Raw genomic sequence first — 72,089 nt, 5'->3', positions numbered from 1 at the left:
AAAATAATTATTTATATTTAAAATATTACGTTTTAGTTGTGTTGTAATATTTTAGTCACTGAAACGTTTTTCTAATAGTGTAATGGGAAGCAACGTGATACATTAAATCATCATTTTAAACAAAAATTTTAGATTAATTTATACAATCGGTCTCCATATTTTTATATTTTCAATAATTTAATTTATTTCTTTTATGTTTTTTTACTTTCTTTTTTTGTTCATTCTCTTTTACTTCTCCCTTTATTTTTTTTCTTTCTCCATCTCTTTTAACATAATTTTTCTATATTTTTCATTTGTTATAATTAGCCTCTACACTTTTTTATTTTTTGAATAATTTAATTTTTTCGAGTGAAAGGAACTAATTTTGAAAATTTTGAGTATCAACCTTATATAAATATATACGAGTTTTCCTCTTACTTTAAAAAAACAAAAAATAAATAAAAAAAGGGTCGAAATTTCAACATATACAAATAAACAATCCAATATGAATAGTATTAAAAGAAAAATACAAAATTGTCTAATAAAAATAGGGTTATGGATTAAGGTTATAATTTTACGCGGGAAAGGTGGGTCCAATGTCCTAATGCTAGAGTATCGTTAAAAGAATAAATGTAGGGTACATGATTGTGATCCATTTTTTTTATTGATGCACTTGGATTTTTCCGTTCTCTTTGGCATTATCACAAAGTCTTTGCATGCCTCTTGGGATCCCCCCTCCCTTTTTAATTTTATCCTATTTTTCGATTTAATACACCTTTTCCTTGTGGGGCATTTCCCTTTATTATTTTTAAATTCATCTTCAACACTAAATTATTGCTCTAAATTTATTATGTAATAGATATTTTCGGCTAATTTATGTATATATGTAGTTTTTTCTTTTAATTGATTAAATATGTCGTTTATTCAAAATTTAGAGACAGAAGCGAATCCATGGGCTTGATAGGGGTCTCACCCTCTTAAAATAAAAAATCTTTCATTTAGGTCCTTTAAGATTTTTAAAATTTTAATTAGTAAAAAAATTACACATTAGCCTTCCAAAATATAAAGATGCAAGCTATTAAAATTGTAAAATTGCATTTTTACTATCTTAAAAAATTATAATTTAATTTCGGTCCCCTAAAAAATTTTTTCTAAGTTCTTCCCTGTTTAGGGGGATAGGTCAATTTTGGAGAGAATGTGTGAAAACGCGTCTAGCTGAATGAGCTTTTACTGACATGTCAAGAAAGTGCGCCTAACTGGAAACGTTTTCTGAAAAGCTTTACAAAAAATGCGCTCAACTAGACATGCTTTCACACATTCTCTCCAAAATCGATCTATTTTTCTAAATCTTAAAAAAACAGCCTATTTAACCAATCAAAATCAAAGAAAAAATTAACATATATGACTCATTTAGCGTGTATTTCCCTTTGTTTTTTAATCTACGCGATATTTATAATACTAAAAAAAGGGTTTTAGCTGGGGGTGAAGGTATAAGAAAGAAGCACGAAGTTAACTTAAAATTCCAAGAGTCCAAGTTTGGGCTTATTCGAGATAAAATTTATGTTGTAGGGCGCTTTTCCTTTTTAATTTCAAACTCCCAATTTTATTAAAAATATTAAATCAAACTCTATTATAAATGATGTCAAAATTTATTAATTATTAATAAATAAATATAGTGGTTTTTTTACTTTCTAACTTTATAAAAAGAATTATTTTAGTTTTCTATTTACTTTTTCGTCTCTTTTAACTTTTAAACTTGTATTATTTGTCAAATCACCAAAAAATGAATATATCAAGTATGTGGATTGCCACTTGCATGCCACATTAGTTATTAATTAATTTTTAAAAAATTAAAAATATTTTAAAAAATAAAGATATATTTTTATATTTTTTAGTAATTTTAATAATTTTTAATATTTTAAAATAATTTTTTAAATTTTAAAAAATTAATTAATTGCTGATATGGCAACTATATTATCTTTTGTATTTATTTTAAGGTGTTTTGACAAATAACATAAGTTTATAAAAGTTAAAAAAAATTTAAAAAAATAAAGAACTAAAAATATTTTTTTTTTGCAAAATTAAAGGACTAAATAGATTATTCTTCCTAATAAAAAAGGTGGGGTAGTACCCCACCAAATTTGATTTCAAGGAATGTATAACCCATAAAAGCCATAACAAAATCCACCTCCAACGAAGCTTAAGAGTATGAATGTCAGTAAAGACATAACTTTCCCCAACTAATCAACATTAATTAAACTAAGCCAACTATTCTATTATTGTAATTAGGGTAAACTACATAGATAGTCACTTAATTTTTAAAAATTTTCATTCTAGGCATTCAAAATAAAAAAATTGCAATTTAAATACCTACATTATATAGTTTAGTTATTTTAGTCACTCCTGTTAAAATCACAAACGGCAAACTAATGTGACAGTTAAAAAATTGATTTAATAATAAATTTAGCCATCAACTTTAAATTATTTTATCAATTTAATCATAATTTTAAAAAATCAACCTTAAAATTTACAAATATTCTCAATTTAATTCAATTTTTAAAATCCCACCCAATAACAAGCGAAGGTCTAAAGAGCAATAATCAAGGGTGAAGAGAATTTGTGTTTTTGCAACAATGAATGGCCTTTCAACTTTTAACCTTACATCTTGAAGCTGGAAGCTGGTCAGCGGGTGTGCACCCATACGATAAAGTTCTTTTTGATTTGGCCGGTAACAGAAAGAGGTGAAGGGCTCAAATGTAGAGTTAATTTTTTTAAAATTATGACTAAATCGATATAATAGGTAAAATTTTAGAGTTAAATTTATTATTATATCAATCTTTTTAATTGCGATGTGAGCTGGTAATTTATAATTTTAACGAGAGCGATTAAAATGATCAGACTATATAATTTACCCACCTTGGTATGTGAAATTTCGCTTTACTTGTCTTCTATTTTCATGTCTTTATTTTCAAGGGAATCTGGGGTGTTGGTTCCTTCCTTTGGTGGGTTGGTTTGTCGTTTCATATGGACGAACTTGTAAAACGGTTAGGTTTGTAATTATTTTTTAAAACTAATTGTATTAAAAAGAAGAAGAGGCAATGGGGGAATTTTATAAGAAAAGTTTCTCTTTATTCTAATTATTCTTAAAATACTATCCTATTAATTGTGTAAAATATTTTTGTGGGTGGTTTGGTGCTGAACCATCCAAAATGGTATCAATTTGATTGGATTTTCATTGTAATATAGGTAGTCCATGGATTAATTTTGTTACTGAAAATGGAGGGGTAAATTTTATTTTTATATTGAAATATAGAATCAATTTATGACCTCTACTTGATTGTTTTTAAGTACATTTGATGTTGATATCTAACCTACTAAACTTTCATTTTATCTCACTTTTATCATCATGATGTAGATGAAACTAAGTATATAAGATATTTATTAACAATCGAATGAAAATTAAGTATTACTTTTGTTGGAGATTTTGAGTGGAGATAATAGATTTGAAGATGATATGGAATTAAAATAATATCTTTTGAGGTGCGGGTGACACTTTCTAAAGAGAATAATTTGCTCCTACACAAAGTTGCTGGAGGGTTAAGACTAAGGCCCTCCGGGGATATAACGAAGCTTTTTGATTTCCTTTAATTAGCAAAATTGAAAAATTCTCTAACTCTTACTCTAATTTTTGAAATTGGATTGATTATATTAATAATATTTTGAGCACCATAATCATCTATTTATATGCACTTAATGAACACTATTAAAGAGCTACAACCCTTCGTATTGGACATACTTCTTAGAAGAAACATGTCTAATGGAAAAAAAATGTATCCATTGGATGAATTAATTAATGAATCATCACTTTCTAATCCGAATAAGTGCTCATGAATCACACTAAGTGATCTATTAATAATATCTAATGAATTTGCAATCTATAATTTCCAATAACTTTTATTGAAATAGTAAAATTAAGGAGTGTTCATTCAGTGTTTTAAATTCAATTCAAATCGCAAGTAGAATATATAAAAATAAAAATATACATCAACAAAAGTTATAGTTATACCATACATCAAAAATGTTAAGCTCCATCAATCGTTGAAACATAATTGATAGCAAGATAAATTAGTATTTTTAATATATTTATTTTTGGCTAATTATCGAATAAAATACTATTAAATTTGGATTTTTCTTATTAGAAATGAAATTAGTGTGCTGAATTCAAACTATTAAAAAAAAGGGCTAAATTGGAATAAAAATCAAAGACGAGGGCTTGATTGAAGAGTTGAAAATTTAAAAAGTGGCTAGATAAAGATTAAAGGATTTTTTATATTGTTAAAATTCTATAATTAGTTTGAATTTAATCTCTAGTTTAAATTTAATTTTTAAAAATTTTGATTTATTTAATGATAATATTTAGAAAAAATCTAACTAAAATTTAAACTAAAATTATGTATAAATACCTAGTGACTACAGCCAATTAAACACACACTTTGGCCTCCCACATTTAATAAATTCTTTATATTTTTTCCCTTTCCTGCGTATCTGCGTTTTCTATTCTGCTACTTCATTTTTTTCTTTTACTTTCAATCTTTATTGGTTTAATTTATTTTAAAGCCCCCTTCCCTTTCCACTTTTCACAATTCCATTTAAACCATTTATTTTCAAGCATGATTCTTTTCATGATCAATTAAACCCCATTTAGCTTTAAACTGAAAATTGCTTCAACAAAACAATAATGAGATACGAACTCCCTAAAAAAAAGACCTTTCAACGCAATATTTTCTACCTCTCTAATATATGGGATAGTACAAATTCGTCCCTTAAAGTTGATTCAGCTTCGATTCAAAAAGTGCTCGTTGGGTTAGAGTTGTCTGGCATACAGTTGGGAAGTTCAATTGGTCGTGCTGTGTTCGAATTCCCACGACCAAATTGGTGTGTCTAGGTGGAAAAAGCCAGTTGGATTCCATAAAGATAGAGATCGGATTTAAACGACCCACGCGGTTGAGGCTGTTGATTCAAGTTGGGCTTTTCAAATCGCAAGACTGTTGAAATCTTGAATTGCGAACACGTGTGTCGTAGTTAAAAATTTGGCAAGAGTCAGTTTGCAAGTCATAGCGGGATTGACTACATAAGGAAATGTTGGTGGTCGGGACCTTCTTGGTCGCTATAACCAGCTTATCGCTTGGAAGGGAAAATATACTTCAAGGATCGATTTAAGATTGGAGTACACTGGGACTAAGGCTAAGGCTAAGCTTTAAAAAAATATTTTATTTATCCATTTAATTTTATTTTGCTTAATTTATTTTGCAATCACGTTTTTACTTTATTTTATATACATATTTTTTTCCTTCTTTTAATATTATTATCTTATTCACTAAACCCCCCTTTTTTTTTAACATTGTAACGCACTGGTTGTAGGCATGACTGTTACCACAACAGTAATTCTGGTCACGAGAAAAGGCAAAATTAGGCAACTAGTCCCTGTGGATTTGACTCTACTGCTCTATACTGCTATTTACTGTTATTTTGTCGTAGGAATTTATATTTGGCGGTTTCAATGCCCATAAAATTTTGGCTTAGTTGCCGGGGACTGGTAAAAATTTCTAATTTTTTTTTGTTTTCTTTATGACTAGGTTAGAATCGGAGACTTTAACATTTGAACCAGAAATAGAAAAGTTGGCTCGAACACTTCGAAGATAAGCAATTCGGTGCGATAAATAACCACAACCCGGCTTTAAAGAAAGATCTTACAGCAAAGATATTTACTCATCCAATTCAGACGAAATGATAGATAGAACTATACGCCAACTTACAACTGCACTAGAACAATAACCACTATGCATAACTTATCTGGCGGGTGAAACACCATTTAAGTTAAAGTCAGGATTAATACAGTTATTGCCTACTTTCTACAGTTTGAAAAAATGAGAACCCCTACACTTATCTGAAAGAGTTCCACATGGTTTGTTTAAGCATGAAACCAAAAGGAGTAACCCTAACTGAAGATTAAATAAGTGTGAGGGTTCATGCTTAAACAAACAATGTAGAATTCTTTCAGATGAGTGTAGGTGTATTAATCTCGATTTTAACTCGAATGGTGTTTCATCCACCGGATAAGTTATGTATACTGGTTGTTGTTCATCTAGTGCAGCTGCAAGTTGGCATATAGTTTGATTTTACATTTCGTCTGAATCTTTGGATGAGTAAATATCTTCGGTGTAAGATCCTTCTTTAAAGTCAGGTTGTGATTGTTTATCGCGCCGATTAATAACTTCTCTTCGAAGTGTTTGAGCCAACTTTTCTATTTCTAGTTCAAATGCTAAAGCCGTCGATTTTGACCTGGTTATACAGAAAATAAACAAAAATTAGAAATTCTTACATGTCCCCTAGGGGCTAAGCTAGAACAATTTTTTGGGGGGGGGCCGAATGAAATTTTAATTTTTTATAGTTTATATATTTATAATTTTAAAGGATTAAATTAAATTTTTATAATTTTAGGGGGGGCCAAAGTGTAATTTTACCTTTACTAATTTAAAATTTTAAAAAAATATAAAGGGCCTCAATGGAAATTTTCCATTTTAAGGGGGGCCGGGGCCCATGCCTTCCCCCCTGGTTTCGCCCCTGATGTCCCCTACAATGGCGCCAAAATTTGATGGGCGTCGAAACCACTAAATATAAATTCCTACGACAAAATAATAGTAAATAGCAATATAGAGCAGGGTCAAATCCACAGGGACTGGTTGTCTAATTTTGCCTTTTCTTGTGACCAGAATTATTGTCGCGATAACAATCGTGCCCACGACCAGTGCGTTGCAATGTTGGAAAATAAAAGGAGGTTTTTGTAATATCCTGAATTAGGGCTTAATCGGAATAGTGGTTTCGTGATTACAAATCCGAGATAGAAATAATTATTTTATAATTATTTTGATGAATATGATATGATTTCATGATTGTGTGAAAATTTCGTGATGAAATTCTATGCCTAAAGTGCTTAAATTGAAAGTAGGGACTAAATCAAATAAGTTGCAAAATTTGCATTCTAGAAGTTTTTAGTATGAAATTGCATTGAAATATTAATTAGGAGGTCTTAAATAGCAATTTGACCAATTTCTAAGTCTATGGACAGAAATTGGACATGGATGGAATTTTTGGAAAGTTTAGTAGTAAGGGCATTTTGGTCATTTAGTTATTAAAATGAATTAAAAACAAAATTAAAAGCCAAATTTTGTCCATCTTCTTCATTAGGCCTAAATTTCAAGGGTTCTCCATAGTTAGGGTTTGTTTCAAGCTTCCAAGCTCCATAGTAAGTGATTCCAAGCCTCGTTTTTAATGTTCTTTACGTTTTTGGAATCCCGGTAGCTCGATTAAGCTTATGTTAGCAATAATTCAACCTAGGGTTTATATTTGGAAAAATACCCATAGGTGAAATTTGTGTATTTTGATGTTTTATGATAGAATATGGGGTTTTAAATTATGTTAGACAACTTGTGCTACTCGGTTTTGAGTGAAAACGAGTAAAAGGGCTTAATCGGCAAAAATACCTAATAGTCACAAGTATATGTTAGAGTAAGAATTTGATGTTGCCATAGAAGGGAAAAATGATCAGCATGTTATAAAACATAAGAATAAGGAATAAAGTTTAATTCCCGAGCCTAGGGGAAAAGTGTAATTATGCAAAAGTTTAGGGGCAAAAGTGTAATTTTTCCAAAGTTCGTATTAAATGCTGTTTTGATGAATGTATGTATTAAATAAGATTAATTTGGCATTATAGATCAAGAGAAACGAGATTCAAGTCGCGATCGAGGAAAAGAAAAGATTGTGGACTAAATTGCAAAATCTTTATATTTTGGTACCAAGGTAAGTTTATGTGTAAATAATGTAGCATAATTGTTATTTTTAAGTTATTGATGTTAATTATATGATATGCTGATTTTTATTATGAAATATATGCTTTGTGGTTATTTTCGAATAAAATGCAAATTATGTGTATTAATTGTTAAATATAAAGTACTACCGAGTATTGGTTTTGGTATTTTACGGAAGATGGCAAGGATATGTGATCGAGGAAAATCCCGTTTGAACCTTAGGAATAGATTAGGATACAAGTGACATGTCACTAGGATGGTTGAGCATCCGAACTCGTTGAGTTGAGTCCGAGTTCACTTATGGATGCGAATGTCCGAACTCGTTGAGTTGAGTCCGAGTTCGTGAGATGTAACTAGGCATCCGAACTCGTTGAGTTGAGTCCGAGTTCACTTATGGATGCGAACGCCCGAGCTCGTTGAGTTGAGTCCGAGTTCACTTAGGGGCGGGTTACATGATTTCTTGATTACATATGAGGCACTTATGTGCAAATTATCCGTGTATCCGAGTTGTATTCCGATGTGTTCAACGGGTGAAATTTCTAGTGAAATGGAAGAACACTTAAGATGCAAGCGACATTTTGGCAAGTGTTGTGAAATGGACACTTTGGACAGGTATGTTCTTAACCCTCGGGTTGAAAATAGATACAACAACGATAAGGTGGTAAGATGATGAATGATGTTTAGAAATGTGATATATGTTTGGTGATACCATGCTAAAGTTGTTTGGTATATTTATATTGTTATGTTACTTGTTATTTACATATGAACTTACAAGCATTTATGCTTACTCCCTCCTCTTTATTTACTGTAGTTTTGAACAAGCCAGCTCGGGAATCGGGACGGGTCGAAGGTTCGATCACACTATCCAAAGGACTTTCATCTGGGTAAATGGCTTGTAAAACTTATGTAACACCCCGTACCCGAGACCGTTACCGGAGTCGGTCACGAGGTGCAAACAGACTTAACTCACTTATTTTCACAGTCCATTTAAAAATTTCCAGACAAGCTAGTTACTGCGTCACTGTCGCCTTAAAAATCATATCTTGAGTTTCCAAAACTCAAAAACCAGTTTTGTAAATTTTTCCTGAAACTAGACTCATATATCCATCTAAAAATTTTTTTATAGAATTTTTGGTCGAGCCAATTAGTACAGTTTATTAGTTAAAGTCTCCCCTGTTTTAGGGTTTGACTACTCTGACCTTCACGCATTACGACTTGGATATCTCCCTGTACAGGGCTTAAATACTTATGCCGTTTGTTTCTAATGAAACTAGACTCAAAAAGGAATCTATAAATATATGGAATGACTTCTAATTATCTCTGGTTAATTTATAATGAATTTCCAAAGTCAGATCAAGGGATCCAGAAATCGCTCTGGCCCTGTTCCACGAAAACTTAAATATCTCTAAAAATACGACTCATATGACCGTTTCGTTTCTTCCATATGAAAGTATATTCATCAAGGTTCGACTAAATAATTTATTCACTATTTAAGTCCATTCCTACTATTTTTAGTGAGTTTTCAAATTCACACTACTGCTGCTGTCAGCATCTGCCTTTAGGGTAGACTTTACCTATCACATAGTTTCCATGATTTAACTAATCCCTTTAGCATATATAGCACAAAATATGATTGTGATTAACCATTCCAATGGCCAATCATTGCCAAGCATATCCACACCTCTCAATAACCATATACATACAAGATGATTATGACATTATGCTCAAAATATATATATGCCATTTTCGCATGGCTATCCAAATTTGTACAATACCGAAAGGTACATAACCAACATCAAAAGGGTAGTCCTATACATGCCATTTCAAAGTTCAACCAAAAGTGTACCAAAGGGGGGCTTTGATAGTGTGGACGACTTTGACTTCAAAATTCCCGAGTCCGATAGCTGACGAGCAAAATCTATTAAACAGAGAGCCAAAGCAACGGGGTAAGCATTTTAATGCTTAGTAAGTTTCAAGTAATGAAATCGGCTTTGACTAAAGTATTACGTTCACATAGCTAAATGAATCACTTTATTAATACACATTCTCATAATCATACTTACTTCATCAACATGTACACACACAAAGTATCAACCTATCTAAAAGCCGAAAGTTCGTTAGTCGATTGAACGAATGCTATTTAAAACAAATAGACCTTTTCGATGCATATACGAACATACCATATCGTTTGGGTTTTATGAGCGTATTTATTGAAATTATTACAGCAAGAATCGCTCACCTTCAAACCCAAGTATCTTCGGGATTTAGCCGGATATAACCATTAGTACAAATGCCTTCGGGTCTTAACCCGGATATAACAACTCGCACAAATGCCTTCGGGTCTTAGCCCGGATATAACAACTCGCACCCGGATATAACAACTCGCACAAATGCCTTCGGGTCTTAGCCCGGATATAACAACTCGCACAAATACCTTCGGGTCTTAGCCCGGATATAACAACTCGCACAAATGCCTTCGGGTCTTAGCCCGGTTATAACAACTCGCACAAATGCCTTCGGGTCTTAGCCCGGATATAATCACTAGCATAAATGCCTTCGGGATATAGCCCGGATATCATTCAAATGCTCATGCACACATATATCAATAAATCATGACACATCCATATTTCATTTTCATTACTAAAGCTCAAACACAAGACACTTATCAAACCTTTCCAATTTCGGCTCAATAGTCACACACAAAGAGCATGATTTCGATTGGCTTTATAACGTGGTCTCTATGCACATTCGGCTATCCGTCATAAATATAACTAATCATCTCAATATAATTCAAGTAGGATCATTATAATCCCCGTTTATTCATCATGCTTATATGTCATGACTTAATCAAATCGTAAACTAAGTTTCATTACTCGAAGACTTACCTCGGATGTTGTCGAACGATTTCGTCGGCTATTCGATCACTTTTTCCTTCCCCTTATCCAACTTTGGTCCTCTAAGCTCTTGAGCTAATTCAAACAAATTTAACTTATTAAAGTCTCATTATGCTAGCTTATGGCCGAATATGACAAAGAGTTTGATAGGTCATATGGCCACCTTTAGCTCAAATACAAAATGGTCATACGCATTTTTAATCACATTGAGCAAATTGATACAATTAATCTAACATTTCCTCATGTGCACCTTTATGACCGAATACACACATCATTAACCTAATGTCAATTAACTAAGCACTTTAACAAATTCTTTTTGAGCCGATTATCTAAGTCAAGATAGATTCATCATTATGCTCGCATATAACCGAATACATGCAACACCATCTATCTCATGTGGCCGAATATGCATGTCTATGTTGGGGCTAATTATATGCTTAATACTTCATACAAGTATGGTTACTTGTATTGATCACATACAATTTTGTTTCAAGTTCATAATTCGACTAATACACATAAATACCCTAGTCATTAAATACTAACATTTGCACTTCACCTTACTACCATTTCTCATCCAAATAACATGAACAACAACAACCATATTTTCTTCTACTTCCTACCATGGCCGAATGCATCAAGACACCATACCATTTCAATTTTGGTCATGGGTTAAACAAAGAACTTAATGTCTAACTCAAAAATGTTAAAGAGAAGATCCAAGAGTCATCAATCCACCATCACATGTATCATTACAAAGCTCACATTTAGCAAGCAAATGACATCAACACAAATCCATCTTAGCCAAAACTTAACTCATCTTTATGCCTCATCTCCACAACATCAAACACCAATCAAGAGGACAACACCCATGGCTAGGTAGAACTCAAGCTAACAACTAAAAATATGCATGCATCTCATTGAACAACATCAAACATACCTTAGCCTAGTTACAAGCATGGCCGAACCTCCTCAACATTCTTCCTTTCTTTTTTTTCGGTCAAGAATGAGAAAGATGAGCACATTTTTTTTCTTTGTTTTCTTCCTTCAATTCCTTATTGTTTTATTGCCCATGCTTCTTATTTTATTTTTCCTTACATAAATCACTAACATAACATGTTTATGACATGTTTTGCCTATGACATTTTGTCCACCTTCCTTGTCATGGCCGGCCACTACTAAATTAAGGGGGAAATTGACATGCAAGTCCACCCTTTTATTACATGCACTAATAGATCCTTATAGATTAACCTATCATATTTCAAAAGTGTCGCACATAAGTCCTATTAGCTGGATTCACATGCAATCGACTAAATCGAAGCTTAAAACTTTCACACATTCATATTCACATATTTTAGACAATAAATATCATATTCAAATAATTTAGTGACTCGGTTTAGTGGTCCCGAAACCGCTTTCCGACTAGGGTCACTTTAGGGCTATCACAACTTAAGTATGGCATGTATAGCAATATACTTATTTTGTGTAAATAATTTTATGATATGGCCATGATCGGTTGAGAAAATGTTTGATATTGATAAGTCATGGTGATGGTTAAATTTAGATCATGTTTGATATTATGGAAGTTTAATAGGTTATCTAGTTCATAACAACTCATGAAAAGATGAATTTGCCTTAAAACAGAATATTGCTGCAGCAATGACATGAATTTGAAAAATCACTAAAAATAGTATAAATGGAATTAAATGATCAGCAAGTTATAAAATTGAAACTTAATGAGTCTATTTTCATATGGATTAAAAAAAACAGGCATATAAATTATACTTTATGAGATATTTGAAACCTTGTGAAACAGGGCCAGAGTGATTTCTGGATCTTTTGTTCTGACTTTAACAATTCATAATAAATTGTAAAAAAATAATTAGAAGTCATTATTTATATGTACAGATTCCTTATTGAGTATAGTTTTAAGAGAAACAAACCTCATAGTTATTTAAATTCTGTATAGATATATATCTGATTCGTAATACACAGAGGTCAGAGCAGTCGAACCCTGAAACAGAGGAGACTTTAACTAATAAACTGTACTAATTGGCCCAACAAAAAATTCTAGAAAAAAATTAGTAAATAGATATGTGAGTATAGATTTAGGGAAAATTTACGGATCTTGATTTCGAGTTTCATAAGTCGAGATATGATTTTTCTTGTAATTGTGATGCGGGTAGCTAGAAAGCTGTGAATGTAGAAACAAATGATTTGAAGTTCTTAATTTGATAAATTATGTTCGGTAACCCCTCAAGCTCGACTCCGGCGACGGTTTCGGGTGTGAGGGCATTACATTTGGTGGTATCAGAGCAGGTTTAGTCGGTTCTCGGACTACGTGTTGTATGTACGGATTTTGCTATACATGCCATATGTATGAATTGTGATAGTGTGACGACTTCTGACCTTTTTAAATGATTTTTATATAGTAAATGGATCCCGATCCTACTGTGGCAGATGAAGTAGAGAGCAATGCGCCAGCTCCAGCTGAAGGGGCAGCACCGACTGAAAACCCACCCCCTACTGTTGGTCAGGGAGGAGGAGAAAGGGATCGGGAAGCCTTTCTCCAAATGATGAGTGCATGGTACACTGAGTTCGTTCGTATGAACCCAAATGTACGACCTCCCCCACCTCCCCCAATTCTTCAAACTATGCCTCCGATGCCTCAGGGAGTGGATATGATAAAATTTCACAGAACCCCCGTTGACAGAATTCGTAAACAAGGGGCTGAAGAATTTAGAGCAAATATTGATAATGATGCAGAGAAAGCAGAGTTCTGGCTTGAAAATTCTATCCGGTATTTGATGAATTATCTTGTACACCTGAAGAATGTTTGAAATGTGCTACATATTTGTTGAGATATTCAGCCTATAATTGGTGGAAGACTTTGATTTCGGTGGTACCGAAAGAGAAGGTAACCTGGGAATTCTTTCAAGAAGAGTTTCAGAAGAAATATATTAGTGAAAGATTTATTGATCAGAAATGTAAAGAGTTTCTTGAGCTGAAGCAAGGTAATATGACAGTCTCAGAATATGAAAGAGAGTTTGTTCGATTGAGTAAGTATGCCAGGGAATATGTTCCTACAGAAGCCAATATGTGCCGACGATTTGAAGACGGGCTTAACGAAGACATTAAGGTATTTGTTGGGATCCTTGAACTAAAAAAAATGGTGGTACTTGGAGGTCGAGCTTGCAAGGCTGAAGAACTACTGAAGGAAAAGAAAAAGGTAGAATCTGAAACACGAAATTGGAAGAAAAGACCAATGAGTAATACACCATCATAGCAAACCGGAAAGTCAAGAAATATGAATCCTCGTTCCCAAGTTTCAGCTAGGCAATCACATGGAAATTTTAAGAAGCGAAATGTGGGTCCTAAATCTCAGACTACTTCTGCGGCTAGTGTGGGAAATACGAGATTTGTTAAACCCGAGTGCCAGCGGTGTGGTAGAAATCATTTTGGTCCGTGCAGAGCAAATGAATGTTTTCGATGTGGTTCTCCGGATCATTTTATTAAAGACTGCCCAGAGAGAGCTGAGAAAGAAAATTTTCAGAATGTAAAAGCTAGTGGTGCAGACTCGAGGGGAAGGTATCCGAGAAAAGCTGGAAGTGAAACAAGCAGTAAGAATGTAGCCAGAGATGCAGCAGTTAGATCTGAAGGAAGAGCTCCGGCTAGAACTTATGCTATTAAAGCACGTGAAGATGCTTCCTCACTCGATGTGATTACCGGTATATTTTCTCTTTATGATACTAATGTTATTGCTTTGATTGATCCCGGTTCTACTCATTCATATGTATGCATGAAACTGGTGTCTAGTATGAATATACCTGTTGAGAACACAGAATTTATGATTAGAGTGTTGAATCCACTAGGTAAATGTGTGATAGTTGATAAAGTATGCAAGAAATGCCCTTTAATGATTCGGGGTCATTACTTTCCGGCCGACTTGATGTTGTTGCCGTTTGATGAATTTGATGTTATTTTGGGTATGGATTGGTTGACATTGCATGATGCTATAGTAAATTGCAAAGAAAAGGTTATAGAATTAAAATGTGAAAGTGGTGAAATCTTGCGAGTTGAACCAGACAAATCAGAGGCAATATTTAGTATGATTTCTTCGATGTTGGCTCAGAGATATTTGAGAAAGGGTTATAAAGCTTATTTGGCGTATGTAATTAATACAAAAGAAGTTGAAAATAAAGTTGAATCAGTGCCGGTTGTGTGTGAATTTGCGGATGTATTTCTAGAAGAATTGCCGGGTTTGCCTCCAGTCAGGGAAGTAAAATTTGGTATAGATTTGATTCCGGGAACAGCTCCGATCTCGATTGCTCCATATAGAATGGAACCAACAGAGTTGAAAGAATTAAAGTCACAGTTGCAAGAGTTGACTGATAAAGGCTTTGTGAGACCAAGTTTTTCACCTTGGGGTGTTCCCGTGTTATTTGTGAAAAAGAAGGATGGTTCTATGAGATTATGTGTTGATTATCGGCAGTTAAACAAGGTGACAATCAAAAATAAGTATCCATTGCCGAGAATTGATGATTTGTTTGATCAGCTAAAAGGAGCGACATGGTTTTCAAAGATTGACTTGAGATCTGGGTATTATCAGCTGCGAGTGAAAGAGTCAGATGTGCCTAAAACTGCTTTTAGAACAAGGTACGGTTATTATGAATTTTTAGTTATGCCATTCGGGTTTACAAATGCTCCTGTTGTGTTTATGGACTTAATGAATCGCATATTTCGGCCATACCTGGACAGATTTGTTATGGTGTTTATAGATGATATTTTAATTTATTCAAAAGATGAGACAGAGCATGCTGAGCATTTGAGGATAGTTTTGCAAACTTTGAGAGATAAGCAGCTGTATGCTAAGTTTAGTAAAAGTGAATTTTGGCTCCGGGAAGTTGGATTTTTGGGTGATATTGTTTCAGGTGATGGTATACGGGTTGGTCCTAGTAAAATTTCAGCCATTGTTGATTGGAAACCACATAAAAATGTAACTGAAGTTAGGAGTTTCTTGGGGCTAGCTGGGTATTATCAGCGGTTTGTAAATGAATTTTCTATAATTGCTGCTCCTATGACTAGACTGCTCCGAAAGGATGTTAAATTTGAATGGACGGAAGAATGTCAACAGAGTTTCAAAGAATTGAAAAAGTTATTAACTGAAGCACCAGTGTTGATACAACCCGAATCAGGTAAAGAATTTGTGGTGTATAGTGATATTTTTCTAAATGGTTTGGGGTGTGTACTCATGCAAGAAGGAAAAGTGGTGGCTTATGCTTCGAGACAGTTAAAACCTCATGAGAGGAATTATCCTACTCACGATTTGGAATTGGCTGCAGTGGTGTTTGCTTTGAAGATTTGGCGACATTATTTGTATGGTGAAAAGTGCCGAGTATATACCGATCACAAAAGTCTTAAATACTTGATGTCACAAAAAGACTTGAATTTGAGACAACAAAGATGGTTAGAGTTATTGAAAGATTACGAGCTTGTTATTGATTATCATCCGGGAAAAGTGAATGTGGTTGCCGATGCTTTAAGCAGAAAGTTGTTGTTTGCTTTGAGAGTTATGAACACTCAGTTGAAAATGTCAGATGACGATTCGATTCTAGCAGAGTTAAGAGCAAGACCGATGTTTTTACAAGAGATTTTTGAAGCTCATAAAAATGATCAAGATTTGCTAGCCAAGAGAAAACAGTGTGAAGCTGATACGAGATCAGATTTCAGAATCGGTTCTGATGGTTGTTTGATGTTTAAAAATCAAATTTGTGTACCGAAAAATGATGAGTTGATTCAAAAGATTTTGCATGAAGCACATAATGGTTGTTTGGCGGTTCTTCCGGGCAGTATGAAGATGTATAATGACTTAAAGAAAATGTACTGGTGGAGTGGAATGAAAAGAGATATTTCCGAGTTTGTATCAAAGTGCTTAGTTTGTCAACAAGTGAAAGCTGAACACCAAGTACCTTCGGGATTACTTCAACCTATTATGGTTCCTGAATGGAAATGAGATCGGATTACTATGGATTTTATATCAGGGTTGCCGTTAACTCCAGGGAAGAAAAATGCCATCTGGGCAATAGTTGACAGACTGACTAAATCGGCTCATTTTATTCCGGTACGTACAAATTATTCTCTTAATAAGTTAGCCGAATTGTATATCCGAGAGATTGTTAGACTTCATGGGATACCTTTGTCAATCATTTCGGATAGAGATCCGAGGTTTACTTCACGGTTTTGGCAAAAGTTACAAGAGGCATTAGGTACAAAGTTAAATTTCAGCACTGCCTTTCATCCATAAACTGATGGACAATCAGAGAGAGTAATTCAGATTCTTGAAGACATGCTTAGATGTTACGTATTGGAATTTCAAGATAGTTGGGAAAGGTACTTACCATTGGTAGAATTTGCTTATAATAATAGTTATCAGATGAGTTTGAAGATGGCACCTTATGAAGCATTATATGGTCGTAAATGTCGGACGCCATTGTATTGGACTGAACTTAAGGAAAATCAGATTTATGGAGTTTATTTAATAAAAGAAACCGAAGAAAAGGTGAAAGTGATTCGAGATTGTTTGAAAGCTGCTTCAGATAGACAAAAATCTTATGCGGATTTGAAACGAAAAGAAATGGAGTTTCAAGTTGGTGATAAGGTATTTTTGAAAGTGTCTCCATGGAAGAAAGTCCTTAGATTTGGACGAAAGGGCAAGTTAAGTCCGCGTTTTATTGGACCGTATGAAATAATTGAAAAAGTTGGACCGGTAACATATCGGCTAGCGCTACCACTTGAATTAGAAAAGATTCATGATGTGTTTCACGTATCTATGTTACGTCGGTATCTTTCGGATCCTTCACATATAATTTCACCGACAGAAGTTGAACTACGACTGGATATGACTTATGAAGAAGAACCGATTAAGATTTTAGCTCGAGAAGTCAAACAACTAAGAAATAAAAGTGTTGCACTTGTGAAAGTGTTGTGGCAAAAGCATGGGGTAGAAAAGACTACATAGGAACCTAAAGAAACTATGAAAAACCAATACCCACACCTGTGTACCGGTAAGATTTTCGAGGACGAAAATCCTTAAAAGGGGGGGAGAGTTGTAATATCTTAAATTAAGGCTTAATCGGAATAGTGGTTTCGTGATCACAAATCCGAGATAGAAATAATTATTTTTATGAATATGATATGATTGCATGATTGTGTGAAAATTTCGTGATGAAATTCTATGCCTAAAGTGCTTAAATTGAAAGTAGGGACTAAATCGAATAAGTTGCAAAATTTGCATTCTAGAAGTTTTTAGTATGAAATTGCATTGAAATATTAATTAGGAGGTCTTAAATAGTAATTTGACCAATTTCTAAGTCTATGGACAAAAATTGGACATGGATGAAATTTTTGGAAAGTTTAGTAGTAAGGGCATTTTGGTCATTTAGTTATTAAAATGAATTAAAAACAAAATTAAAAGCCAAATTTTGTCCATCTTCTTCATTAGGCCGAAATTTCAAGGGTTCCCCATAGTTAGGGTTTGTTTCAAGCTTCCAAGCTCCATAGGAAGTGATTCCAAGCCCCGTTTTTAATGTTCTTTACGTTTTTGGAATCCCGGTAGCTCGATTAAGCTTATGTTAGCAATAATTCAACCTAAGGTTTATATTTGGAAAAATACCCATAGGTGAAATTTGTGTATTTTGATGTTTTATGATAGAATATGGGGTTTTAAATTATGTTAGACAACTTGTGCTACTCGGTTTTGAGTGAAAATGAGTAAAAGGGCTTAATCGGAAAAAATACCTAATAGTCACAAGTATATGTTAGAGTAAGAATTTGATGTTGCCATAGAAGGGAAAAATGATCAGCATGTTATAAAACATAAGAATAAGGAATAAAGTTTAATTCCCGAGCCTAGGGGAAAAAGTGTAATTATGCAAAAGTTTAGGGGCAAAAGTGTAATTTTTCCAAAGTTCGTATTAAATGCTGTTTTGATGAATGTATGTATTAAATAAGATTAATTTGGCATTATAGATCAAGAGAAACGAGATTCAAGTCGCGATCGAGGAAAAGAAAAGATTATGGACTAAATTGCAAAATCTTTATATTTTGGTACCAAGGTAAGTTCATGTGTAAATAATGTAGCATAATTGTTATTTTTAAGTTATTGATGTTAATTATATGATATGCTGATTTTTATTATGAAATATATGCTTTGTGGTTATTTTCGAAAAAAATGCAAATTATGTGTATTAATTGTTAAATATAAAGTACTACCGAGTATTGGTTTTGGTATTTTACGGAAGATGGCAAGGATATGTGTTCGAGGAAAATCCCGTTTGAACCTTAGGAATAGATTAGGATACAAGTGACATGTCACTAGGATAGTTGAGCATCCGAACTCGTTGAGTTGAGTCCGAGTTCACTTATGGATGCGAATGTCCGAACTCGTTGAGTTGAGTCCGAGTTCGTGAGATGTAACTAGGCATCCGAACTCGTTGAGTTGAGTCCGAGTTCATTTATGGATGCGAACGCCCGAGCTTGTTGAGTTGAGTCCGAGTTCACTTAGGGGCGGGTTACATGATTTCTTGATTACATATGAGGCACTATTGTGCAAATTATCCGTGTATCCGAGTTGTATTCCGATGTGTTCAACGGGTGAAATTTCTAGTGAAATGGAAGAACACTTAAGATGCAAGCGACGTTTTGGTAAGTGTTGTGAAATGGACACTTTGGACAGGTATGTTCTTAACCCTCGGGTTGAAAATAGATACAACAACGATAAGGTGGTAAGATGATGAATGATGTTTAGAAATGTGATATATGTTTTGGTGATACCATGCTAAAGTTGTTTGGTATATTTGCATTGTTATGTTACTTGTTATTTACATATGAACTTACTAAGCATTTATGCTTACTCCCTCCTCTTTATTTACTGTAGTTTTGAACAAGCCAGCTCGGGAATCGGGACGGGTTGAAGGTTCGATCACACTATCCAAAGGACTTTCATCTGGGTAAATGGCTTGTAAAACTTAAGTATGGCATGTATAGCAATATACTTATTTTGTGTAAATAATTTTATGATATGGCCATGATTGGTTGAAAAAATGTTTGATATTGATAAGTCATGGTGATGGTTAAACTTAGATCATGTTTGATATCATGGAAGTTTAATAGGTTATCTAGTTCATAACAACTCATGAAAAGATGAATTTGCCTTAAAACAGAATATTGCTGCTGCAATGACATGAATTTGAAAAATCACTAAAAATAGTATAAATGGAATTAAATGATCAGCAAGTTATAAAATTTAAGCTTAATGAGTCTATTTTCATATGGATTAAAAAAAACAGGCATATAAATTATACTTTATGAGATATTTGAAACCTTGTGAAACAGGGCCAGAGTGATTTCTGGATCTTCTGTTCTGACTTTAAAAATTCATAATAAATTGTAAAAAAATAATTAGAAGTCATTATTTATATGTACAGATTCCTTATTGAGTCCAGTTTTAAGAGAAACAAACCTCATAGTCATTTAAATTCTGTATAGAGAGATATCTGATTCGTAATACACAGAGGTCAGAGCAGTCGAACCCTGAAATAGGGGAGACTTTAACTAATAAACTGTACTAATTGGCCCAACAAAAAATTCTAGAAAAACATTAGTAAATAGATATATGAGTCTAGATTTAGGAAAAATTTACGGATCTTGATTTCGAGTTTCGTAACTCGAGATATGATTTTTCTTGTAACTGTGATGCGGGTAGCTAGAAAGCTGTGAATGTAGAAACAAATGATTTGAAGTTCTTAATTTGATAAATTATGTTCGGTAACCCCTCAAGCTCGACTCCAGCGACGGTTTCGGGCGTGGGGGCATTACAGTTTTAGTGAATAAGATAATAATATTAAAAGAAGGAAAAAATATGTATATAAAATAAAGTAAAAACGTGATTACAAAATAAATTAAGCGAAATAAAATTAAATGGATAAATAAAATATTTTTTTTAAAGCTTAGCCTTAGCCTCAGTGTACTCCAATCTTAAATCGATCCTTGAAGTAGATTTTTCCTTCTAACGATAAGCTAGTTATAGCAATCAAGAATGTCTCGACCGCCAACTTTTCCTTATGTAGTCGATCCTGTACGACCTGCAATCCAAGTTTTGCCAAATTTCTAATTGCGATACACGTGTTTGCAATTCAAGATTTCGACAGCCTTGTGATCTGACAAGCCTAACTCGAATCACTGGCCTCAACCGTGTAAGTCGTTTAAATCAAATCTCTATCTCATTTGATGCAATCCAATTGGCTTTTTTGAACTAGACACGCCAATTTGTTCGCGGGAATTCGAACATAGCACTACAAATTTGACTTCCCAACTGTATACCAAACAACTCTAACCTAATGAGCACTTTTTGAATCGAAGCTGAATCAACTTTAAGGGACGAATTTGTACTATGCCATATACTAGCGAGATAGAAAATACTGTGTTGAGAGGTTTTATTTTTTTGAGCGGATTCGTATCTCATGATTGTTTTGTTAGAGCAATTTTCGGGCTAAAACTAAATAGGAGTTTAGTTAATCATGAAAAGAATTATGCTTAAAAATAAATAGTTTAAATGGAACCGTGGAAAGTAGAAAGGGAAGGGGGCTTTGAAGGAAATTAAACCAATAAAGATTGAAAGTAAAAGAAAAACAATGAAGTAGCAGAGTAGAAAACGCAAAAGCGAAGGAAAGGGAAAAAATATAAAGAATTTATTAAACGTGAAAGGCGAAAGTGTGTTTAATTGGCTGTAGCCACTAGGTATTTATACATAGTTTTAGTGTTAAAATTTAGTTAGATTTTTTTTTAAATATTATTACTAAATAAACTAAAATTTTAAAAATCAAATTTAAACTAGCGAGTAAATTCAAACTAATTACAAAATTTTAAAAATATAGAAAATCACTCAATCTTTATCAGCTACTTTTTTAAATCTTCAACCCTTCAATAAGTCCTCATATTTACTTTTTGATTCACTTTAGCCCTTTTTTGGTAAAAGTTTGAATTCAACACACTAATTTTATTTCTGAAAAAAATACCTAAATTTAATAGCATTTCATTCGATAATTAACTAAAAATAAATAAATTAAAAATATGAATTTATCTTAGTATGAAAAATAAAATTCACAAAAGTAACATAAAAAAATGAAATAGATATATACACCAAGCAACAAGTTGTCCATTTCCCTACATTAAACAAATACGTCAAAGCATTACTCGTACTAGAGAACAATTGCTTCAGTTTAAAAAAAAAAAAACCATGTATACTATAATTACAACATTTTATACAATTAATATTATATGTAGTACTATAAAGCCTTGTCCTCTATCTATCATAAATACAATTGATTTTTCACTCCCATACATGGAATTAAATAAGAACATACCATCATGTTCATTCACCTTATTTATCATCTTTAGCAGCTTTCTTATAAGTCTTGCAGTATCTGAGCTTGATGACTCACCCACTGAATCAGGAGAAGTAGCAACTTGGGATGAAACTCTCTTCGGAGAATTTGGCAGCCCTGATATTTCCTAAACAAGGGCGAAAAATAAACTATTTGTCAATTATCTTGGCAGAAATTTTGCCCTTGATATCGAGCCCTTTACTCTTCATATCATAACATGCATGGTATCACATGCAGCCATCATATAATACCACTGCAAAGGAACATAGTAGAATCGAAAAGTGGTATCACTTTAACCCTTTTTTCCAACCTATCTTCATCAAATGCAACCTCATGTCACAAGGACGAACTTGGTTTCCCATTCATGCCATTGCAAATTTCGAATATTGAAATAGTACATCAGCAGCAACAGCTTGCTTTTTTTCTTCAGGCTGACATACATAAGAAGTAGAATGAAGTAGGTCAAAACAGTTTTCTCTTAAAGGAGGAGATTTTTAAAATTTAATAATAAAAAAACTCGAATCTGACCATTTAACATAAGTTATTACCTAAAAGAGATCAAAAGCAACTGAAATTAGGCCAACTTCAATTAGGAGTCGTAACAAGAAAATGTGAAGGAAACCAACAAACTTGTACAGTGATTAGTGTTTTCAAATGAATCAACATAAAAGCAATTCAAGATCACTCCTTTCTCATCAATGACATTTAGCAATTATCAACCATTAAACTTGTCCTCACTGCAAATCTGGACAGATAGAAAACAGAGAACCATTCAAGATCATTCCCTTCTCATCATGAAGTGTCAAGTGATTAACATCAACCATTAAACTTGTCGTCACTGCAAAACTAGACACAGAAAGAACAGAGAGAAATCATACAGGTTCATTAGGATAAAGCTCTTAAGGAAAGCAGCAAGTCTCAACGTCACTGTATGGTTACTTGATAAAAAAGAAAAGCCTTTGCAAGAGGCAAAGATTGATGAATTAAAGTCATTATTACTTAGACACAATGAGCTTAAGCCAGCTTTTCACGTCCCATTGTGGATGAGCTTCTGAGTCCTGAAACTACAAATGTGCAACTTCACATTTACAAATGGATATCTAAAACTCAATAAGTTGGCCTTAACTATCTGTTTGATCAAGTGACCATATGCTGAATACAGTCACAGACATTGACAACATATTCACCAGACCTAAGTCCCCAAAATGAATTCATGAAAAAAAAATGATTTCTGGATTCAATTGTTCTAGAGCAAAGCAAACAACCAACATCAACATTAAGTTGACTAGAGATAATTGATCTCTAAAAGGGAGATTATTCAACACAACCATCTAAACAACAATAGAGTGCTTAGGAAACCACAATAATCTATGCCAGCACACTTTTTGCCTTTTACTCTAATTTTCTTCCGCAATCTTGCTACATAAAGGAGTCCTTTGAACATTATAAATGGATTATTACTTGGTTTTTCAAACTCTAGAAGGGTTAAAACTTAAAAAGCTGCAATATGTTTCATTTTTTTAATATCAACATGGGACAACTTTTTTATATATTTATAAATATATTCATTTAATAATGAAATAAAAGAAAAGAAAGGGAGAAGAGAAAACGAAGAAATAAAAAGAAAATTATATTAGATTATTGTTAAAAAATGGAAAAATATAAAAATTAATTATATAATTTAATCTAAAATTTTCATATAAATTAATAACATCAATAAACATATAATAATTTTTAAAAATTTAATAACTAAAATATAAATTTTAAAACTTTTCATCTGAGATGGATTATAATATAGAAAAAATTAAAACGGGCAGTGGGGAAGGTCGTCGGAGTCGGAATTGCTAATGCCAACGCTCGTAGTGTTCAGTCGACTTCTCCGTCTGCCGAGCATTCCATCATACGTGTCGCCGCTCCTCATTCTGCTTCTTCCCCTATTGCTGTTTCTAGTGAAGGAGTTCCGTCTGTTTGTCTCACGACAGCATCGGCCAATCAAAAGGCATATTGGGAGCACGTTGACGACTGGGAACTTTCCGGTGGTATCGTTGAGCACGAGGTGGCTCTGGAAAGATCCAGCGACGCCACCGGCCAAGGCGAACCGATTGCTGGTGTGTTGTTTGGTGGCGTTACCAGCCTGGAAGAAGCAAAAGAAGCCAATGCTGATTTCAAAGATGCATTGGATATGTAAAGTTTATTCTTCTCGTATTTTTCTTCCAAATAGCATGATCCTTTATGAAACTCTTCGAAGCCATTTTGATGAAGTTTTTTTATGGTGTACTACATAAAGTGATGATTGCGTTGTTATCTGTTTTATCAGGGTTTATCTATCACCTCCACCATACGGTGACACAGCTCGGGATTCTGCCGTTTCATTGGTTTCAAACCCTGAGGGGACAAGTAAAGATTGTGCTTCAGCACCTAAACCTGCTATACAGGCATTCAAGTTATTAAGTGAAAGTGCAGATGTTCAGGTACTGCTTAACTTTGTGCTTCCTTTCAGTCTGTTGTGTCATCCATTGTTGCCGATCCGAATGTACGGAATGCTGTTTTGAACAATTCAGCCTATATGGATTTCATCCAATACCAAGCTCATTGCTTTTGTCTTATTTTCCATCATTAGATGCATCTTGAAGGTGAAGGTGATGAGTTTGAAGTTGAGGAATCTACAGAAGGTTCCGAATCTCCAGTAAAGCTAGAAGAGTACTATGAAGAAGACAGTAAAGATCCATCTTCGGGTTATCTGCACAAAATCAAGACTAGTGTGGTTGAGATGGCGAGTGAGATGGTGAAGAAGGCGATTAAACCTGCTATACAGGCAGTCAAATTATTAAGTGAGAGTCCTGATGTTCACGTAGCTGCATAACTTTGTTCTTTCTTCATGATTTTATTTAAGTGCTAAATACAATTAGGATCTACTTTCATTAACTTTACTGCTGAACTACTGAACTTACCCTGAAATAATTGTAAACCTTGAACAAACCCTAAACGGTAAATTTTGCTTTACTTCATATTATTATGATTGGATATCTAAATGGTTTTCGTCATGCTGTCAGTGTGTTGCTGCTTCCATTGCTGCCGATGGGAATGTATGGAATGCTGTCATGAACAATCCAGCTTTTATGGCTTACATGCAATCACAACAGACCAGTGAGAAGTTTTGATCATTGCTTATATGTTACTTCCATCACTTGATGTATCTTTTGACTCCTTGGGTTAATTTTAAAACTAATATATATTTATGTAGCAGTTGCAGGTGATGAGCTTAAAGTTGAGGGATTTCCAAAGAAACTAGAAGAGTACGAAGACAGTGAAGACCCGTCGTCGGGTTTTATGCAGAAAATGAAGAGTAGTGTGGTTGAGATGGCGAGAAAAACGATTGATTTCTCGGATAGATGTCTTACTAACTCAACTGAAATGGAGGGAATTCCTGGATGGAGCATATTTTATGAGACAACTGTAAGACTCTTAATGGGATTTGCAGTGATATAGTGATTATAGTTATTTTACTGACACGACATGGTAAGTAAATTTGTTGGTTTTAGAAACTCAAAGAGTTTTCTCATTCGGATGCCTTTATGGATGATAATGGCGATAGTATAGTATAGTACAGTATAGTATAGTACAATGAATGGGTTGTAAAACTTAAAATACAGGTTTTACACAGAAATGAAGTGATGAACATGAACTACATCTTGGAAACGATTAACTTCCTGTGCTCCCCCACCATGCCTGTTCATAAGCTAGCAATTTTCATATATTAGTTACAAAAATTTACTTAATAAATTTAATGATTGTTGTTTTCATTAAGATTAAAATTTTAAAATTTAAAAAATATAGCGACAAACAATGATCTAATTGGAAAGCATGAGCTAAATTTTTAATTTTATTCTATACGATTCAACGGGTAATTAAGGGATGAAGGAAAGGCATGTATGTAAAAACCTATTATTGCTAATGTTGATTTGAAAAGGTAAGATGTATATGAATTTATAAAATGTAATGAATGGGTAGTTATCATGTGATGAAAAAGAAAGGTATGAAATTTATTTCTTAGTATATGAAATTATACATAGATGTTATATTTTCATGATATCTATTAACCATGTGAATTATGGTGCAAGAAAAGTTTAATGTTAAATGATGCAATGAGTATGGTTGTGTGAATTATAAATTGATGTTCGGTAAGTTAAAGTTTATCTTTTACGAACTTACTAAGCATTAAATGCTTATGTAGTTGTTTTTTGTTTTGTATAACATCGAAAGTTTGATCGGTTGGAACTTTTTCGGATTCCTATTACACAATCCATAAATCATTTTGGTAGATTTTGAGTTGTTTTGGTTTAGGTTATTATGTATGAAAGTTAGTGTATGTTATTTGGTGATGATGGCTTGGATATGTGTTTTGTGTTCATAGTGTTGTTATCTTTGTGATCCTTTTGAAGCCCAAAATGTGTAGTGTGGTTACAAGGCTTTTCAATAGCTTCTGGGCCGAGCCTAAAAGGAAAATCAAAAGAAACAAAAAGACTAATTTAAAACCGTTGGATCTAAATACTTTTGAACCTTTCCCTAAAATAAAATTTGACCGACAAGATCAATTTTCTTTTCTTTTCTTTTTTATTTTTTGGGATAAAGATGCTATACCTTACGTTTTAAAAAAAAAAAAAACTCTAATGAATTAACACTTAACACCTGTCCAGTGTTTGTTGGACAGGTGGCGTTCTCTCTATATGTTATAAAACTAGCTCTAAAAGAGTTATAAGAATATAATAAAATCGTTTTTTTATTATAAAAATATCATGAAATTAATTATAAAAATAATTTATTTTTTTATTGTGGACTTAAATAACTTAAAATAAATAGTGAAATTTGATAGTGTCGAGTAATTATTAGCTGGTGGATTAAAAAATTAACTTTTTAAGTAGAATAAATCTATTTGACGTAAGCTATATAAATAACAATATTATTGAATAATTTGGGGTGTAAAAATATCATTTTTAACTCTAAACGGGATTTTTGTTTTTAAGTCCATTTTCAGACTTAAATTTTTGGAGTGGATATTGGGACAGAACCCACCTGAAAGTAAAAAATGGGAGTTATTTTATATAGATATTTGGAAAACAAAATGTATAAGTGTAAGGAATGGAAACGACATGAGTAATGAATGGAAACGACATGGCGTTTGGTTCCTTCCAAATGACTAGAAGTAATCAAAAACCGTCATAAAATATCCTTTCCTTTTCAACTGAAATAGAATCAATAGAAATAATAAAATAAAATAAATTCCTTTTATTTTCCTGCTATTTAATACCATTATCCTCATCTTCTTCTCAGTTGATCTAATCCAAAAATACCATCTCTTCATTTTATTGGAATCACCGAAATGGGCGGAGGAGGAGTCATGAGGGCGGTGGGGAAGGTCGCCGGGGTCGGAATTGTTAACTCCGGCCTTCGTGGTGGTGTTCAGGGAACTCCGCTGTCTGCTGAGCAATCCGTCATGCGTGTCGCCGCCTCTTCTCGTTCTGCTTCTTCCGTGGTTTCTGTTTCTAGTGAAGGAGTTTCGTCTGTTGTCGACACGACTGCGTCGGTCAGTCACAAGTCATCTTGGGAGATGGTGGATGATTGGGAATTCGCTGGTGATTTTGAACAGGAAGCTGCTCTGGAAGGATCCATCGCCGCCTCAGGTAGACCCGAACCGATTGCTCGGGTTTTGTTTAGTGGCGTTCCAAGCCTGGAGGAGGCTAAAGAAGCCACTAATGATTTGAAAGATGCACTGGACAAGTAAAGTTTATTCCTTTCAGTTCTTTTTATTTATTTATTTATTTCAGCTTTTAGGAATTGTTCACAAAAGAATATGTATCAAGCCGAAATTTGGTTAATTATTGCTTTTGTAGGAGAAAGATATTGAATTTAAAGGGTTTTGCTAACTATTTCTATCTAAATTATGATCTAGTAAGAAAACATCATCAAAAAGCTGCTTCTAGTGGCAGATAAGTGAAAATTTTGTAACCAATTATGGGGAACTGTTGACTAACATCAAGAACCCCAAACGAAAATATAGTTAAGACTTCATTTCATATTGAATCTTCAAGTTTGTAATGCCATATTTAGAGGGTGGGATGTGATGTTGGTATGTATGAGAAAATCATGTTACTATGTTTCTGGATCTGTTAGAGAATATTCCTTTTTTGGTTCAGGGTTTATCTGTCATCTCCAAAATACAGTGAAACAGTTCAGGTGACTGGCGTTTCATCGCTTTCGAACACTGAGGAGACTAAAGATTGTGTTGCTTACAATATTGAAGCCACTTCAGTGCCAAAACCTGCTATTCAGGCATTCAAATTACTCAATGAGAGCCCAGCAGTTCAGGTTGTGGTTAACTACAGTTTGGATAATGATATTCCTTACAGATTGTTAACAGTGTTGTTTAGGGTTATTTCCTTTGATACTCTTTACTTGGATTTATTATTAGGATTCGGACGTTAGTGTTGGGTACCCTTAGAGGGTATCAGGTGATATTTTAAGAAAAACAGAGATTTAGTGCAACATAGTCTTCCATACTTCATACTAGGATGCTTTATTTGGTTGTTTATCTCATAATCGTTTGTTTATAGATTTACTTCCATTACGTATAATTTTAAAATATAAGATGGTTGATGGTTAATGGTTTTGGTTTTGGTTTTGGTTTTGGTTTTCCCCTCAGTCTGTTGTTGCTTCCATTGCTTCTGATCCAAATGTATGGAATGCTGTCCTGAACAATTCAGCTTATATGGATTTCATTAAATCCCAGCAGACAAGTGAGAAGCTTTGCTCATTGTTTCACTATTACTTCCATTGCATCGCATCTTTTACTATTTTGCTTAATTTTGTAACCAATATGATGCAGATGATAAGTTTGAATTTCCGGGATCTCCCCGAAGTTCTGTATCTTCAGTGAAGCTTGAGGAAAATGAAGATAGTGGAGATTCATTTTCGGCTTTTATACAGAAAATCAAGACTAGTGTGGTCGAGATGGTGAGTAAAACGACTGATTTCCTCCATAGTCTCTTTAGTTTACCCTTGGCGGACAAGGCTAAAGAAAATGCTGGATCGAACAATATGGATAAGACAATTGGAGCTAGCTTGATGGGATTGGCAGTGATGGTTATTATGGTTGTTCTTTTGAAACGAGTGTAGCACCCTATTTTAAAGTAAATTTGCCGATATTACAAACTCAAAAACACTTGCTTGTTTGGTTACTCATGGATGATAATGATGATCAATATAAACTTTAAAGTCCACTGCCCGTAAATTCTAGTATTTTGCTTGTGGTTAAGTGGCTTTCAATTGTAATGGAATTAGTTGAAGTCCACAATGTGCACTATGCACATTGCCTATCTTAGAAACGAGTTCAATACCATATTCCAGAGGAATAAATAATACATTAACACAGGGGTGTAATTGGATCGGGTCGACTTGAGTCTGATTATTGGTGAGTTTGAGTTTGATTCGAAATTTGGAGCTCTAACTCAATTGGATATCTACTTTTATGTTTGAGTTCAGCTTGAGATGTAATCGAGTTATTTGAGCTATAACTTAATTAAACTTGAGTTATATGATTTTAGCTAGATAATTAAGTTTAGGGTTAATAATATATTTTAAATATAATAATATAATTAAATTTGGAGTATTATTAAGTTTGAATTTGGTTTAATCCATAGCTTACTCGAAGTTTGAGTTTGGTTTGATGATTGAGTTTTTCTTCAATCAAATTCGAATAATTTATCGTCTAAAATCTTATATACATCCTATCAAGTTTCAGATGGTTGATGATTAATTCATGAAATGTAATATATATATATATTAGTTCATGATTAATATGTATAAGGTGAATACTGAGGATTTCTGGTTTGAGGAAGGATGGTATAAGGTGAACACTGATGGTGCTGTGTGTAAAGTGTCTAGAAATGTTTTAGCTGGTGGAGTTATTCGGGACAAACATGGTACATGAATATCTAGTTTCTTTAAATATATTGGTTGCTGTTCTGCACTCAACGCTGAACTTTGGGGAGCTCTAGAGGGACTCCAAATTGCTTGGAGTCTATGCCTTCAACGGGTTGTGCTTGAGATGGATAGTATGACTACAATCAAGTTGATTCAAGATGAGTCAATTGGGTTCTACCATTCAGTTGTGCTATGAGCTATTAAAAAAATTATTCAACATCCTTGGATGATTAGGATGACACATATATTCATAAAGAGTAATCGAGTGGATAGTAATGACATTTTTAAGGCCTCTGGGCATGTATAGTTATATGCAATCCTAGGATGAAATTATTCAAAAGTTACATGATGATTGCTTTGGAATGACTTGGCTAGGTATATGCAACCCGGATGAAATTTTTCAAAAGATACATGATGACTGCTTTAGAATGACTTGACCCCGCCTAATCTAGTTATGATTTTATCATTTTTCATGTACATATAGTATAAAATCAATTAAATAACTTAATTTCTAAATTAAATCCACCAATTACCATATTTACTACGACATTAATTACACAAATCCACCAATTACGTAGTTGATAACGTTTTTTTTTTCCAAATTCAAAATCTTAATCCGTTTTAGGTTATAGCATTTTCTTCCAAAAAGCCTTGTTATAAACCTCATTTCTTCTCATTTTCCCATAACATCAAAAAAATGGCTAACCAAATTAGTAATATTTCCCCCAAAATCTTGGTCTTCATAACCCTAATTTCCACTGTTTTCAACAACTATTTCCAGCCAATTGATGCTGAAGAAACAGGCAAGGCCCTGATTGAATCAACCTGTAAAAAAACACAGTACCCTGAAGAATGTATCTCAGCTTTGGAATCAAATCCTGGCAGCTTCACCGCCAACTTAACTGGGTTAACACGGATTGCAGTGGAGAAATCAGCTTCTAAACTTGTTGAAACCTTACACATTGTGGAAACGTTGGTGCTGAATGCGACAAATTATCTAACATGGGGGTTCCTTGTCAACTGTCGTGATACTTACAACATCAGCGTTCCTCAAATCCAGAGAGGTCTACAGGCTTTTGATCAGCTCAAGTTTGATAAATCGTATAAAAGTGTTGAGGCTGTTAATAATGCAGTCATTGGGTGTGATCGTCAGGGATGGACATTGCCAATCTTAACCCAAGTTAATAGAGCTTTGTTTAGGCTCACCAAGGATACCATGATGATCTTGCATCTTCTTTTCTAATCTAAACAATGTTCTATGTTATTACATATATTATTGACAAAAAACATGTTCTCAAACAATCCATGAAATTTTCCATGTGCTGGGCTGGCCTATTACTATTTTGTTCTCCAAAACTTATAGTCAGAGTCAAGCCATGTCTAAAAAAACATAGACTTGTTTAGGGGCTAGGTTTAGTCAAGAATATTTCAATTTAAAAAAAAAAAGTTAAGCTTGTTTTTTTTTACTAACCCAGTTCAGTTCAAAAGTTTGTTTCACGGTTCAAAATATTAATAAAAAATAAAATATGCTTTTATATTAATATTTATTTTTTAGAGTTAAATTTAATTTTTTTACAATTGAATTTGGATTACGCAGGATAAATTTGTGACATGAAAATCTTGATTCAAGTTTGATCCGAATCGTGAATTATTCAATCTATAAGTAACTTAATTTAATATTTTAGACTTAAATATGATTCAACTACTCGAGCTAACTTTATTGAATTATTTGTGTCCTTTAATCTAATTTGATTTGGGATGTCAAAATTTTACATAAATTGAACTTAAGAAAAAATGGAATTTTCTAAAGATTATATAGATTACAGGGATTTTACGTAAAACGTTGACACAATTAAAGAAAGTCTTTTTTAAGTTTATTCATTTTTTTACAAATTAAATACTTATTAAAATTGAAATAAAAATAATGTCACAATAAATTATTTAATAGTCAAAATTAAAGTTAAGTTAGAAAGTATATATAAAAGTAAAAGTTTACACAATCTACTATTATTAATATTTATGTTTTAAAAATAGTTTCAAAATATTGTTTATTAAAATTCAGTTTAATACCAGGATTAATATTTGGTACATTAACAATGCATATTTTTATTCTATAAGTAGCATTAAAAAATTGTTATATATATCTTTCTTTTAAATATTTATTTTTAATATTCTCTACTTGTAGAGTCTAAAAACTCTACTAGCAAAACAGTGTGCCAAATATTATATTTTTCGATTGAAATATTATTATTCATTTCTTTTGGAGTCGTCTTGTTTTATTATTATTATTATTATTATTATGTTGAAATTCAAAATTTTATCTATATACTTTAATTTATGTCAATTATTTAAGTACTCAACGTATAAAACACAAAATAACAAATTGAGGAATATAATAAAGAATCAATTAAGCAAATTAATTTCTAAATTAAATTCATCAATTGCCATATTTACCACAACATTAATTACACAAATCCACCAATTACGTAATTCATAATTTTTTCCAAATTCAAAATATTAATCCATTTTTTAAGTCGCAAAACCTTGTCATAAACATCATTTCTTCTTCCTCCTGCATTCTCATTTTCCTACAACCCCCCCCCAAACAAAAAGAAAATGGCTAGCCAAAATAGTAATATTCCCACTAAAATCTTGGTCATCATAACCCTAATATCCCTTGGTTTCAACAACTATTTCCTGCCAATTGATGCTGAAGAAACAGGCAAGGCCCTAATTGAATCAACCTGCAAAAAAACACAGTACCCTGAAGAATGTATCTCAGCTTTGGAATCAGATCCTGGCTGCTTCACTGCCAACTTAACTGGGTTAACACGGATTGCAGTGGAGAAATCAGCTTCTAAACTTGTTGAAACCTTACACATTGTTGACATGTTGGTGCAGAATGCGACGTCAGATTATCCAACATGGGGGTCCCTTGTGTTGTGTCGGTATTCTTATAACACCAGTGTTCCTCAAATCCAGGAAGGTCTACAGGCTTTTGATCAGCTCAAGTTTGATAAGTCGTATAAAAGTGTTGAGGCTGTTAAGAAAGCTGTCATTGACTGTGATCATCAGGGAGTGAAAAGCTTAACCCAAGTTAATACAGCTTTGCTTAGGCTCATCGAGGATACCATGATGATATTGCATCTTCTTTTCTAATCAAATCGATGTCTTATGTTTGACAAATAACATGTTTTTAAACAATCCTTGAAATTTCATTCAAGAAAGAAAAGAAAAGCCATCAACCTTGTTTAATATTTATTCTACAAATGTTTCTTGTACTCTATACTCGAGTTGAGCAATCGTTTATGATGGGTCAGGTCATTCGATTCTTTTTCTTTCTTTAAAAAAAAAAACCAAGTTTTGTGAATTAATTATTCACAGTTAAAAATACTAATAATTGAAAATATTTTTTATCATTTAAATCAAATTTTGGTCAAATCAGGTTCACTTGTGACTTGAAAATTTTGTGTCTATGCTTGGATTGAGCTCATCGGGCATGGATAACTTTACTAAATAGTGACAAATTTGAGCCATGGATAACTTTACTAAATAGTGACAAATTTGAGCTTGATTCAAAACTTGAAAGCTCAATATTCAATCTCAACACAATCGAGTATTACTTACAAAGCTTGAGTTTGACTTGAATATAGTTGTATTAATTGAGCTGCTTCAATTAGGCTCGATTATTTGAATACCTTAATCTACCTTTAATCAGGATATGTAAACTTTACATAAATAAAACTTAATAAATAATGAAATTTCCTAAAGATGATATAGTAATAAATTTTAGAATAAATTATATCATTAGTCACTAAATTATGTATAAATTTTTGTTTTAGTCACTTAATTAAAAAAATTACAATCTGGTCATGAAATTATTTAAAAATTTTCATTTAAGTCATTAAAAACTATTCAAAATTTTTTTTATTGAAGTCACTAGTTGTTAAGCTTTTTTTCTTTTTAAAATTCTGTCAAAGAGCTCCAAACAATTATTTGATGATTAGAATGGTGGATCAATACTGTACGGGTCCAATTTTATCCGGCCCGTTTAAACAAAAAAACCAAAAATAATAACAGTTCAAGTTACATTAAGACCCAAAACCGAGACCCAAAACCAAGCCCAGCACCTAAGCCCGATAGGCCCAATGCCAAAACCAAGTTCAGCCAACCGAAACCCTAGCGTTGCGCCTCCATTCTGCCAGCCACGTGCTTCCTCGATGCAAACATCGCTCGAGGGACGGCTCTGCCCGTCCTTTGCACCAAAAAGGAAACCCCCGCTTGTTGATTTCCTCCCAAGCTGCAAACAAGCTAAAAGAGGGACAACGGAAGCAACAACACGAAAAGAGAACAGTAGAAACAAGATGTGTTTTCGGCTATATAGCTAAGAGCAAAAAATGTAAATTTTTTAGAGACACACATATAGAAATACAAAAAAAGAACCAGAAATAAAAAGGTGATTTCAAAATCTTTTTATCTATTGATTTTATTGTTTCCTTTGATCTGTTTTGCGATTTTAGCATAAAAAATGAGAAAATAATACCTGATCCGACGCCGATGAGAGTCCAAATATCTCAAAAGAAGGGAGCTATGGACGAGGGTCGAACGGTGTTAAGTTCTTTTTCATTTGTTTTTTTTTTTAAAGAATAGAGTAGGATTTGAAGCCTTTTTTTAAAAATAAGAAAAAAGAGAAAGAGCAAACTTACTAAATCTCCAAAGTTGCGGCCTCCAGCGACAAGATCCGGTCACTATTCGTGCGCCGTCGGCCACCAAGCATGGAGGTGGTTCGGCGGCTGTGAGCTAAATGAAACCCTAGCAGAGTGTTCCCCCTTTTTTTATTAAAAAATTGGCTGCATTTGAAAAAAAAATAAAAAAAAAAGGTTTTAAGTTACTTGTAAAAAGGAAGGCCTGCACTTCAAGCTATGCGCCTTGTAATTAAAAATGGGGGAATTTTGCACGAGGTCCTTCCCATTTGCACAAGCATTCAATCATGCCTCATTTATTTCACTTCTTTTTTTAATTTGGCTTTGAAGCTTACGTATATGGGCAATTCGGTCCGCGCGTTTCCTTTAAATGAGAAATTTCCCGCTTTAGTCCCTTTTCCTTTTCTGTCCTTTTCATTTAATCCCATATAGCTTTGTTTCCTTTTTTAAAATTTCGCTCTTTTATTTTATTTTATTTTTGATTTGGTAAGGACCAGATGGATGAAACGCTGCGCATAGAGGGCTGGGAATATTTTCCCAATCAGCCCCTCGTTCTTTATGCGCGTTTCACATTGATCCTTAGTGGCCTATGTTTTTTTATTTTATAATTTGCATCTTAAATTTAATTCAATTTCAACTTAGTCCTAATTTATTTATACGTTCACCTATTTATTGGTTTATATATATACCTATTGTCCATTTATTTATCAATGTACATCACTAGTTTATGTCATTGAAATCATTTCATAATTCCTTTATTTCCTTTCGATTTTCATTTACCTTGGTTATTATTATTTTTAATATCTATTATTGTTTTATTATTTATTCATTCATCATTCTTTTATTTATTTTTATTTTTATTTTTTTATCATTTTATTTCATGAATTACTCATTCTATTTATATTTTCATTATTGTTGGCGGTGGATTATTTATTTTATTAATGTTATTACGATTATACTATTAACCTAATTTAGTTAATATTTAATATCTATTTATTTATTTATTTATTTATTCATTATTATTTTTATAGATTGGATTTATTTTTATTTCTATCCTCATTATTATTATTATTTTATCATATGTTTGTGTATATCTTCTATGCCTCCAAATGTTATATTATTTATTTTATTATTACTATTATTACTGGCACTATTTTTAAACATATCATGTGTTTTAAACTATCATCAATTTTAAGTATTTCACATATATTATCTCTCCTAAATCATCATATGTAGTATTCATTTTGAAATTTTTATATGTATCTTTGTACTCTAAATTATTATATACATATATACACATACTTTTTACTTAAACGGTTTTTATTTATTGTTTTATCTCAAATTTTTCTTCATTTATTTTAAATGTTTTATACATTATTCATGTTAAACCATCTTATATATATTTTAAGTTTTATATGTTATTTTGTTATACTATTTTATATGTAAACGATTTCAAATTCTTTTATTATTTATCGCAAACCTTTTATCATTATTTACCTTAAGATTTCATATATATTACTTATATTAAATTGTTTTACATACTTCTTATATATTATATGTTTTCAAAATTATTTTTACATATTATTTATTTTAAATCTTCGTGTATATTATCTATTTTAAAGTTTTATATGTATTACTTGATTTAAATTATTTTATATGTTATTTACTTTAAAATTTCTTATATATTATTTATTTTAAATTCCCTTTTACATATTATTATTTTGAGCCTCTTAATATTTATTTTAAATTTCTTTATATATATATATTATTTTAAACTTGTCTTATTCTTATTTAAATTTGTCTTATACAACTTATTTTAAAATCTCTTATTTGTTTTAAATTGTTTTATTATTGTTCATTTTAGGTTTTTACTCATATAGTATTTATTATATATATTACCTATTTTAATATATATATATATACACCCTATTTTAAATTGTTTTACATATAGTCAATTTTAAATCTCCTTTTTCACATTATTTAATCTCATTATCATTTTGAAATTGTTTTACATCTTATTCGTTTTTATTTGCTTTATACCTTTTAGATTATTATTAAATTCATTTGTTTTTAATTGTTAATGTTAATATTTAAATGATATATCTTATGTGATTATTGCCATTATGAAAATTTTGATTCGTTTATTTCGCAAGTTTGCATTACTGTTATTCATTTGTATAATGTAGTGTCCATGTATATTTGTCTTATATTCATTACTATATTTTCATATCATCGCCCTTGAATCAAGTCTCATTACATTCATCCAATAAATTATTTTATTTTTAATCCAAACGAATAACGCACTTTATTAAACATTATACTCGCTAGATTTCACAAAGAAAATTTTCTAAATGAGGTAATGTTTTGTGTTTTGGAATATCGAGGAGTTGTGCCCTAACTTACAGGTTTTCGGTTTTCTCGTTAGTTCTAAATAGCCAAACATCCTTTTGAGTTTTAAAATACACGGGATTTCAATTTAAATTAAAGACAAACTTGGGCTCGGGAATTCATGATATCGTGTCCTAACTTACGGGATGTGATACTCCGATATCTCGAGACGACGAAGTCTTTAACGATCGTTTTGAGCTAATTCAAGTGTTTTTTTTAATCGACGTCAATAAAAAAGGATCGTATTTTAAATCCATCCTCGATTTTCAACTTTCGACTCTAGGACAATAACTAATTAATTTGGTACCAATTTTGGGCGTGACGAGGGTGCTAATCATTCTTCGCACGTAACTGACTTCCTAACCCATTCTCTCGAGTTTCGTAGACCAAAAACACCGTTTGCATAAACTAAAACGTTTTATTAAAACAAAGGTGGTCCGATCACACCTAATAAAGATCGGTGGCGGCTCCCGTTTTAATTTTCATTTTCAAACTAAGTCGATTCCCGTTTTAAAAAAAATGGTTTCGACAAGTACCTATTGACGAGGAGAAGAATATACCTTAGAGATTTGACAGTCAACGTCGGAGATTGGAGAAAAAGATGTTTGAATTTTGGTTCGCAGATTTGTGACGTCCAAAGCTGTTACATGAAAAAATGAACTTTAGACTTCGATTAGTGTAGCTAGTGCTAACAGAGAAAGCCATATAACATATATTTTAATAGCATTGTGACTTCAATGAAAAGTTTTAAATAATTCAGTGATTAAATTGTAATTTTATTTTTAATTAATTGACCAAAATAAAAACTTATTTATAATTTAGTGACTAATAATATGATTTATGCTAAATTTTAAAAAGTTTACTCAATTATTATTTAATATGTAACTTTTGAATTATTTTGATATCTCCTTTATATTATTTAATATTTTCTAAATATATATTTCTATAAGACTAAATTGGTAATTTCATCAAGTCCTTTCCTTTTAAAGTCGATTGCAACTTTGCCCTATTTTCCCTCACCACAAAAGAGGTTTTATCCTGAAGTGTTAAACCCTGATTCTCCCCATCCCCACTAATATCTCCTTGATGGCTTTGAGGGCGGCGGCGACGAGAGCGATGTTCGCTGGGGCGGCTCCCCAGGGATTCAGGCGCATGTGTTCAACAGCTACGGCTAATTCCTTTATGCCGCCTCCAATTACGGCGATGGGCAACGGCGAGGGAACCCCTGGTCGAGAGCAAGCGCCTCCAAGTACCAACCTCTTTGTCTCTGGTACATATATTTTCTTTTCGATCTATATCTGTCATAGCTTCTTTCTTGTTTTCTCATGTTATTTTTATGGATTGTTTGGTGTTGTTTATATGTTTGGTTGCTTGGAAACTGCTGGAAAACGGATGAAAAGTTTTTTCTTTTAATGGGTTTAGTTTGTTGGTCCTGTTTTTTTCTGGGTCCTTGGTAAATATTGTTTATATATTGATTTATTGGGGTTTTGTTTTGCATGTTTCTTTGCTCGAAAAAGCTCTGTTTTTTTCAAGGTTTTCCTTTAATTGCTTCTATTATTTTCTGGTTTAATTTATAGTTTTTGTGTACAGGCTTATTTATTAGGTTATTATGCTGGCTTGATTGCTGGAAAATGTGGGAAAACGGAATAAATTTTTTGTCAATTTCTATGGTTGATTAAGAAAAACGATTGATGTTGTCTATCTCTTTAATTCATTCAAAGAAGTAATTCATCAATTTAGAATGAATTGAGTATTCAAATTTGGGTTTAAAATCAATCCTCTCCTTGTTTTGGTTTGTAATTTGATTTGCATACTTTTTCGAGTCTACGTGTTGACTGTGTCACTAGTTTACCTTTCTCGATTCATATTTTGATGAAAGTTATTATGTGAATTTGTTTTTAGGGCTTAACAAGCGCACTAATTCGGAGAAACTTCGAGAAGCCTTTTCTCAGTTCGGACGTGTAATTGATGGTTAGTCTCTCCTTACCTGAAAGAACGTTGGAAATTGTTTTTACGAGATTATTAACCATTGGCCTTTTCTTTCTTTATAGCCAGAGTAGTGACTGATCGTGTATCAGGATATTCTAAAGGGTTTGGTTTCGTAAGATATGCCACTATAGAGGAAGCTGAGAAAGGAAGAGTGGGAATGGATGGCAAGGTTAGCTCCCTTTACTTCCTTAAAATGTTCATTTCTTTGTTTTGATATTGTAATTTCAATTGAATTAAATATGTTAGGCGCTTTTATAGAACTGTTCCAGGTTATCATTGATGATTGAACCATGCTTTGTTGTTATTATGTTCTTTTGAGGGTAGATTGCGGAAAGTGATTTATCCGCATACTCTCCCTCCCCCTTTCCCTTGATTGTAACTAATTTCCTTCGGATCATTGCAGTTCCTCGAAGGTTGGGTTATATTTGCAGAGTATGCAAGACCTCGGCCAGAACGAACTCCGCCTCCGAGCAACATGGCTAATTCAAATGGCTATAATTCCTATGGCCGTGAATAACTTAGATCTGAAACATGATTTGTCATTTTTTATTTTAATCAGAGGCGGGTTTCCAACAGGTCGACCTATCATTTCCTTAGCAGAAGAAAGAAATTAATTATGAATTTTGTAATGTGAGACTTGAATGCAATATGAATGTGATGAACTGAGGTCTATTATTCAAGAATTATATGAAAAACAGGAGCAGATGTTGAATTATTTTCATGGCTGGTAAGAGCTGATTGTATGATTATTTGGTGTTCCTTTCTGTTTTGATTATTTACCTATTTGCAGCTGGCGTTGTTATGAAATTAATTTGCTTAAAATAAAGCCTTACTCAAATCTTGATCGATGCTTATTTCATTTGCCTTTGACTATGATAATCATAATAATATTTGACTACTCAAATCCCTAATTAATCCTCTCCAAACTTACATTTTGTAATTATTATATGGTAATATTTTCCTTTAATAATGAATAAAATTATTATTATTATTTTCATCTCTGAGCATGTTGGATGTACATCACGATTGTTGAAAGGAGCCGTGAGGGATAGTCATGAGTATTTTTAGAAAATAATCTTTAAAAATTGTTCTTTGCAGTATATGAATGATAACTCTTGCTATCCAAGAAAATGAATGTTTTGAAACACAAAAATAGACAAATTCTTCAAATTCATTGATGTGGCAGATGAAATTGTAGGCGGTACGAATAGTTGCACGCTTATAATATAATGCTCTTCTTACTAAATTAAAAATTATTGATAATCAATTTTGATTTTTGAGATGTCAACAAAAGATCTAGTTACTGCTCCCTTGCACTGTTGACTTTTTTGTTTGACTATTTATTCTCAACAAATCTTACTATGGTTTTGTTGGCTGATTGTAGCAGTTGCTTTAATTAATAGATTTTATTAATTGATTTGATCAATTGATTTTATTAATTATTTATTTAAAAATATTTGGTAAAATTTAGTTGAAAAATAGGTGTAAAATAATAAATAAGGGCAAAACTTATTTTATTGTTAAGTATTTATTTGTTTATAATACTTTAGTATTTATTGGGTGAAGTTATTGAAATAAAATACTATTACCAAGGAATTAAAACATCTATTATGAAAATTAATTAGTGAATATTTATTAAAATTTAAATAAAAAAATTCTATGCTAACATTGTGGAAATGGATAAATATTTACAGTGTATCAATATAATTGTACATAGTGACAAAGTGAGTAATTTTTGAGCAAGCATAGTTAGATATGTCATTGTACATATCTCATTTTCAATTAGCTACGAAAAAAGTTGTCCATGTTAGTATTTTTTTTGAGGTTTTAGCTTAACAAGCTCTTATTAAACTCCATTCACCAAACACTATAATTATAGAGTTTAACTACACAATTCTCCATTTGTACCCAAATCAACTAAAAAAAAGGCTCAAAACTCAATTTACCAAACACAATCTATAAATTATTTTGAAACATGATAGAATCCCACGACACAACACTATAAAAGCATACTAGGTTTTATCCTCATGGAAAACATAGGTTGAAAGCAAAAGAACCTTTTAAATCTTTGGGAAGCAAAATTGTATACTCCACCTAAAAGATGGAGTTGAGACTTTTGTGATCCAACTACGGTTGAATAATGCATGGATCGTATGTATCTTCCATCCAATGGCATCCCTCCCCTCTTTGGGAACATCTTAGACGACTATCCATCCAACGGTCCCACCGGAACACTGCATCCCTTCCATTGTCCACCAACCATCGTCAACAATTGGAAATGTTGCTCATTCTGCAAATTTATCATACCCCACCATGTTACTCCAATTAAGAGACCAAGGGAAACCACTTCAAAGATTTCAGTATGTGTCTATCACTACTTGAAAGCATTTTGTCAATGTTACTTCGTTGAGTTGGGTTTTAGTAGCTTGTTGGTTTAGATTCGAATTTTATTATGTACAATTGTTATGTTTTTTTTTTTAAGATTATTAAACTTAAATCCTATTGAACCCTATTAAGATCTATTCTAATTTAAGTTCTAATGTATTCTAGTTTTCAGTCTGTTGTGTTTTACATTAAATTAATTTTAATTTTAATGGTTTAGATATATATATATTTATGTACAGTTTAGTCTGAAAATTATTAAAAAACTTTTTACTTTTACACAGTAACAAGTATTAATATAAGAATTTTTTTATCATTTTCATATTTTAAACAAAATAATACTCAATAAAATCACATGATGAATATGATATAATGTAACAATTTGTAATGTGTTGATAAATTCCTTAAAATATTTTTTTGGTTTAACTGAATTTGGATTGGATTATACTTTTACTTTTAGGTTGAATTAAGATTATAAATAATTACATAAATTAATATTAATAGTTGAAATTATAAAATTAACATGCCAAACGTTCATGAAATAGACCCCTTATGACTCCTTTAGAAATTTCAATATCCCGATTTGGTGGCACAAGACAAGGGATATGTTGATTTGGCATTTTAATAATGATGGTGTGTGAATACGATGAGGTCTGGGTATAAATTTGCTTTCGAACACTTTCTTGGCATTTCTAATCTTGGTATGGAATAGAATGCTACTGCCGAAGATTAAGGCTTTATTTGGAGAGTCTTCCGTGGTTTTGAAAACTAACAAAAATAAATACCTATTCAATAATATAAAAATTTGTATATAGTTGTAAACATGACCGATAATAATTTTATTTCTTTAGTAAAAAAAAAAACTGTGTAATTATCACCAGTAATTTAGACTAAGATTGCATATTATTATAATACAGAATTACATACTTTGGTGTACACGGAACTAACTAAAAGTTTGATTAAGGTAAGTACATTTATTAATTAATAGTATAGTTACAGTGAGTAAAGATATCGTTCCTATAAAAACTAGAAGTACTAGTAATTATCATATTTTTATTATTTAATCAAATAATTCAAGTGATTGATTAAAAATAAAAACAACTAATTTAATTAACTAATGAACACGACAAAGAACAAAACAGAAAAATAATCGATTAATAACCAAGAAGCAAAACAATATCTAGGAAAGAATCTGCCTAGATTTCATCTGTCACTATCGATATAAATTACGCAATTTCTTTACTAAAAAACTTGATCCGTAGAAACCTCTAAATTATGTAAATAATTCTTTCGAGCATAAAAGCAACTGACTCTAGGTTGATTAATTGAAGTTTTTTTCTAATTAAAACCCTATTATCGCATTAACTCATGCTATGGATTCCTTACCGGATTTGACTCTAATATGGTATATTTATGTCATCCTATTTCTAGGATTGCATGGAACTCTATTCAATTACGCAATATCTACTTTTAAACAAGGTCTATTCAACCACCGACTTAAGCATATCAGACATGGATTAATAATCTAGAAATATCAAACCAAGAATTAAGCACACATAACTGAGAATAAGAAACTAAGTATTTATTGTGTAAAATAAAAATTAAAGGATAGAGTCCATCATAAGGTTCATCTCCCTTAGGTATTTAGAAAATTAGTTCATGCTTGAAAATAGAAACATCCAAGAGACAATATAAATAAAAGAAACAAAGAAACTCATGATAACTTCCTAAGAACGGGGAATCTTCAATCTTGACGAAAATCTGCTTCCAAGTCGGCTTCAATGGTGTTTTTCGAGTTATTTTATTGAATATTCTTTGATGGCTCATTCTTGTCTTCTTATTTTTTTCATATATATGTTTTAGAATGCCCAAAAAACCTAAAAATCGTGATTTTTTGCTATTCGGTGCGTAATTCCCAAAAATCGACATGGACGGCCACATGCCTGTGTGGTCTGGACGTGTGGAATGGTTCAGCCTGTGAGACTCCTGTAGCTTGTTCCGACGCTCCTTTTTTTGCTCCTTTTGCTCCGAAGTACTCTACTAAGCATTAAAACATGAATTTAAAGGATTAGAAGCATAAAATTCATAATTAACATTGAATTTAATCACCAAAAAATGCATTAAGAACGAGGTTAAAACACGTTACTTTTAGCACTTATCAAATATCCCACACTTAAGCAGTTGCTTGTCCTCAAACAAAATTCTCAACCCACATTCAAGTTAACTTCCCTCAATTTATTGTTTTCACTGATAAAGTCTTAAGATAATTTACAGATAATCATGCATTGGAAATTTAAACAAAAATGACACTAAATAACATAAGTAATCCAAGCAAAATTTTTTTGAATCATTGATGTGGTTGTTGAGAGCACCAAAAATATCCTATCCCTATAAAATATTGAAAATAATAAAAATAATAGTATAAGGGAAGTAGAGTCAAATCCTCAGGGATCGGATTTGCACAATTGCTTGTTCCTCGAAATCCTGGACAGAATCGTGCCCAAGAAAACTTGCGTACCTGGAAAAAAAATAGAATTAAAGTTTGGATTGAATTGAAAATTTGAAAATTAAAATTGAAATAGAAGAAATAAATAGAGTTGAGGAAAAAGGAGTTCTTATGGAGAGATTCCAGCCTCCGGTTGCCTTGATCTGCCTTGGGTTCAATCCTCGGCTTTTAGGTGATCCTTTTCAAACAGAATAAGCCAATTATAGTGGAAGAGGACGCCTACGACCACCAGCTCCGAGAATTTAGAATTATGATCTAGCAGAACCTGACTTTAGCCAACTATCGTTTCTGTGGGATCATCTTTTGCTAGATTATCACTTCTCAATGGCGAATCCCACGCCATTTTGTCTCCTGGGCTTGCCAACCTCTGACGCAGTAAGCTAATGAACCGACTGTGAAACCTTCCTAAAACATACAAAGCGGCCACCTTTGCACACATTGAAAATATCACTTTTTAAGGGACATGGGCGGAAGAGTCAGCCCCGTAATGTGGAGAAACGATGAATACTCGTTGAGAAGGCTAAGTACGGATTCTAGGCCTCATGAACCCTTTTTGGGGAACTTTGACAACCTTCGGCTAGATAGATTTAGTGGCTCACGCTTTTTGGGGAAAAATAAATAAATATAATAGAAATGAAATTTTTATTAAAAAAAATATGGAAAGAACAAAAAGGCTAAACTTATGGGGGAGAGAGTGTTTACAGAAAAAGATGTGTCAAATTTGTGTCACTCCATCCCCTATTTATAGTACTAGGAAACCTAGTCTATTCCTAATTAAATTCTAAAAGATAAATATAGATAAATAAAGATAATTAAAGATAATTAAAAATAAATGAAGATAAAAGCTAAAATTAAATCTAAATAATAATTCTTAATAATTATCCTAATATAATTCAAATTAAAATAGAGTATTGTGCTATAAAATCTCTTCTTTTGCATTTTTGCTCCCAAAATCTTCTACACTTTGCATTTTCGACACCACTTCTCTCGTACTTCGCATGCTGGCCCAATTTAAGTTTAAATTCATGCCTTTAGCCCCCAAATTTCATTTTGCCTCCAATTTAGTCCCTATAAGATAAAAAAACCATAAATAGCTCAAATTAGTAGGATCATACTCAAAATAAACATATAATTAATACAAAAAAATATGTCATCCTATAGTATTATCAAGCATAAAAATTAGACGTCTCCTCTATCTCGACAATTATATGAAATTCAAACTTAACAAGAATTAACACCCTTACTAAGGTTCACTTAAGCAATCAAGGTGTTTAAGGTTCAAGTAATGTGCACTCAATAATCGAATAAGAAATGCTATTACCATAGGCTTGCTTGAAAATCAAATCTTCACAACTATAGAAATGAGATGACACACCAATCAAGAAGTCTTTACGGGGTTGTAATGTGGCTTAGGTTAAGGGTACGAAAATAGGCTGATGGTCAACTTTCTTCTTTAGCCATTTGGGGTGGGGGTTAGATGTAACTGTCGCTAGATTAGGGTTATGAAGTATTACATTAAAATTCGAACATTGCATAGAAATAATCATTCAAGTATAACTATAAATAAATGAATCACAATCGATTTATAATAAACATGCACTTACGAGGGGCCTTAAACCAAGCTTAGAGGGTCCTAAAAATAATTTAGGAACATTTTGGGATCAATTTGAAACAAAATAGAAAATCTAGGAAAAAGTTGAAAAAATTAAAAATAGGGGTCACACGGCCATGTGACATAGCCTTGATCTCGTGGACATTCAAAGTCCAAACTCACGGCCGTGTCCCAGCCCGTGTGTTTGACCGTGTGGGTATTCGAAATAGGGTTATAGAGTCTTGCCACAATATGTGTGCTAGACTGTGTGAGAAATTGTTTTGAGACACACAGCCGTGTTGCAAACTGTGTCTCAGTCCATGTGAAATCTACACCTAAGATGATAATGATATACGACTGTGTGAGGTGATCGTGTGTGGCACAAGGCCGTGTGGCAACCAGTGTCCCAAGTCGCGTGCTTCCAATTTAGTCCTTAAAAAAAGCCAAATCAATACCAAACCTTGCCCAACAAGATTCACCATTTACACACAAATTCAATTGATCAAAACACTCTCTAATTACACTCAAAACATACCAAATTAATCCATCTATAAGTTTTAACCAATATGCCAATCAAGGTACCTCAATTTAATAAACATTTAACTTACATTAACTCTACTCATCTATACATCCAATTCATACATCATCCATATCCATTAACCTATCTACCATATCACATTATAAACCAACCCAATTCAAGATAATTCATAGCATACACTTCCAAACAACTAATTTCATCGGATATATAATATCAACTATATACACAAGTATTTGCAACTATCACAAAACATATCCCATATTCACATAACAACATTCTTGTAACACCCCTATACCATGTTCGACTCAAAGAACCTGATATAGGAATATTACATTTGGTGCCAAAGTAATTCTTGGCTAATCACTAATATATTAGAACATAAAAACGAACACTTGGAACATACTTAATATTTTTCTTAAGTACATGTCATTCTATTCAAAATTTTAAAACATACCCTGTTGTTGTTTGAAGATGTGATGAGATGAAAGCTTGCAAATCTCAAAATTCAACTCTTCAAAAATTCCTGTACCCAATCTGTGTACGAAAACAAACCGTACGCTGAGTATACACTCAGTGGTATTACTATAATTCAAATACTTAAGGTAAAACAATATATATATATATATATACATAAAATCTTACCAGTATTTTACCTTTAATAAATCTTTCATGCATTTAAAACTTTAATTTTTAATTTAATAATATGTATTTTAAATAGCTTTTCTTCATTTTAATTTATATATCTTCTTACTACATCAATATCCATTTCATGCATTTCATCAATAACCATTTCATAAATCATTATTTCATAAATTTCATTTCTATATCTCAATTCAATAACTTATTCTCAAGAAAATATTCATTTCTATTCATAATCAATCAATAACAATCAGTTGCTCAGTACTTTAATATAATCATTCAGTAATCATCAGTTTTTCAGTAACATTAGTCTTTCAATAATTATTTAAACCAACATTTTTCAATAAAAATAATTATAATTAATTCATATGATTATATTCAATTAACTCATACACTATTTTATTATTTCCTATTCATCCTATTTTCACTTCTTATTTCGATATCTCAATTTCAATTCATAATTTCGCTTTCTCATACTTTCAATAGTTCAATCGATCAAATTCATTCGATTTTCTCATTTCATTTATTCAACTGATTTCAATATCGATAATTCGATATTTAACAATTTCATGAACCTTAAGTTCATGCTTCAAATCTCATGTCTCAATTCAATTCACAATTCAACTCATAATTTCTTTCTCATGCTTTTGATAGTAAGATTGATCAAATTTATTTAATTTTCTCATTTCAGTTATTCACCCTATTAACAAACCCGGACCTTGGCGGATACATGGATCCAACCAAACATATCAGAATAGCACCCAGTGCCTCATCGGATAGTTCGAAGCAAAGTTGACACCCAGTACATCGGCCTAGCTGAAGTAAAGTGGTACCCAGTACCTCATCGTATCTATCCGAAATAAAATAGTGACACCCAACGTCTTATCGACTCAAGGTCGAAGTATCCTTGAACACTTCCAATCCTATAGCATGCCAACTATATCCGACTTAGCCCGACTAGTTAATAGGGTATTTAATTCACTTTCTCTATTTTAATCAATATTCACATCAATTCCACTTAAATCACAATTTCACTTTCATTTCAAAAATTCACTTTCAAAATCAAATACACTTTCCTAAATTTATCTACCATGCATTTTAATTAAAATATAATAATTAATAATAAATAGATTTGAATTATAGTAATACAAACCCAAATTTACTCGATTATTCCTCGATAACCTTCTTCTTTCCTTTGTGTGCCGATGCCTCAAGTTCTTTGTTAGCTTTTAAAGTCTAAAGCTTCAAATCCCTAATATTTTCTTTTCTTTTCTTTTTCTCCTTTCTTTCTTCCTTTCCCGTTTTGCTCTCTCTAACTTTCTTTCTTTTTCTTTTATGTTTCATCTTTGTTTCTTTTATAATATATATTAGTTTATATTGATAATTGTTTTTATAAAAATCTATTTAATAACAAATATAATTAATACAATTGTACAATCATATAATTTACATTTGTCTCTATTTAATTTGTTTACCTCATAAAAATCTTATAATTTAATTAATTATCAAATAAACATCTTTTATTTGATAATAATAAATAATAAATATCTATTTAATTACTAATATTTGTATTAAAAATGTTTTTATTTTAATTAATACACATGGACTTTATCTCAACCATACATTTGTCATAATTAATAATTATCTTTTACTTAATAAATATAAATACTAAATATCTATTTACTAATTAATTATTTGTATTACAATTGTATACATATATTTTCCTACATTTGTCTATTTTTATCACCTTACACTTGTCATATTCTAATTTATTTTTCTAATATAATAATAATAATAATAATAATAATAATGATAATAATAATAATAATAATAATAATAATAATAATAAAACAAAATTTTTAGACATTTCCTTATTTGCCGCCTCAACCTCCAAATGTGGCTTAATTGCCCATTTGGTGCCTATTATTTTCTTTTAATCTATAATTAAACTTTTACCCTTTACTCAATTTAGTCCTTTTTACTAATTACTCTAAATTAAGCTAAATTCATCTAATTTAAACCTAATTAAACACATCACTAGAGTCATAAATATTTCTAATAATTTTTTACAAACTCATTTCACTAAAACGGAGGCCCAATATTGCACTTTTCTGATGCCTGTGAATTTTGGGTCGTTACAATTTTTTAACATGTCTTTCCCAAAAACTAACAAATACACAAAATGACCATTCTAAAACTATTAAGTCCTTGGTATATGCCAAAACACAAAAAGAATACTTCACTAACATTGAGTCTGGGATTATCCTGGACGCTAAGTTGACAAACGAAGTTAAGTATCTAACTTGCACACAGAGGAACAAATCATATACTAAGAAAATTTCATTAATCTTCACAAACTAAACATTTACTTAAAAACCTTAGTTCATAAATCCATATCCTATTGTGTTGTTACCACTTGTTAAATTACAAGGACCATTTTTAGCATTCTCTACTCATCCTCTTTATATCAACTCTTTGCCAAACATCTTCAATAGATCGGTTATACAAACCCCAAAAAAATCAAACCTTAATTGGCACCTAGTGCCTAATGGATAAACCGTACAATAAATTGCACCTCGCGTTGGTCAGTAATACCGACTATAGATGTGCCCTGTACTGGTCAGATACCCCGACAATGTTTTACGCCTAATACTAGTTGGATAAACCGATGATAGATGTGCTCTACACTTGTCAAATAAACCAACAATGTTTTGCACCCAACGCTTGTCAGATAAATCGACAATATCATAAGAGTGTGCCTAACACTGTTGGTTAAACCAACATTACATATATAATTACATCATTCCACAAACCATCAGTTCATAATTCAATCTCTTACATCAATCATCTAGATAAATTTCTATGATCTATTTTATAGACACATACATTTACAATTCTATAATATTTCATTCAAGCTACTAATAACTAGAACACATATAATTAGATATCAAAGTAATTATCAATTTGACTAAACTAGATAAATTAAGTTTGAGTTTAAGGACTACGAACTTATCTTCGTAGCAGCTATCGGTACTTGATGATAATTATTCAACAATTTTTCCCTTCCCTGACTATCGATCGATCTACTTGTTTCTTGATCAATTGAAGCTTGTAAAATTTTAGTCCCAATGCCGAAAGTTCTTTTCTTCTCCCCCTAGGTTCGACTTTGTATGAAATCAAAATGGAAATGTTTTTGTGCTTTTTTTCCCACTAACTTATTTTGCTACTTTATTATATTATGTTATTTATTTACTTGCTTATTTATTTCATGCAGAATTTACCACACTTTGTTAACAATTAAACCATATTGTGGTCCATTTAGAATGAACATTGGTTAAATTTTTTTATAAGTCCCTTAATTATAGTTTAGCTTTTAATTTAATACAAAATCACACTTTTACTACTTAAGCAATTTAATCCCTAAACGTGAAATAGGCCCTAATTCAATAAAATTTCCTAATTGAAATTCAATTCGCTTCCAAAATAACTCCGTAATTATTAATTAATTATAATTATGAATTCATTTTAAGAAAATGGGGTTTTGAACTACACTTTTCAACACTGTTAACTTTCGAGCCATTACATTAGACACTCTTGGGTTTGACTTTGAGGCTGCAATTATACTAAGGAGAGAGTAGATTGGGCTTAAACCAAGAGTTGTACAGGATGAGTTGTTAATAAAATCATTCAGTAAGCAAAACTATTAGGTTGATGCTTAGATAATATTGGACAAACAATTGGTGACCTTGCGATGACAGACTCTCAACGTCGTGATGTGAAATCGATAGAAAGTGCCATTACGACCATTGACCCTCAATGTCATGACGACACTCATTGTTTTGGCAAGGTAGCAATGTGATACCCTCGACATCGTTACACCAATCCAAAAATTTTAAAAACATTACATTTTAGTCCTTAATCAACCTTGGTTCATCAAAAGAGCTTTTGTAAGCTCGTTTAAAACCCAAATTTGATTATATAACATGTTATAATTACATATTGAGCTTAATAGTGACTTGAACCCAAAACCCCTAGGAAGTGCACTGCCTATTTAACCATCAAGCCTATTCAATTTCTTAATTATTTATTTCAATTAACTCCCTATATTTTGGGACGTTACAAAGAATGACTAAATAGCTAGGATTTGTTAACCATAAGGGCGACAAGGGTAAATATCCCAAAATTTGACCGAAAATAAAAAGAATACATTGGGGAAGTAGTTAGTTGCTTAAACCTAGGCCCTCTAGCAAGCCTAAGGCTCATTTCTTGTTTAGTCTTAATTCCTAACCATATATATTTTGGGTATGACTTTACCCTAAGTTGTCGAAAATAAAATGGGAGGAAGGGAGTTTTAACTTTGGTCTCTAGGAAGGACTCTTTAACATTTAGCCATTAAACCAAATCATTTATTTTTTAACTATTTCAATTAACCCCTTATATTTCGGGATGTGACAATTTGATCTTCAGGCCTGGTGGTTTTTCTGTATGGTTGTGTCCTAGCAGTGTGTATTTCATTGTTCTTTTCTTATTGGTGTTATTGTATGGTCCTTTACCCCAGTTAAATTTACACGGTTTTCTTCTATTAATAAAATTGTAAATTGGTTGAGAAAAAAATTTATCGTTTCATGGAAGATATTGCTTCGCACAAGGTGATTTTTTCCCAAATTTCGAGGAGTATTTTCTATAACTTATATGTGATGAGTAAAATATAAATCATAAGTTGATATTTAGTAATACATCTAAGCTAGTTCCAATGTTGGCTCTTACCCAAATTCTCAATCTTACAAACATTATTGATTTCCTTTACAAAGATGAGATGACTACACACATGTTGAAAAATCAAGATGTAACTTAATATTTCTTACTTTAAACGAGTAACATCATTGATTATCCAACTTACAATTATACCAAATCAAGAATCACATTCTGTCCAAATCAACTAGACCTCTTCTTCCTTGCATTTCTATCTCTTTTTCTTTATTATTGTTAAAAACTTATCCTCAATTTCCTCTATAGATCTAACTTTTCTATTATCTCCTAACCCAAGAATGACTCCATTACTCACCATCTGTTCACTAGCCTCATATTACTTTCCAACTATTTTACGAGAATTTTTATCCAACTGAATCTCAACTCTTTTAGAAATCCTCTACCAATTGCACTTCCCTCCAGTAAAATGAACTGCTGATTACCCACACTTCCTTCCACCGATCCATTTTTCTTTTAAACCCATACTTTTAATCTCTTAAGAAATCACATAAAAAAACTTCAAACAACCCCAAGAGACCAAACTTACCATCTTTAACACCTAAAAAACTTTAAAGCCAAGGTTCATTCCCTATCATCCCATGTTGATATACTGTAAGTATTAGCCCTTTGTAACACAATAACACAACTACCACTCATGATCCCTTGCACTGAAATCTCATAAGCAAAAATCATTTGAGACCAACTCAGAACTGAACCAAAAGAACAACCATGAAACTCATTTAAATAACAATGCTTGATTCATTCACTATTAAGGACTAAGGAAACAGACAATTGTTAAGTTGTTAGTAGTTACAGCAGTTAGTAGTTTACTATTAAGAAGTTGTTAAAGCAGTTTAAGTCATATATAAATATAGTAATTTCAGTCTCTAATAATCATCTTGAAATATCTTGAGAAATGAAGTACATTTTCCTATTACTTTCTTTCGCTGCGTTTCTCTACATGGTATCGAGCTAAGTTTTTTTTTTCACGTGTTATGTCACCAGAGGTAGTTGTTGATAGTCATCATCCTTCGTCTAATGGCATTGGTGAATAGGTTAAATTTTCTTGTTCTGATCCTGTTTCTGTTACTTCTGTTGTTGGGAAGAAAGTTGAACATTTTCCTAAGCATGACACTGTTAAACTTTGAAAGAGCAATTTTCTTTTATGGAAACACCAAATCATGTTGATTCTTAAGGGTTATGGTGCACAAGATTTTGTTTTAGGGACTGTCAGTGTTCCAGCTTAGTTTTTTGTTGATACTGATGGGCAGTTGGTCAAGAATTCTGATTATGTGCTGCATGTTCAGCAAGACAAGCTATTAGCTTCTTGGTTGCTTTCGACTGTCTCTGATGAAATCTTGATCCATCTTACTAATGCCTGCACTAGTTTTGATATTTGGGCTACAATTGAAAGGAGATTTGTCACCAAGTCTACTGTTAAGATATCAAGTTTAAGACATGCGTTGTATTCCCAGAAGAACGGTCACTTGTCCATAAAAGATTATTTGTTGTATTCCCAGAAGAACGGTCACTTGTCCATAAAAGATTATTTGGCAAAAGTTAAGTCCATGTGTGATACGTTGGTTGCTGCAGGAAGTAACAATGAAAGCTTTGCGGGTCTAACGCGGCCCTTTACTCAATGAATAGGAAACATGACCACACACAATAAGAATCCCCCCGATCTGGGGCATGAAGCAGTTGGCTCTCCATGGGAATTCTCCATATCAGAGCAAGAATAGGTCAGTATTATTCTTGCTGGGTTTTCGGTTGAATATGAGTTAGTTCGGGTGGTTGCCTTAGCCATTTGTCTTTCTCTTGATCTGGTGACTGAAATGCTGTTAGACTGTGAAGCTCGACATGTTGAATTCTTGGCTAATATTCCTATCCAAGCTAATTTAGCTAGTAAGTAGCCTTGTGAAGATACAAGACCTTCAAAGAATTTTGATTCTCATGATCATAAACAACAACACCGTGGTGGTTTTCAATGACGGAGAGGTTTCCATTGTGGTAGGAGTTGTCAAAACCTTTTTTTTTAAAAAGCAATGGGGATTGACTTTTGAAAACAAAAAATGTGGAGTCGCCACCAACCTTTTGTTTAGGTGTGGTTGGATCACCTAATAAAACATTTTAAAACAATTCTGGTCCACAAAAATTTTAAAAATGGGTTCGGGAGCCGGTTACATATGAGGAAGGGTTAGCACCCTCATTATGCCCAAAAATTGATACCAAATTGATTTGATGCTGTCCCTATATCAAAAGGTTTTTCTTTAAAGAGAAGATTTTCTGAAGTATAAAAAAAAATGTTTGAATAGCTCAAATTAGTGGTCAAAAATCTCTCGTTCCAAAGATATGCGGTTCCATACCCAGTACAATTAGACACGATCCCTTATACCTTTAGGATGCGATCGATTTTCAATTTTTAAAAAAAACATACATTAAAATTATAAAAGGGTTATCCAAATATTTGGTTCTCCGGAAAAGTCATGCCCAGTACGATTGAGCACGATTTTCCGAATTCCCCCAAACATTAGATATTGCCTTATTTCAGAATTTTTTAATAACCGAAATTTAGAAATTTGCTTAAAAAACATGTTTATTGAAAATAATTATGATAAAAATACAAAGTTCAAATCAAATTATATATGAAATATTTAAAACACAAATTCATACAAAAAAATTGATAATTCACATAATAACTTAAATAATGTATGGAATATAAAAGACAAATACAACACATGATAAGATATAATGTACATAGCAAATTTGTAAAACATGCATAAATTAATTTGGAAATAATTATTGGTAAAAGATGTCATGAAATTGATAATGTATATAAAAAATAAGTAATTATACATGTAACATATCTTAAAAAAAATCTAATCATTCACACAAAAAGGTAAAAAAACTATATTTACAGAATACATAAATTTAATGGTGTATATTCATAAAGCTATATTTATAAAGGGAAATTTTAAAACAAATAATATATAACATAATTTTACATGTAATAAATTAATTTGGATTGATGAAACATATAAATAGTACATGTATAAGGATAATAAAATATGAGAGTATATACAATAAATAAATTATATGATCTAAAATATGGTTCTTAAAAGAAATATATTATACACATAAATAAATTTAAAAGAGGAAAATATATATACATAAAAAATATTAATATGAAATCGATAACCTGGGCTATAATAAAAAATAATTTAATATGAGTTATTTACATATGAATAACTTTTAGAAACAATTGTATGCTAAGATAACATGGAATTAAAATGTGAATAATAAGATTAAATTAATTTTATCATAAATTATATTTGCAATAGATTTAAAAAAAATTACATATACAAGTAGATTTAAAAAAATAAAAATAAAAAAAATAAAAATTATATGTATAAAATAACATAGGATTAATAATATATAAGGTGAAAACTTGATATAAATAAATACATATACAAGAATAATAATATAAAACAGTGTTCAATTTCAATAAAATACTTAAAAGAAATAAATTATATTTAGAGTTAAAAGAATATTTATCAACATATCAACATATAAAATATATATATATATATATATATACACGTAAAATTCACCAACAATATAATAACAATGTATAAAATTATTTTTAGATCAATATCAATTAAAATTTTAAAGCAAAGGTATATTAACATAACAAAACAATTTCAAGAAGCAATTATACAAATGAAAGAAATAACAAATTAAAGTAATATTTAATACTATGTTAAGATAATTTTAAAAAACAAATAATAAAATCTTAAATAAAAATGAATAAAAGCATAAATAAGTAAATAAAAACTTGATTGAAATAAAAATAAGATTAAGAGGACGATCTATAAACAAATAAAATTAATAAAACCAAAGATTAAACTAAGATGAAACATGCACCAATGATCAAGGACCTAAGACATAAATACCTCAAGCTTCAAAACGCAGCATTCAAATAAGGACTAAACCGTGATAATGTGTAAATCTCAGGGAAAATATAAAACAAATAAAATGTGATTGAGGCTTAATTAAAGATTGACGCAAAAGAGGAGGGACTATGTGCGCAAATAACCCTCAAAGACATGAATATGGTTGCATCCGGGTAAGGTCATTGTGTTTGTGCCTATACTGCACCGTTTTGTGCTCTTTATAAAGCAAAATTAAATCAGTCATCAGCCATTTAAAATCACAACTAAAACCTAGCCTCAATTTCTTCTCATTCGGCCAAATCTAAACCCTAGTCCCTTTGTTTCTCCCTCAACCGTTCCCAAAATTCCTTCATTCAAACTCCAATCAACCTCCATGAACAGCGATCGGTTCATTCAAGCCTTGAAGGGTGTTTTTTAGCCTCAAGATCCCCTTAAACTTCGACTTCGACGAAGCAAGAGTGCACCGATGGTCAAATCATAAGGTATCGTCCCCTTTCTCCTTCTTTTCACCTTGGCTGACTAATTCCCTTTTGCCTAAACTCCAATCGGCTACCACAGTAGCATATTCAAGCCTTGATGGTTGTTTTTTAGCCTTAAGATCCCCTCTTAGCTTCGATTTTAACAAAGCAAAAGGGAACTCATGGCATTCTCGTAAGGTAAGACTTTGTTCTCTCCTTTTTTATTTCCAAAATCAATGATGAAAGATAGAAGGAAATGAATCGCAAGAAAATAAAAAGTATCAAGAAACTCGTATTGGAAATCACCTTTTTAATTTTTGATTGCTTTCTTTTTCAATATGCCTGTGTATTGCTGGGAAAAAAGATCCCATTTACATTGTTTTCCTTCTGTTTTTATAGTTGAAAAAACAAAATAAATAAATGAATAAAAATACAAATTTCATCACTGTCATTTGCTGTTATTTGCTGTCTATTTGCACTGCTGTTATTCTGTTTTGCAGGTGTGCATGGCGTGGAGAGGAGGCTATGCACGCATGGAAGCTTCAGCGCGTGTAAATGGTGGCTGGGGGCTCTGCAGAAGCTGCTGGTGTATGTTGCAGCACTAGGCAGTAGGCTAGAAGTTTGTTGTTTTAGGCCATGTATTTTATTAGGTCTATTATTTTTGGTTGTTGGGCTATGGACATTGGACTTTATTATTTTGGTTTTGTTATATTTTTTATTTTGTTTTTTTTTTAATTTTGGTGTAAGGCCGGGCACAAATTGGGTCTTACAGGAGTCATGGGGGTCAATTTTCTCATAATCGTCCTTAATGTCAACTGTGTGGTAAAATTGGCCATACTGTTCAAAAATGTTACTATAGGTTTGATGAGAATTTTTCAGGTGTTTCTGATGATGGACAGTCGATATCTGTAAATTCTCATCAACTTTCTGATTCAAGACCAGTAGGAAAGTCTGTTTCCAGTTGTGCTATGCATCACTGTTAGAAGCAAGCTCCTGTTTCTAAAGATAATGGTGGTCCATCAAGCTGTCATTTTTCAGCATCTTCTGCAAATGATGATAGTCAACTTTGGTACTCGATTCAGGTGCTACAAACCACATCACCAATGATGTCTCGACACTCAGTCATCTTACTGAATAAACAGGTATGAGCCAACTTTTGATCGGCAATGGTGCTCCTGTTCCTATTGATCATGTAGGGAGATCCTCTATTGGTACTTGTAGTAGGATATTACATCTTAAACATGTTTTTACATGTTCCCTATGTCTGTAAAAATTTGATTTCTGTAGCACAGTTTACTTGTTTTTTGAATTTCATCCCTCTCGTTGTTTTGTGAAGGACATCAAGACAGGGAAGGTTTTGCTAGTAGGTCACATTCATAAAGGGTTATATCGATTTAACACATCACCACAACAAAGAAGTTTTGCTGGCTTTGATGAGGGCTTTCAATATGCACATACTACTAAGATTCAAGCTTGAGACACCTTCTGTTCTGAGTTCGACTTATGGCACAAAAGGCTTGGCCATCCCTGCACAAAAATTCTTTTTCAAGTTCTTCGAAGTTGTAATATTTCACTGAATAAATTCACACCACCTAGAGTGTGTGTTCCTCGTCAGCTAGGAAAGTCTCATAAGCTGGTGTTTGATAATTCTAAGACTGTATATACTTCCCCTTTTCAACTTGTTGTGTCTGATTTGTGGGGACAATCACCTATTTCTTCTAAAGGCTATCTCTATTATTTATCCTTTGTTGATGCATATAGTAGATATACATGGATTTATCTTTTAAAAACAAAAGGTGAAGTTCTTGACAAATTTGTTCAGTTCTATAAATTTTTCGAAGTTCAGTTTGGGTACAGAATCAAAATGCTTCAAAGCGACTGGGTGGTGGGTACAGGCCACTGGCTACTATTTTTTCTTGCCTCGGTATCAAATATCGATTACAATGTCCTCATACTTTTGAACAAAATGGAATTGTTGAGAGGAAACATCGACATTTGGTTGAGACAGGTCTTGCACTGCTTGCTCAAGCTTCCTTGCCAATGCATCTTTGGAGTCATGCATTTTTACATGCTGTCTACTAGATCAATAGACTTCCCACGTCAGTTCTTAAAGGGCAGTCTCCTTATGAATGTTTATATCGTACTTTAGCTGACTATAAGTTGCTTAAGGTATTTGGTTGTCACTGCTTTCTATATCTTCGACCTTACAATAATCATAAACTTCAATACCAATCTCGGGCGTGCACTTATCTTGGATATAGCCCTAACCATAAAGGCTATACATGTCTGGATGATAATGGTCAGATTTTTGTATTAAGGCATGTGGTTTTTGATGAAGCCTTCTATCCATTTGCCAAGACAGAATCTCCGTTTGCACAGCCTGATCAGTCTATGACCCATCACAAATCACGTGTTCCATTGTTACAGAAATTCCCTACAGCATGGTGTTCTGATGTATGTGCTGCTCATTCTAATATTGCTGGTGTTTCATCTACTCGATATGAGAAAATCAACCCCACGACTCTTACCACGATAGAAACCTCTCTGTCATTGAAAACCACCACGGTGTTGTTGTCTGTGATCATGAGAATCAGAATTCTTTGATGGTCTTGTATCTTCAAGAAGTTGGGATTGATTTCTATGAGAACTTTAGTCCAGTTGTTAAGCCTATGACAATTCGAGTTGTGCTTTCTCTTGCGGTTAAGTTCAATTGGAGTTTGAGGCAAGTCGGTAAAAAATAATGCATTTCTTAATTGGGATTTAAATGAGGAAATCTATATGCTTCAGCCTCTGGGCTTTGAAGAACACAGTAGTGGTCAGCCATTGGTGTGCAAACTTAAGAAGGCACTGTATGGCCTTAAACAGGCGCATCGAGCTTGGTTTCAAAAATTAAGGGAGTATCTTGTTACTTCTGGTTTTCTGTTGTCTAAAGTAGATGCCTCTTTGTTTATTAAACAAACGGGTGGCATTCTTATATATGTACTGGTTTATGTTGATGATATCATAGTCATAGGCAATCATCAGTCGACTATTGATGCTTTTATGAAATCCTTGGATTTAAGGTCTTCTCTTAAGGACCTGGGAAGATTGGGTTACTCTCTAGGCATTGAGGTTACACGCACAGCTTTAGGGATTTTTCTTAGTCAACGAAAGTACATTATGATTTGTTGCAACGAAGTCGCATGGACTAGTCTAAGGTACTCCTACCCCTATGGTGTCTTCCTGTTTGCTGTCTACTCATGCAAGGAGTCTTGTTGCAAATGAGTTCGAATATAGAAGCATCATGGGGGTTCTTCAGTACATTGTGATCATTAGTCCTGATATTGCTTTTGTGGTTAATAAGGTTTGCCAGTTTATGCATAAGCCCCTTGATGTTTATTTCAAAGCTGTTAAGAGAATTTTGAGGTATCTACAGGCAACAATTGATTCTGGTGTTCATTTTACCACTGCTTCTCGTCTATCTCTTGTTGGTTACTCTGATGCTAGTTGGGGGAAAGATCTAGATGACAGATGTTCGACGTCAGGGTTTTGTATTTTTCTAGGTGGAAACCCAATATCTTGGGGTTCAAAGAAACAACATGTTGTTTCTCGTTCTTTGACAAAAGCAGAGTATAGGAGTCTTGCTCATACAGCAGCAGAAGTTACTTGGCTAGAGTCTTTGTTGGGAGAGCTTAATGTTCAGCTCACTGGGAAGACAACTCTTTAGTGTGATAACTCAAGTATAACAGCTGTGTCCGCCAATCTGATTCTCCATTCCAAATTCAGGCATGTAGAGCTTGATTTGTGTTTCGTTCATGAAAAGGTGACTACTGGGAGATTAGTTGTTGGCCATGTTCCAGCCCAAGATCAGGTGGCTGATGTGCTTACCAAACCTCTTTCAACAGGATATTTTACAAAATTCCAAGCTCAACTTAAGATTATTAGCAATCTTGAGATCTTACAAAGTAGAAGATAACAAAGCAGATTGGTTGGGTGAATATTAAGGACTAAGGAAGCAGACAGTTGTTAAGTTGTTAGTAGTTACAGCAGTTAGTAGTTTACTGTTAAGAAGTTGTTAAAGCAGTTTAAGTCATATATAAATATAGTACGTTCAGTCTCTAATAATCGTCTTGAAATATCTTGAGAAATGAAGTACATTTTCCTGTTACTTTCTTTCGCTGCGTTTCTCTACATTCACCAACCCGTAAGGCTCAAGAAATCATGAGAACTGAAATTTATTGAAATATGACATAAAACATAGTACAAAAGAGTGACACAAATAGACCATAATTTTTTGAGGTGATATAACACCTCAAACATAAAATGACATGTAAAAGTGACACAAACATACACTATAGATTATTGAGATATTAGGATTTAAATAACATCTTAAACACAATATAACATAGAAAAGCAATACACATGAAATGGATAGCTAAATGATATAGATTCTTAATTCCTCAATAAGAGACTGAGATTGGATCAATGAGCAGAGAAGTTATTCCATCTTTTGTATTTTTCCCAACATGTGTGTACCCATCTCCATTCTTGTAAAGGAAATCGATGACCCTTGTCAAATTGAGAATTCGTGTAAGAACCGACCCTGGAATAACTTTGGATATCTCACTAAATATCAATTCCTGGTTTATATCTTTCCAAGCATTCTCCACTTGCTTCTTCAATTCACTACATGCTTCTTCTTCTGAGACCGCACGTTCTCTCATGTAGCATTCAACAGCCGATGCACAGTGCCCTCTCTCTTGCTCAAACTATATCTTTATATTAGTTTTATTCATCAAATAGAAGTCATTGAAAGTACTCTTGCAAAATTCTGAAAGAAAGTACCTTGTGTGAAGCAACATCATCCATGAGACGACCAACAATAGAAGAAGCATAAGTGATTTTAGGGTTGTTAGATGCCCAAATAAAAATCTCAGGTGTCACAAAATCTCCCATTCCAACAAAAGATACGATGGTTGCCATGATATAACCAAAAGATACAACTGCGTTCCTCATATACTCTTCCATTGTTGGTATATAGTTTTCATTACACCATTTGACCTCCACAAAATAAGATTCATTCACTTGTTTAAACTATAAAAAGGAAAAAAAAAGAAGAGGAAAGTCATAATAAAATTTCAAGTTTAGAGTAAGTACCAACTTATAATCTTCCAATATAAATATCTTTTTATAAAATGGAAGATACTCACGTTGAATATCTATATAACAAAATAACCCAAACCCATATGTTTCAATTCAACCCTATAAAGCATATTTTCTATGAAAACTGAATTTGGAGACAAGGGTTTTCAATTAAAATTTTAGAGTTCGGGCAGAGATAAGATTTTAATTAAACTTGCATCTTCGTCCTATCTTACAAAATTACCAAAATACCTTTTTTAATTTCATAACTAATTTTTTATATTTTAATTATAATTTCCTAAAATTCTATAAAATTTTATAAGATTTAAATTTTGTAACATTTTATTTGATATTGTCAAAAGTAATATGAAATAAAAATTATTTAATATTTTAGAGTGAGTTAGGTAAAGTTGAGAATTTTTTTTTTAGATATAAAATTTCAAATAAAATCATGTTTGGGGTAACGTCAAGGCAGGAGGTAGAGCTGAGGTGAATAGTCCCACCATGCGTCGCCCTATTGTCAACACTTTTCTATATGCGAAAAGGGTTATTAATTTTTATTAATATAAAATCATTTAAAAATGAGATAAGGTATGGATGTACTATCTCTTTCGCATATTTGACACGATATGATTTTCCTTGTTTAATCATTGCTTCCTCCATTTCTCTATAAAAATCTAACAATGGTTCGTAAAATGACTTCATGTATTCTGGGAGTTGATTTATATAATCAGCATCCAACCTGAAAATCAAATAGAGAAAAGTTCAAAATCAAACATATTGAATGATGCCTATTATATATGGTTACATAAATTAATTGAATCAAATTTCAAATTTAAAATTGAATAGTGTGTAAATATTTAAGTTGCTAACCTTTGAACTGCATTTGTGAGGAGTTGAAGTTCTTCAAGTGTGCCATATGCGTCATATATGTCATCCATTAATGTTATCATGACTATTGTTTTTGCTAATATCTCCCTAGCAAGAGAGTATTGTGGCTCAAAATACATTCCTAATATCCAGAGGTAACCTTCTACCAATCTATCTCGAGCAAAAGGTAGTTTTGTAGCTAAGTCTAAACCATTCTTCCACCTGAAACAAAACATGCATTAGCCTAACTATGTATAGTTCATTATTAGGTATCAATTAGTCCTTTTAAATTAGGATAAACAATTAATGTTGAATGTTAAAGGAGAAATATATTGCCTTGAGATCTTGCTTAGCTCTTCCTTGTGTAAAATTTGTAACAAGTTGAAATCCAACTCTGCAAACTTCAATAGTGTTTTGTTATGTGAAGCATCGTCTTGGTAAAAGGAAATGAATCGCCTAGCCTCCAACCTTGACAAGCCCTTGCGGATGGGTTGGTATAGAGCATGGGAGACTAAGGCTGAAAGGGGATATTCGATTGTCCCAGCAGCTTTGGCTAAACCAAGATGAGTGGTAGTGAAACCAAGAGCTTCTTCAAGTATATCTTCCCCATGCACACGTAAATATGAAGCTTCATATAATTCTAGTAAGCCTTTCACATCACTTGTTAAGGACATGTTAAAGTTTCCTTCATCATCTTTGAACTTTTTGAACCATTCTAATCAGCCCAATAAAATATTATTATATTAATCATTGTAATATAGAGAAATTAAATCTAAAATTTAAACTCTCAACAACAAAGTTTTGTAGGAAAAAGAGAAAAATAACTCGAAGAAAAAAAATTAAGATACACAATATGACAACGATTTTCATCGTGGTCATCACCATCATAATTTATTATTATAGGAAAATAATTAGATGCCATTACTTTTATATGGATTTTAAGAAAAAATAATATAGATCTCGATCTAGAGTATTGGATTGATTATTTATTTGTGTTGAATTATAGAGTAAATATTTTACAACATTCATTTTATTTTTTAACAATTTTGATTGAGTTGTATCCATTCAAGTTATTGGAGAAAGAGCTGGACAATTTTTTTGAATCAAAGCAATTAAATTATTTTGTTGACCCTAACTAGCAGTTAAAACAATAAAAAAACAAGATTTGACGTGAAAAATGGGAAGGAAAATGGACTCACCACAAGGAACACCCAATCCGTTCTCTCTAAGCAATCGAAATTGAAGAGTAGTCTCGAGAGTTTGGTCATCCTTATAGTCATGCTCATAAATATTGAGCAATACTTCCTCTATCTCTCTTTCAAAATGGTAACTCACACCCAACCGTTTGATTGTATCAATTAAACGCAATTTGTAGAGCAACTCATCATCCATCACTACCTTAATCATCCTCCTTACTTCTTCTTTCAGTTCTTCATGTTGTAGTTTAGTTCTAGCATCAACGTTCTGGTAAATTGTGATGTAGTACAATACGAAATCAATATAAAGACGAAAACATATTTACTCAAAGTGCAAACACTTGTATATATGTGATTTAAGCTAAACAATATATTAACGACTGATATTTACTCATGTGCAAACACACGTATGTATCTAAACTCTTTACCGTTGTTGGAGATGAAAGGAAAATATCCCCCCAAACGCTAGGATGAAACTTGGCTGTGGGACGCTTCTGGTTGGACATGGATCCATGAGTTGAAGAAGGAAGCTTTGATGAAGACATTTCGTTAGATAGTAATTCTGTATGTTGGAAACACTACGAAATGAGATGAATTGGTGTGAGGCAAAGAGCTCCTATGTTGAAGTATTTATAGTACTTTCTCGGCATGTGAAAATCCTATATTTACATATACATCTATAAATTGAACAGCAGGGTTCGGTAAAAATAAAAATAAAAATTATAAAATTATTAAAAAGTAAAAAAATTAAAAATGAATTAATTGTTGACTTAATAGAAAAAATGCAAGTTTGAGGGTTAAAGAGAGGCAGAAAATTAAATGGAAGACTCAAAACAAAACAAATTTGATATGAAATTGAATCAAGTGAAGTGATAATAATTTGTATTCAACTTTTAAGTTGACATTAACATTGTTGTTAATGTAGAAGGATGTGGGTTCGAGCGAGTTGAAGCGTGTTATCCTCCTTTTTAAGGGTTGGGAAGAGATTATGAGTAGTTCTAGGCATTGTATTAAAAATTAAATTAAATTATAAATAAACAATGCTAAAATATTAAATATCTATATAATCATCATTTAAATTTAATTTTTAAGAAACATTGTAAAACTATGTAAAAAATAGGCATAGTGATTTTTTTCCCTCCAACGTTATAAAAAAAATCATTTTGGCCCTTTATTTAATTTTTCGCCTATTTTAACCATTTATCATGATTTTTTTTATCAAATCAACCTAAAATGAATGGACAAGTTAACATTTGTTAACTTTGCTATGTGACATACACGTGGATGACATGTCAACACTTAATTTATTTTTAAAAATTTAAAATATTTACAAGTTTTAAATAATTTCAATAATTTTTATTTCTTTAAAAAATTATAATATTTTTTTTTTGAATTTTTAAAATTTTTAAAAATTAGTTAAACGTGTCATTCATGTGACAGTTCATGTGTATACATAAAAACAAAGTTAAAAAATGTTATCTTTTCTATTAATTTTAGAGTGATTTGATAAAAAAACATAAATTTAAAAGCTAAAAAAACAAAAAAAAATTAAATGTGAGGCTGAAATGATTTTTTTTTGTCACTTTTTAAAAGTTATTTTAACTTTGTCACTTTATAAAAATATTCTTAAGGTATAAAGATAAAGTTAATTTCTTACATTTACTAATTTTGTCATTTTAGCTCTTATTTTTCTTTTAGATCACTTTGGTCCCTCAATCTTTAAAATGTGAAATTACATTTCTAGAAAAATTTATCATTGCATCTATTTTTCATTAAATATGTTTAAAACTTTTTTTCCCAAATATTTTAAGTAGAAAAATTTATATTTATAAATATGTTTTCAATAAAAATATTTATTTTCAAAATTGTTTTAAATGAAAATATATAAAAACTATTCAAAACCTTATAGAATTAAATAATTATTTTTAAATTCAAGAAAATTTATACATTACTTAAAAATTTAAAGCTTCAGCATAAAATAATTAGATATTTTTTAATTTATATACACAATCAACCATGCGTGGAAGATAGGCAAACTAGTACATATATTACTGGCCTAAGATTAATGTTAATGTAAATAATTTAAAATAACGATATTTGACACTCTAAATAAATGTAGCGTGTATTGTTAAAACTATTTTTAATTTAATACACTTTTATTAATGTAATTTTAAGTAAAATGAAAATCATGTTTTAGACAATTTTCTTACAATTCAAAATAGTTGTAGTTCATATGGTTTACAAAACTACATTTTAATGAAATTTGTAAAGTTATTCTATTTAAAAATTTTAGATTAGTTTTTTTTTTAAAGTTTCTAATCATATATATATATGTATATTACTATATTATGTTATGCCATAAGGTCTAAGACCAAAACTTGATGTGTATAACTTATTAATTCACAGCTAGATAATTATTATTATTTTAAATAAATAAAAGTTAAAATATTAAGTAAAATTTGAAAGGGTTAGATAGATTTTAAAATTTTACATAAATTCTTTAGGTAAGAAAATAAAATTTTATAAAATTATTATAAAAATAAATTATTTTATCGTAAATATAAAATATTATTCAATTATGATTAATATTGAAAATTTTTATCATTGGATATTTAAAAAATTTGTCCTTATAATTTAATTTAAATTTTGTTTAAAATTTTATTTTAAATTATTTCATTAAATTCAAAAATGATCATAAAGTATGCATTATTTAATTTAAATTTAAGATAACACGATATATAAAATTTAAATTTTTTAAAAATTATAAAATAAATCCATAACTATTGTATAAAATTATTTTAAAGAATAATATTTTCATTTCTTTATTTTTGACATATATTTTTTTATATTCTTACTTTCATTTTTTTTTGTGTCATCTATACTTTTAAATTTTGTACTAGGATCAATAATGATGTGAATAATTTAAAATAATTCTAAATGAATGCCGCATGTATTGCTAAAATTATTTTACATTTTAATGCATTTTTAATAGTTTCATTTTAAATAAAATTAAAATCATTTTTAAATTGTTTTAAAAAAGAAAACATGTCAAAAACAATTTAAAAAAATTAAAATATTTCTACATAATATAGTTTAATGAAATTCATATAAATTATTCTATTAAAAATTATATTAATTAAAACTGTTTGAAATTGCAATTTATTTGCAATGATATTTTAAAAATTCCAAATAAAATTTTATCACACCTCGAAATAAATAGGGTGAGTAGAAATGACTAATTAAGAAATAAGTCCTATATCCTAGAAGTTATAAGTTTGAGCTTCCTCCCTCCTATTTATTTTTTTTCAATTTCGACAAGCATGGATAAATTACCTTTGCTGCCCCTAGGTATATAATCAATTTTTACTTCCTAATTAGATTCTTATTTTGCCCCTTTCTTATAAATCTAATAGAATTGTTCTCCATACTCTTTTTTTTTTTTTTTCTTCTTTTCTCTCATTCTTCTATATTTTCACTTTTGTACTTTTGATTATTTTTCTTACCCCTACCAAATCATCTCTCATTCGTTGAATTCTATCGGTATTTAGATTACCACCAATAACATTCGTATCTTTTCTAGGAAACGACAAGTACGTCTCCAAACCCACTAGGCAAGATTTTTAAACTAAATGGTATAAATTATCCAAATTAAAAAAAAAAATTGTTAAACTATTATTTTTGGTGATGACTATCAGTTTTTGTTTTTGTTTTTTTTTTTTTTTTAATTTGGAGGAGAATGGGGTTGCTTGACATCAAATCTAAACTTTGATGCTTGTAAAATAACACTCTTTCTATTAAATCAAGAGATTATTGACAATCAATTTTGATTTTTAAGACCCCAACAAGAGATTTAACTACTACTCCCATTCTTATTTGAATACTTGTTCTTAATGAATCATACTAGATAGATTTTGAAACACGATAGTATCCCAGGACACAACACTATACAAGCATACTGGGTTTATCCTCATGGAAAACATAGGCTGAAAGCAAAAGGAGCAAAAAAGCTTTTAAATCTTTGGGAAGCATAATTGTATACTCCACCTAAAAAATAGAGTTGAGATTTTGTAATCCAACTACATTTGAATAGTGCAGGATCGTATGTATTTTCCATAGGTTTTGTTTTTTCCTCAATGGCATCCCTCCCGTCTCTGGGAACATCTTAGACGACTATCCATCCAACGGTCCCACCAGAACAATTCATCCCTTCCATTGCCCACCAACCATGGTCAACAATTGGAAATGTTGCTCATTCTGCAAATTTATCATACCCCACCATCTTACTCCAATTAAGAGACCGAGGCAACCACTTCAATGATTTTTAAGCATGTGTCGATTACTACTTGAAAGCATTTAGTTCATCTTCCTTTGGGTTCAAGTGTGGCTTGGATTTAAGTTGTACTAGTCACATTAGTTGTTTAGATTTTAATTAACCTATTAATTTTCAGAAAAAAATATAAATAATTAAATAAATAGCGGTTAAGATAATGGATCAATGTCATGTATATTATTTGAATAAAATTAATAACATTTACACTGTTATAAAAAAAAGACCAGAAGCATTTATTAATGCAATAATACAAAGTAACAAGTAAGACAAAAACTTGTATAGGACACATATTAAAAACACATTAGATTGCTATAACACCTCAAACATAGTATGACACGTAAAAGAGACACAAACATACGCTATGGATTGCTAGATGATATAGATTCTTAATTCCTTAATAAGAGGCTGAGATTGGATCAATGAGCAAAGAAGTTATCCCATCTTTTGTATTTTTCCCAACATGTGTGTACCCATCTCCATTCTTGTAAATGAAATCGAGGACCCTTGTAAGATTGAGAATTCGTGTAAGAACTGGCCTTGGAACAACTTTGGATATCTCACTAAATATCAATTCCTGGTTTATATCTTTCCAAGCATTCTCCACTTGCTTCCTCAATTCCCTACATGCTTCTTCTTCTGAAACCGCATGTTCTCTCATGTAGCATTCAACAGCCGATGCACAGTGCCCTCTCTCTTGCTCAAACTATATATTTATATTAGTTTTATTCATCAAATATAAGTTATTGAAAATAATCTTGCAAAATTCGAAAAAAGGTACCTTGTGTGAAGTAACATCATTTAAGAGACGAGCAATAATGGAAGAAGCATCAATGATTTTAGGGTTGTTAGATGCCCAATTAAAAATCTCAGGTGTCACAAAATCTCCCATTCCAACAAAAGATGTGACGATTAACATGATATAACCAGCAGATACAACTGCGTTTCTCATATACTCCTTCATTGTTGGAACATAGTTTTCATTACACCATTTCGCCTCCACAAAATAAGATTCGGACAGTTGTTTAAAGTATGAAAAGGGAAAAAAAAATAAAATAAAAGGAAGTCATTACCTTTAGGTCATAATAACACTTCAAATTTAGAGTACATATGTATCAGCTTTTGACATCTATTTTGTTTTACTTACTCAATCCTACTGATGGAAATTACCAACCTCCAAATTCCTTTCTTCTTGAGCAAGCACCAAAAACAACAAAGCCCCCCACCCCCCTAAGAAAAGCCTTCCATTACCTGATTAATATATCTATATATCTTTGCTAATTTTTCCAATAATATATATGAACTGAAGTCATAGATATGCTGATCATATGTATATTTATATCATACCTATACTAATAATAAAAAAGTAATATATATCGAAATTATGTTTAAGCAATCCTCCCCACTCTATTACCAACCCCCAACTTTCTCCTACATTTTGCTGTTATTTCCTATTAGATATTAATGATTTGACATGAGTACTAGTTTTAGTTATAGCCCCCTCGTGTGTGCACAAGAATTTCAGGTCACTTCCACCATATATTTCACACAATTATAACATTTCCTCTTCCATTTGTAGCTTTGTTGAGTGGGGCATCCTACTTACTTCTCTTATCACCACAACTCTTTCATGTATTTAAATAAGTCGCAAACATCACATAAATCAATTAAATTAAGTTGGAATATTATAAATAAAGAAAAAAATGTTAGAAAAAATTTGAGTCTTATTTAAGGATTCAATTTAACTTAATTTTGAATTTAATTAAAATTTAATGTGACTATTAAACAAGAAAGAATATCATATCAAAATATATTCATGTATGCACATGCAGCTACATATATTTATGATGGGAAATGATGTGGATTTTCAAGCAGTTGGATAGAAATGGACGTGAGAGTAGATTCATGTGCAAATGTTTGGGAGGTACTTGACAGACATTTACAACCAGCTGCTAATGTTGACATTTCTCTTCCATGTATAAAGTTTTTGCCTGCCATTTTAATTAAAAGAAAATACAGCTCCACTTACTGCAAAACTGAATCAAGCAACACAAACCCAGATAAGAAACTTGAATGAACTTAGAATATAACATAGCAAATAACAAAAATAACCAGTCAAATTGAAATCTGAAGCAGAAAAGAAATATGCTTTTCCTTTGAACCCAAAAATTATCGAGGAGATGAGCAGAGAAGAACTTACAGGTGTAAACGAAAAAGGCAAAAGGGGTTTTTTTTGGATGTCGAATTGGGGAATTTTAGAGATGAGCAGATGAGCAGAGATGAGCAGAGAAGAACTTATAGGTGAATTTTAGAGATTTCAAACTGGGGAAGAAGGGGTTTTTTTCGGATGTCGAATTGGGGAAAAACAAGTGATAATTCTTTAGGGATTTGGGACTAAGGAAAAGAGGGGAAATGAACTGGGGAGACTTTGACAAAATTTCTAAGTGTTATTGTGTGTAAAAATGAAGACAACAAAACGACGATGTTTTGACAAACATAATTTAACGTTTGCGGCGTTTTTGCAATAGCGCCGCTAAAAGGGTAAGCTATTGCGGCGTTTCAAATAAACGCCACTAATAAACTAACAAAACGACGACGATTTGATCTGAACAAAATAATAGTAGCGGCGTTTATACACAAGCGCCGCTAAATCCAAACCTATTGCGGCGCTTCACAAAAAACGCCACTAATAAATCCTACAAAACAGCGCCGTTTTGTTTAAAACATGATGCTTTTTTGCGGCTTTTTTTTTTATAAAAAATGCCGCTATTGTATACCTTTTGCAGCATTTTTATAAACGCCACTAATTCCTTTAAAATTTAAAACTATTTAATATATAATTTAAAAATAATATAAATTAAAAAAAATCACTTATATACCAAATAAATTTTAAAATTATTTTAAATAATAGTATTTCAAATTTTAATTAATTTTTTAACATTAATTATCCTAAACCCTAAACCCATAACCCATGTCCCCTTAATGCCTTAACCCTTAAATCCTTAAATCCATAACCCCCAACTCATAGCCCTTAGACTTTTAACCCCTAAACTTTAAACCCTAAACCATGTACCCTTAACCCTTAACCCTTGGACCCTTAACTCCTAGACCCTTAACCTTTAACCCCTAAATTATAAACCCTAAATCTCTAAACCTCAACCCTTGAACCATAAATCATGATCCCTAAGTCCATAATCCATAATCCATAAACCTTGAGATATTAACTCATAAACCATAAACCCTTAAACTTTAAACCCTAAACCCATAATTCATAAACCTTAAAATATTAACTCATCATAAACCATAAACCCTAAACTATATACCCTAAACCATAAACCTTAAACTATAATGATAAGTAATTCAATATTTTCAAATTAATATTATCCATTTTATGATTATAGAATAATTTATTTAATATATAAATTGACAAACAATCAGTCATATAACAAAAAAGCTTTAAAATTATTTTAAATGATAGTATTTTAATTTTTCATTTTTAACATATATTTTTATATGTTTTTATTTTCAAATTTTTTCTACGTGTCATTATTTTTTCCCGAAGAAGTTAAATATTCAATTAAAAATAATTTAATTAATATAAAAAACCAATAAAATATTTTTGTGGCGCTTTTTGAAAAAACGCCGCTATAAATAGAGCAATAGTGGCGTTTTTCAAAAAGCTCCGCTATAGATTTGAGCATTAGCGACGTTTTTCTTAAAGCGCCGCTATAGATCTGAGCATTAGCGGCGCTTTTGGCAAAACGCCGCTAATAACACTAAAGGTCAACGTTAAACAACGACGTCCTGCTTTACTTTTTACGGCGTTTTTTGCAAACGCCGCTAATGCTCGATCTGTAGCGGCGTTTTTTTAAAGCACCGCTAATGCTCGATCTTTAGCGGCCTTTTTACTTCAAACACAGCTAAAAACGCCGCGAAAAACCTGTTTTTCTGTAGTGTGGGTATAATAAATATGACATTTCAACAGTATAGATGGAATAATACCTCAACTTTAATAATATTTCCCAAATAGAAAAGGAAAAATCGAGTATTCCCAATAACCAGTGTCGTGATACATTTTCTATAATCTCTGATCCATATTACCAAATTCCCATGTTCAAGTCAGGATTTACAACAGTAGTAAGTATAATTACCATTAATCAATGAATATCTTTTTTAGTCAAACCATAAAATGATAAGAAAACTGAGATAACAAAATCCAAGTTGCAAAACTATACCAAATTTTCGAGAAGATAATCCATATTGAATAATATAAAGATTGATAACATCTCAAAGAAAGTCCAGAAGAATAACATTGCACATTCGCCTTTCAGAGTTTTCACCAACAGAAATAGAAGATAATATCATATGAATCTTAGTATAAAATGTTCTATCACATATATTGACTTGGAAAACCAAAGAAAGATAAAGTAATGCCATTTGTGAATTAATCAGACTTGCGACAATTTCTGTCTGTTAGCATATTTATCTAACCTTTTCCATATAATGATTTTAGCATCCAA

The 72,089-nt window shown here is 31.7% G+C and overlaps 6 protein-coding genes and 2 long non-coding RNA genes across 9 annotated transcripts; 5 read left to right on the top strand and 3 right to left on the bottom strand.

The window, feature by feature from the left end:
- The first annotated feature begins 27,156 nt into the window (after window positions 1-27,156).
- LOC107948211 (uncharacterized) lies at window positions 27,157-29,459 on the top strand. Its single transcript, XM_016882676.2, has 4 exons — window positions 27,157-27,960; window positions 28,377-28,548; window positions 28,883-28,976; window positions 29,066-29,459. The coding sequence occupies exons 1-4, from the start codon at window positions 27,563-27,565 to the stop codon at window positions 29,353-29,355; spliced, it is 954 nt and encodes a 317-aa protein (XP_016738165.1). The 5' UTR covers window positions 27,157-27,562; the 3' UTR covers window positions 29,356-29,459.
- Window positions 29,460-30,859: 1,400 nt separating this feature from the next.
- LOC107947759 (cell wall / vacuolar inhibitor of fructosidase 2) lies at window positions 30,860-31,405 on the top strand. Its single transcript, XM_016882288.1, has one exon. It carries the CDS (start codon window positions 30,860-30,862, stop codon window positions 31,403-31,405), a length of 546 nt encoding a protein of 181 aa, XP_016737777.1.
- A 1,373-nt stretch (window positions 31,406-32,778) lies between these two features.
- Window positions 32,779-33,321, top strand: LOC107947760 (cell wall / vacuolar inhibitor of fructosidase 2). The gene has a single exon (XM_016882289.1). The coding sequence runs from the start codon at window positions 32,779-32,781 to the stop codon at window positions 33,319-33,321; it is 543 nt and encodes a 180-aa protein (XP_016737778.1).
- Window positions 33,322-34,141: 820 nt separating this feature from the next.
- Window positions 34,142-35,126, bottom strand: LOC107948212 (uncharacterized). Its single transcript, XR_001697266.2, has 2 exons — window positions 34,869-35,126; window positions 34,142-34,750 (listed from the first exon to the last, which is right to left on the bottom strand). It is a non-coding gene; the product is annotated as an uncharacterized lncRNA (long non-coding RNA).
- A 3,093-nt stretch (window positions 35,127-38,219) lies between these two features.
- LOC107948213 (organelle RRM domain-containing protein 2, mitochondrial) lies at window positions 38,220-39,957 on the top strand. The gene is made up of 4 exons (XM_016882677.2): window positions 38,220-38,523; window positions 39,156-39,224; window positions 39,305-39,411; window positions 39,646-39,957. The coding sequence occupies exons 1-4, from the start codon at window positions 38,340-38,342 to the stop codon at window positions 39,757-39,759; spliced, it is 474 nt and encodes a 157-aa protein (XP_016738166.1). The 5' UTR covers window positions 38,220-38,339; the 3' UTR covers window positions 39,760-39,957.
- Window positions 39,958-55,835: 15,878 nt separating this feature from the next.
- LOC107948214 (uncharacterized) lies at window positions 55,836-57,796 on the top strand. 2 transcript variants are annotated; one of them, XR_001697268.2, is made up of 3 exons: window positions 55,846-56,253; window positions 56,556-57,197; window positions 57,392-57,796. It is a non-coding gene; the product is annotated as an uncharacterized lncRNA (long non-coding RNA). The 2 variants fall into 2 exon arrangements; XR_001697267.2 differs by having other exon boundaries at window positions 55,836-57,197.
- Window positions 57,797-60,253: 2,457 nt separating this feature from the next.
- Window positions 60,254-63,844, bottom strand: LOC107948215 ((+)-delta-cadinene synthase isozyme A). Its single transcript, XM_016882678.2, has 7 exons — window positions 63,671-63,844; window positions 63,246-63,510; window positions 62,383-62,761; window positions 62,050-62,268; window positions 61,780-61,918; window positions 60,880-61,128; window positions 60,254-60,803 (listed from the first exon to the last, which is right to left on the bottom strand). Exons 1-7 carry the CDS (start codon window positions 63,785-63,787, stop codon window positions 60,495-60,497), a joined length of 1,677 nt encoding a protein of 558 aa, XP_016738167.1. The 5' UTR covers window positions 63,788-63,844; the 3' UTR covers window positions 60,254-60,494.
- A 3,943-nt stretch (window positions 63,845-67,787) lies between these two features.
- LOC107942232 ((-)-germacrene D synthase) lies at window positions 67,788-69,094 on the bottom strand. The gene is made up of 2 exons (XM_016875865.2): window positions 68,351-69,094; window positions 67,788-68,275 (listed from the first exon to the last, which is right to left on the bottom strand). The coding sequence occupies exons 1-2, from the start codon at window positions 68,531-68,533 to the stop codon at window positions 67,967-67,969; spliced, it is 492 nt and encodes a 163-aa protein (XP_016731354.2). The 5' UTR covers window positions 68,534-69,094; the 3' UTR covers window positions 67,788-67,966.
- Window positions 69,095-72,089: the final 2,995 nt, after the last annotated feature.

This window comes from Gossypium hirsutum, chromosome A11 (assembly GCF_007990345.1).
Source record: "Gossypium hirsutum isolate 1008001.06 chromosome A11, Gossypium_hirsutum_v2.1, whole genome shotgun sequence".
NCBI classification, from domain to species: Eukaryota; Viridiplantae; Streptophyta; class Magnoliopsida; order Malvales; family Malvaceae; genus Gossypium; species Gossypium hirsutum.
The sequence above is the reverse complement of the archived record's forward strand: the minus strand, read 5'-3'. Positions and strand labels throughout refer to the sequence as shown.

Coding starts and splice junctions, on each gene's coding strand:
- LOC107948211 (XM_016882676.2), top strand. CDS start 27,563: ATGGGCGGAGGAGGAGTCATGAGGGCGGTGGGGAAGGTCGCCGGGGTC. Junction 27,961..28,376: donor TTGAAAGATGCACTGGACAA/GTAAAGTTTATT, acceptor TTTTTGGTTCAG/GGTTTATCTGTCATCTCCAA. Junction 28,977..29,065: donor CATTAAATCCCAGCAGACAA/GTGAGAAGCTTT, acceptor AATATGATGCAG/ATGATAAGTTTGAATTTCCG.
- LOC107947759 (XM_016882288.1), top strand. CDS start 30,860: ATGGCTAACCAAATTAGTAATATTTCCCCCAAAATCTTGGTCTTCATA.
- LOC107947760 (XM_016882289.1), top strand. CDS start 32,779: ATGGCTAGCCAAAATAGTAATATTCCCACTAAAATCTTGGTCATCATA.
- LOC107948213 (XM_016882677.2), top strand. CDS start 38,340: ATGGCTTTGAGGGCGGCGGCGACGAGAGCGATGTTCGCTGGGGCGGCT. Junction 39,225..39,304: donor GTTCGGACGTGTAATTGATG/GTTAGTCTCTCC, acceptor CTTTCTTTATAG/CCAGAGTAGTGACTGATCGT. Junction 39,412..39,645: donor GAGTGGGAATGGATGGCAAG/GTTAGCTCCCTT, acceptor GGATCATTGCAG/TTCCTCGAAGGTTGGGTTAT.
- LOC107948215 (XM_016882678.2), bottom strand. CDS start 63,787: ATGTCTTCATCAAAGCTTCCTTCTTCAACTCATGGATCCATGTCCAAC. Junction 61,919..62,049: donor CTCACAAATGCAGTTCAAAG/GTTAGCAACTTA, acceptor TTTGATTTTCAG/GTTGGATGCTGATTATATAA. Junction 60,804..60,879: donor ATGATGTTGCTTCACACAAG/GTACTTTCTTTC, acceptor ATAAAGATATAG/TTTGAGCAAGAGAGAGGGCA.
- LOC107942232 (XM_016875865.2), bottom strand. CDS start 68,533: ATGAAGGAGTATATGAGAAACGCAGTTGTATCTGCTGGTTATATCATG. Junction 68,276..68,350: donor ATGATGTTACTTCACACAAG/GTACCTTTTTTC, acceptor ATAAATATATAG/TTTGAGCAAGAGAGAGGGCA.